Source organism: Nycticebus coucang, chromosome 9, assembly GCF_027406575.1.
Source record: "Nycticebus coucang isolate mNycCou1 chromosome 9, mNycCou1.pri, whole genome shotgun sequence".
In the NCBI taxonomy this organism is placed as follows: domain Eukaryota; kingdom Metazoa; phylum Chordata; class Mammalia; order Primates; family Lorisidae; genus Nycticebus; species Nycticebus coucang.
In genome coordinates, this window is record NC_069788.1 from 5,203,918 (window position 1) to 5,276,006 (window position 72,089).

At 42.5% G+C, this 72,089-nt stretch overlaps 1 protein-coding gene and 1 pseudogene across 2 annotated transcripts; one reads left to right on the forward strand and one right to left on the reverse strand.

Annotated features, from left to right (window-relative positions):
• The first annotated feature begins 3,523 nt into the window (after positions 1-3,523).
• Positions 3,524-44,160, forward strand: ELOVL4 (ELOVL fatty acid elongase 4). The gene is made up of 6 exons (XM_053603481.1): positions 3,524-3,810; positions 25,990-26,177; positions 27,124-27,204; positions 30,500-30,671; positions 32,371-32,498; positions 42,125-44,160. Exons 1-6 carry the CDS (start codon positions 3,711-3,713, stop codon positions 42,374-42,376), a joined length of 921 nt encoding a protein of 306 aa, XP_053459456.1. The 5' UTR covers positions 3,524-3,710; the 3' UTR covers positions 42,377-44,160.
• A 12,069-nt stretch (positions 44,161-56,229) lies between these two features.
• Positions 56,230-57,963, reverse strand: LOC128594480 (RNA-binding protein FUS-like; annotated as a pseudogene). Its single transcript, XR_008382568.1, has one exon. The product of XR_008382568.1 is annotated as an RNA-binding protein FUS-like (transcript).
• Between the last annotated feature and the right edge of the window lie 14,126 nt (positions 57,964-72,089).

Genomic DNA, 72,089 nt, shown 5'->3' on the forward strand with positions numbered 1-72,089 from the left:
TATTTTCAACATATAAGAGACAAGCCATCAACAACTTTATTACATAAAGATTGCTTATCAATAAGAAAAATAGACACAATTATTGGAAAATATGCAAAGAATGAAAATAGGCAATTCTTAAAGACAAATTCCAATAAACATTATGAAATAGCATAAAATAACCAGGTATGTGAAGAAAAAAGGCTTATATAAGCATATAAAATTGTTAAGAATGGGGGAAGAGATTATGAGGGAGTTTTCATTTTGTTTTATTATTATTATTTTATGTATTATCAGGAGAATCTGTATCCATTTAATAAAATGAAAAATTACATACAAGCTAATGAAAGAGTAAATGTCTTAAATTTACAGTAAAAGATGACTTATGGCAAAAATTGTACTTCCAAATTAGTCAAGCACCTGTATTATGGATACTGCATTTTTTTTTTTATCTTTCTTAAATGGGGGAGGAGTGGTAAACGGAATCAAACAAAAACTGGAACTAATATTAGTCAGTATTATCAGACATTTTCTCCATTTTCTGTAAATATAATAATGTTCATTTAGCAAAATTTACTTCTAGAAGATTTAATATCTTTCTACAAGCTCATCTTCAATCAGATTATTTCCTTTTTCTCCTGACTCAACAGGCTCCCGGGTTCACTCTTCTTTTAAAGCCCAAGTTGCTGACAATATGGCCAACATGGAAGGACAGAAAGACTAGGACCAAGAATAATAATAATAATCAAAATAGCTTGATTTATGTTGTTAACTCTGTGTAGGCTGTTAGACATTTAAACATACTTTGCTATTTTATTTAAATGTTCTTATGATGATAATATCCTCTCTTTTAGTTTTCATGGATAACTGTGAATATCCTATTTTTATTCAATCCACATCAAAGAACTCTCTGGTCTCAAAATTTTACAGATACTAGGGATGGTTGTATTTGCTTTTCTTTTGTTATGATGCCACCAAAATCTTAGATGGCTGCCATTCCAGGTGAGTGGACGTACAGGTAGGTCTCCCTGTAGACAACTAGACTAAGCAGACTTTAGTTCTGGGCAGTCACTGGTATTTGTAAACCACCTGAGAAGTGAGTAGCAGAATGTAGTGTTGAGGCCAGCTCATAGGGCTCCAGAGTGAGTAAGTTTTTTTTTTTTGTTTTTTTGTTTTTTATTGTTGGGGATTCATTGAAGGTACAGGAAACCAGGTTACACTGATTGCATTTGTTAGGCAAAGTCCCTCTTGCAATCATGTCTTGCCCCCAAAAGGTATGCACACACCAAGGCCCCACCCTCTCCCTCCTTCCCTCTCTCTGCTCTTCCTTTCCCCATCCCTCCCTCGTTGGAGAGTGAATAGGTTTTAAGGCTCAGGTTCTTGTGTATGTTTGGACAGTTCATAAATGCAACATACTACTCTTCCAGGTGTAACTACCATTCCTAACTTAATTATCATCTCTTGTCTCTGATTTTTTCATAGGTGATTGGCGCCCTCTGGTGAAGAGAGGCCAGGAAAATAGCTGAAGCTGTTTTTACAGCTTCACATAGTACTGCATTAGTAAAGATGCTGAGGCTTTGCATTTGTGAATGGGAATGCTTTCCCTAGAAAACAGCCAGAAGTCCACGAGGTAGAAGTAGCAATCAACTGTTTAGGTGAAATTGAACTTTGAACAAATTTGAACTTTGTCAGGTCATCGTATCCAGTCCCCAGATGGAAAGACTTGACTGGATGCTTTTTATATAGCTACTACAATCCGGCTGATGCACTAATACGCATAACTCAAGGTTGAGACTTGGGAAATTATTATTTCAATACAGGAAACTTTAGTTTGGCAAATACCTTAGATAAATTAATAGATTACTTTTTATTTGGTTAATTTCAAGAACACAGCATTTAAAGAAGCCTGTGGTTGCTTGAGTTATACAACAAATCTGTTATTTTAATTACCTTCTCTCCCTAAAGCTCCTGCTGCTTACCTTAATCCTTATTATGCCCTGAAAGAAGTATGTTATAATTTTGTCATCATAAATATTTATTAGTTACTATTGATAGCACTGGGTTAGGTCCTCATCAAGCAACCAAAAATAATTCTTATCCTCTGAGATGATTCTAATATAAAACATAGACAAAGAATATATAACTGGGTCAACTGGAAAATGAATAAATCAAATAAATATGATAAAAGATAGCATTCACATTACTTTAACAGTGCCAAGGGCAGAGGCAATTCCACACTTGACTCCGTGGCCTTTAAAATGTAGTGTCCTAAATCAACAAATGGAGAAAAGGTTAAATAAGTAGGTGGCACATTTAAATAATAAATAGATGAAAACGTTCTTGGACCATTCTCAAAGATCTTGTTTTATGTCAGAAACTATCGTATTGCGAATTTACGTAGTGCATTTCTGCTACTCTTCAGGGGTAGACTCGCCTACTTACCACCTTCTTATCTAGATAACTTTTTAAAATAAAAGAATTTCTTTGTTCTCTTTGGACCGTATCACGCTTTGTCTCCTGAGCCACTATCCTTTTAGATTCACCCCTCCTCCTTCAGATCCAAGCAGACCTCTGGACCTGTACAACCCCTCTCTCTTCTCCCTTTTCTCTGAACTACTAAGGCCTAACTTAACAGAATTGCAATGCTTTGGTCTTTCCATGTATATATAATTTTTTTTTTTTTGAGACAAGAGTCTTGCTCTGTCGCCCGGCGTAGAGTGCAGTGGCGTCATCGTACCTCGCTGCAACCTCAGATTCCTGGGCTCCAACGATCCTCCTGCCTCAGCCTCCCGAGTAGTCCAGTAATTTAACAGAGTCTACAGAACACATTCTAGCATTCACTCACTCATATGTCGAGGCGTTGATGGGTAGACCCAAAGCCTATTTTCCATCTCTGTAGCAGCTAAGACAAACATTCCTGCATTCGTTCATAGGGGTAAGTCCCTCATTTCCCTTCTCATGGTGAAAAGCATGTGCTGGTGGAGGTGGAAAAACAGAGCGCAAGTGAGATCCAGGTGAGTGACAGGTAAGGACAGAAGCACCTTGTCTACCTCATCTCTGCCCACAAAACACCCATTCTTTCCTGCCCTGTTCCCCAGGACTCTCTGGGCGGATGAGAGGTCACCGGTGGGTAGGCGGCGTGCGCACTTCTCCGCAGGGGCCCACGGCCGGCAGGGAGGCGGGGAGCGAGGCCGGGAGACTGTCGGGGAGAGGTCGCCAGGAGGGGCCCGCGCCGCAGAAGCGGGGGTGGGCGCCGCGGGTGGGGGCAGCGCGCCTGCGCAGACCGGGCCCCGAGCGCACCCCCGCCCCCCAGCATCCCTGCGCCCCGGGCTGCGGCGCGGGCGGGGGGAGGGGCGCCGCCCCCGCGCGCGGCCACGTGACGCCGGCGGAGGGGATTGGAGCGGCGGCGGCGCGCGGCGGCAGACTGGTGCAGCGCCGGGCGCTCGCGGCAGGGTCTCCTCCTCCTGCGCCGCCGCCGCCGCCTGCCGGCGCCTTGACGACACCTCTCGGCCGCGCTCGTCGACGCCGCCGCCGCCGCATCCCGCCGCATCCCCGCCGCATCCCCGCCGCTTCGGCGCTCCGCGGAGGAGGGGACGACGGAGCCCGGCCGCCGCGGTTGAGAGGGGTCGCCGGCCGCCGCCCGCCCCCTCGGCCGTCGCCTGCGAGGTCGATCCTCCCGCGGGGTCTGCGCTGTCTCCTGCCGTCGCCGCCAGCGCCTCCCAGTTGCCGCGATGGGGCTCCTGGACTCGGAGCCGGGCAGCGTCCTGAGCGCGGTGTCCACGGCGCTCAACGACACGGTGGAGTTCTACCGCTGGACCTGGTCCATCGCAGGTAGGGCGCTGCTCGCCGTCCTCGCCCGGGCCTGCGGGCCGCTGCCGCGCGGGGACACGGGGATGGCGCCGGCGCCCGGCTGTTGGGATGTGCTGCGCGGCGGCCGTGCGCGGGCGCGTCGGCCCCGAACGTTAGACCCCTGCCCCGCGCCGTTCCTCCGGGCGCCCCCGCCCCTCCGCGGCCGCCCGGGCAGGGGGCTTGCCGGGGCAGGGGAACGGCCGGGGCGGGGGGCGGCCGCCGGATCCAGGGGAGCGGCCTGGGCATGGGGGGCCGCCGAGGCCGTGAGGAGCCGCGGGGCAGGGAGGACCGCCGGGACAGCGGGCAGCTGCGGGGCAGGGGGAGCCCGGGCGGCCGAGGGCTCCGCGGAGCGGCCCCACCCCGCGCTCCCACGCCCGCTCCCCGCTCGGCCCGGCCTTGCGCGCACATCAGCTGCAGGTTCAATGTCCAGTAATGCGCGGTGGGCAGGGACGGCGGGGACAGGGCCGGGACAGAAAGCCTTCCACGCTTGCTGCCTTCTGGACCCAACCCTGCTAATATTCTGTCCTGTTCATCCATCTGTAATGTAATTTGGACTGAACACTAAGATGACATTGTCTGGCTCCTTGAACCTTCAAGGATGTTAGTTTCGGAGGCATTTTTCGTCGGCAAATATGTTTGAAGTAATTGTCTGCAAGGGCTTTGCGCACTGCAATGCGGTCGGGGGAGGAGGCTTAAGACGCGGGGAAGCAGAGACCCTTTTCTGGGAGGGGGTCTCCAGGGGTCTCCGGGGCAGCCCCCGGAGGTTGTCCCGAGTCTGCCCGCGTGCGGTTTTCTCAAATCAGCGAACTTTCCCTTTAGTTGTTGCGGCTAATTTGGCGGGGCTGTCCGTGGGCTGCGTTACGCAGCGTTCTTAGTGCCCAGTTGTGATACTAGGAAATTTTATATTTTGTCATTTATTTCATTTGCTTTGTTGCTTTTGGTTCTAAAGTATTTAGAAGTTGTGTTTTTTTTTTTTTTTTTTTGGAATACTCTTGAGATGCAGATTCTTCCCGGTCCTTTTGCAGTTTCATCCCGTCAGTGGAGGAATCAATTCCACTTTGACTCTGTCTTTTCTCCTTAGAAATGAAAATTTGTTGCCATGGTGTGTGTGTGTGTGTGTGCTGTTGTTGAGTGAACAGTGATAGCAGCGTGCCTGTAACCTGCTGTATGGAATATATGTGCGTTTGCTGGAAATATTTCTGTGTGAGACAAAATGATTCTTTGCCATGGATGCTATGTTCACTTCTTCAGAAAGGTTTTTTTTTCCCCCCATAAGATCTCAAAATTGACACTGGAAAATAAGTCATTTAATACGTCATTACAACTGAAAATGGTTAAAAGGCAATTTTTTATGGAGTTCTTGAGTTTTTCTCCAATGTGCTGTTTGCATTGATACAGGACCTCCTTTTGCAGGTGCCTAGTACCTGCAAAAACCGGGAAAGATGCGCCCTTTTCTTCATCTGTGTGATTCGAGGTCTTTAAACGTTGCATCAGGCTTCCCATTACACAACTGTGCTGAGCTGAGTATCAGACCAGCTCTCTGCAGGTAATTGCGTACTTAGAGGCTCTTCAGTCTCCTTAACAGCCAGAGCCACACCCCGCAGTTCTCATCCTGCCCGTCATTCCCTCCCTGTCCCGGAGCTTTCCCATCTCCAGAGTCTCAGAACAATTGAGAGCACAGATGAACACAAAGTGTATTCTGTATCGGTTACTTCTTTCCTGATGTTTGTGTAAAAACGCCACCAGTGAAATAGGAAACTTGGTGCTGTTGCCTAGTGTGAAAGCTTGTGAGGGGCATGAAATAATGAAATATTGCGGGCGGACCCTAAGCAGGGAGAGTAGCCACCGGATCACAAGTGACCTCCCAGGAGTGCGTCTGGGGAAAGGTATTTGCCCTTGCTCTGCCTATCCACTTATACGAAACCTGAGACTGCTTCCCCGCTCTCCGGGACAAGCTGCCTTAGTTAGTAGGCAGATGGTGTTTCTTAACCACAGAGAGGCTTAGTGGGCAGGCCTGCCCTGCCCTCCTGCAGTGTGAGGGGGAGCGTGTTTTAGGTTCAGACCTGAAGTGGTGTCCCCCGGCCATCACTCTCCACATTCCCTTCCCTGGACTCACCACTCTGCTTGGATTCTCAGCATCATTTCATGAAAATCCAAGGGGGTGGGGGTGGGGCAACGTAGAAAGTGGCTTTTTAGGTGAGGTTGAAGAAAAGTCAGTGAATCAGATGTTTGGAAAGAGGGGGAATCAACACTGGGCAGGAGAAGAAGGCGAGGACGGATGTCTCGAGCAGGGGAAGGCTGCACGCCTCTGCGGGAGCCTCAGGAGCGAGCTGGGCCCCTTCCTCAGGCTGTGGTTCTTCCTTTCTCCTTCACTAATTAGTTCATTAAATGATTCTTTCCACTGAGGTTTCTACCCGAGTGCAAGGAAACTGTATCCACTTTGCACTCTCACATGGGAATAGTTACAGATTTGTGGATAATGTTTGATGGTCCAAGAGATTTTTGCCCTAGGACAAGCAGTTTCTAGAAAAATGTTATTTTATGCTATTATATCAAATGGTACCATTTAATACAACATATCCAAAGCAATGTATTAAAACTGGGTTTTTCAAAAGCAGATATCTAGCAAATATGTAATGTATTAAGACTGAAAATATTATTTTTACTATATCGTTAATATTTTATACAATAGAATTGAAAGTTTGAAAGAGCTGTACTTTTATTTATTTATTTATTTTTGAGACAGAGCTCAAGCTGTTGCCCTGGGTAGAGTGTGTGGCATCACAGCTCACAGCAACCTCCAACTCTTGGGCTTAAGTGATTGATTCTTTTGCCTCAGCCTCCCAAGTAGCTGGTACTACAGGCACCTGCCACAACATCCAACTGTTTTTTGGTTACAGTTGTCATTGCTGTTTGGCAGGCCCAGGCTGCATTCAAACCCACTCGCTCTGGTATATGTGGTTGGCACCTTACCTGCTTGAGCTACAGGCACCAAGCCAAGAGCTATACTTTTAGAAAACAACAAAAGTAACTTTTAATTTTTAAATATTATAGATTTAGATATTTTCAATGAAGAAGTCGATGTGAGTTTATATTAGAGGAATGTACATACTGATGTGGGAGTTTATATCACTGAGGGTGTTGGAGTGGGTACTCTGATGTGCTTGTAGTTGGTGTTTTCTTTTATTCTTTGGCTTCTTGAGTGCATTAAAATTATTAGGACTGGGATCCTAGGCCCAGAGTGTATATCTAATTAAGAACAGTTGTATATCAATTTTTTTTAAACAGATGAGAGAATCTAGGTATTCTTGTCTATAAATGCCCAAAGTATCTTGTCTACTGCATTTATTGTTTTTTAAATAAATGTTTATCATATATTTTTTGTGACCCAACGTTTAGCACAGAAGCTTCCTGTTCAGTTAGTGAGGAGGTTGCACTGACAGCCAGGTGTTTCCTGAGCAGCTGGGTTTCTTCCTGACCTCATTTCTAGCCGTAGCTGTTGTTCATGGGCATGAGTGTACATGTCTCTTGGTTGAGGAGGGATTGGCATTGCCCCTCTGTTCACCAATACGGTACCTCAAATTTTGGTGAAAAAAATCACATCTACTTAGCAGTTGAGGTTGGTGCCTAAAAGACCTGCCTGGCTGGGTCCTTGGATTCTCTTTGGAAGAGAAGTGGCAGAAGGGACAAGGGATAAGTGTTCCAGGAGGAGGGAGGACTCCTGCTGGATGGCGGCAGGGTCTGGGAGGCAGGTGTGGAGCGTTCTTCACTCTTCCATGTTCACTTGCCATGGCAGGTGCAGTTCTAGGCTAAGAGGATGAACCTGGTTGCTGCCCTCCAAGGCTATAAGGTCTGCGGGTCCCTTGTCCTTCCCTTTTGTTGGTATCACGGTCTGAAAGCCGTGTGAGTGTTCAGACTCAGGTCCGCGGGTCCCTTGTCCTTCCCTTTTGTTGGTATCACGGTCTGAAAGCAGTGTGAGCGTTCAGACTCAGGTCTGCGGGTCCCTTGTCCTTCCCTTTTGTCGGTATCATAGTCCGAAGGCGGTGTGAGCGTTCAGACTCAGGTCCGTGGGTCCCTTGTCCTTCCCTTTTGTCGGTATCATAGTCTGAAGGCGGTGTGAGCGTTCAGACTCAGGTCCGCGGGTCCCTTGTCCTTCCCTTTTGTTGGTATCATAGTCTGAAGGCAGTGTGAGCGTTCAGACTCAGGTCCGTGGGTCCCTTGTCCTTCCCTTTTGTTGGTATCATAGTCTGAAGGCAGTGTGAGCGTTCAGACTCAGGTCTGCGGGTTCCTTGTCCTTCCCTTTTGTTGGTATCATAGTCTGAAGGCAGTGTGAGCGTTCAGACTCAGGTCTGCGGGTCCCTTGTCCTTCCCTTTTGTTGGTATCATAGTCTGAAGGCAGTGTGAGCGTTCAGACTCAGGTCTGCGGGTCCCTTGTCCTTCCCTTTTGTTGGTATCATAGTCTGAAGGCAGTGTGAGCGTTCAGACTCAGGTCTGCGGGTCCCTTGTCCTTCCCTTTTGTTGGTATCATAGTCTGAAGGCAGTGTGAGCGTTCAGACTCAGGCCTAGTGGGGGCCACGGAGGGTCAGAAAGTGCTCTCCTCTTCCCACATCTGCTTCTGCCACCTGCCTCTTGCTCTTGGGTTGTGAGGAGTACGCAAGCTTCGGTTCCAGAACGTTTTAGCTGTTTCACCACAGACTCCTTACCCCTGCTCTTGATTGAGGAGTTGATGGGAACTGGGACAGTATTTGGGGAAATGGACTAGGGCAGAGGGTGTCACGGCAAGGGGAGCCGCCTGGCTGCAAAACCACTGAAACCAGGAATGTGCTTAAGGGCCAGTGAGTCATCCAGGTTTGATGAAACATGGAGTTAGTGGGAGGGGATGGTTAACTCGCCTCCAGTAAGCGGGCGTGCGTGGCCCCTGAGCAGCCTGAGCTTTAAATGCTGTGTTCACATTAGCTTTCTTGTTTGTCACTGTTCCTGTGCAGTTGTTCATCTTTGTTACAGTCTAAAATAGGTTTTGTTTGTTTGGTTTAGCCTGGGAGCCCAGGCTCTTCTTGTTTTGTTTTTTTTGAGACGGAGTCTCACTCTGGCTCTGGTAGAATGCCAGGGCATCCGCCCAGCTCACTGCAACCTTAAACTCCTGGGCTCAAGTGATGCTCCTGCCTCAGCCTCCCAACATCCTACAGGGACCCGCCACAACACCCAGTTTTTCTTTTTTAGCCGAGACATGGTCTTGCTCTTGCTCGGGTTGGTCTTGAACTCCTGAGCGCAGGTGATTCACCCGCCTCAGCCTCCCAGAGTGCTAGGATTTCATGTTGTGGGCCACCCGCCGGGCCCCCAGTTACTATTTTGAATGTTTCTTCAAGAAAAGACATTGTAATTTCATGATGAGTTCTAGGCAGATAATTATCACATTTGGGAAACATAACCCGGGCTCTCCGTGGCCAGTGTTTTCAGTGAGGTCCTGCTCAGCCTTTCCTCATGAGCTTCTGGAAGGTCTTGCGGGAGGAGGCCCCTGCCATTTTAGGGTTTTTGCAGTAGGTTTATTTGGCTTTCACTTTTTTCCTTCTGATTTTTGGCAGCAGACTCCTAAGCTTCAAGGTGACGCTCTTGTCCACTCCCCAGTGACAGCAGAGATGGGATGTGCTGCTGCAGGTGGGATCTGGGGCGGCAGATGCTGCAGACCGGAAGCTCGCGTGGGGACGCAGGCTTACGCAGTTAGATCCTTTGCCTTAGGGAGACAAAGATTTAAGAATTGTGTGGAAAGTTATGTCACACAGTGGCGTTGTCATCTTAAGAGTGTTTGGTCATCCTTTTAAAATTCAATTTGTTTTCTTTCTTTTTCCCAACTCATATGACAGTGTCACTTGGGAGTGATTTAACCTGATTAATGTAAATATTATTTTTCACTTATTGAGCCACTTATTTGAAACAGAGCATGTGTTAGCGCAGAGTCATGCACGGAGTCTGTCGTCTGCGTTTTATAGCTTTTCTTTCCTCAGTATCAGGATATTTTGTGTGTTACCAAAGCAAAGGTTAGGGGTGTTTTATTTCCCTTTAGAATGAGAATGGCTTAGACTATATATACTTTTAAATCTTACAGATTTGCCCTTTTAGAACAGAGGGGGAGGAATCCGTGGCCTTTCAAACCACAGCTTTCTGACTGGTATTGGCTTTCTGACTGGTCAGTGTTCCCTGACTGTGCACCTGCAGCTCCAGCCAGCTGGACGGTTAAGTAACAGGTGCTTCTCATCACCTGTGCCCTTGCTTTCACTCACCTTTCCTCTGGTAACCTCTCCAGATAAGCTTCCGCCAGAACCCAGCAGGCACCACCTTCCAAAGCCTTTCTAGTCCCTCGTGGCCTGGAGCAGTTTGTTCCCCCACCTAAACCCACTGTCTCTCTTACCTCCGCTGTGCCCTTCTGTTTCATGACTTTACTCTTGAAGTGTTTAGAGCCTCATTATTATTTACTCTTTCAACTCCTTTTTATTTTTCTCCCCAACACTGATTTGGTGTGTATCAAGAGATGATCATTTAATCCGGCATAATTTTGAATTGTGATATATTCTGGTTGCTAAACACCAATAAAGTTTATACCACACTAAATTACAGAAAGTTATTTTTAATGATATTTATTACCAGTTGGCCATAAAGTCAATTGATGTTGACTACATTTAATGTATGAATCAAACCATTAAATCATTTAGTAACACAAAACAGAGATATAAACTCAAGATTTCAAAAGATATAAAATCACACAAAATTGTTCTTTTCTCTTCATTGTCTATGCAGAAGTGCTCCTGTGTGTACAGAAATGAGGAGGGCGGTGGTGTGGCAAATGCAGAGAATTCTGCGCTGGGATCCAGATGGCCTGGGTTTGAGGCCCCACTCATTGCTAATGAGTTGTGAGAATTTAGACAAGTTAACTGGTTCAGTTCACAGTGTTTTCCATCTGTAGATGACAAGTTAACTGGTTCAGTTCACAGTGTTTTTCATGTGTAGATGACCTAAATTAGGTCATCTCTAAGGTCCTGCCTGGTTCTATAATTTTACATTTAGGCACCACTTTATTTTTCTTTTCTTTTCTTTTTTTAAAATTTATTTATTATTAAATCATAGCTGTGTACATTAATGCAATCATGGGGCACCAAACACTGGTTTTATATACCATTTGACATTTTCATCACACTGGTTAACATAGCCTTCATGGCATTTTCTTAGTTATCGTATTAAGACATTTATATTCTGCATTTAGTAAGTTTCACATGTACCCTTGTAAGATGCACCATAGGTATGGTCCCACCAATCACCCTCCCTCCGCCCATCCTCCCCCATCCTCTCCCCTACCACTTTATTTTTCGAATAAATAAAACAATTTCAAATAAACATACATTAATCAGGAATTAAAAACCTCATTTCATACAATAATTCAGATATTTAAAAAATTATTATTAACACTGTGCAAATAGTAGAAATAACAGATTCACATTTGGTCCTTTTTCCTTTTTCTTGTGTGCCGTGTACGAGACAGGTAGAGCAGGCGTCCTCAAACTTTTTAAACAGGGGGCCAGTTCACTGTCCCTCAGACCGTGGAGGGCCAGACTATAGTTTAAAAAAAAAAAACTATGAACAAATTCCTACGCACACTGCACATATCTTATTTAGAAATAAAAAAAAAAAAACAGGAACAAATACAATATTTAAAATGAAGAACAAGTAAAGTTAAATCAACAAATTTACCAGTATTTCAATGGGAACTAGGGGCCTGCTTTTGGCTAATGAGATGGTCAATGTCTGGTTCCATATATGTCACTGCTAGTCATAACAAGTGATGCAGGTGTGCATCAGTTAGTCCTGAGACTGAGAGGAGGAGTCGAGAGACAGAGAGAAGGAGGGAGTCAGAGAGTGTGGCGCACATTCCACACATGCACTCTGCGGGCCGGGAACAGTCTGCTGCTAAGACCTTGGCAAAAACACTGTGGGCCTGATAAATGTCCTCCGTGGGCTGCATATGGCCTGTGGGCCATAGTTTGAGGACCCTTGAGGTAGAGGAACAAAGAAACCCATCTTTAAACACTGGCCTTGAAGTAGCGCCCTGTGTTTTGCTATAGAACTGTACCTATGTAATTAGTGAAATAGTTCTCAAATAGTGAAGAATTAACTATTTTGTTAGAAATAGTAGCAATAATATTGAAGAATAAAGCACACTGCATTTATTAAGTGATATACCACTTCTGAGATGGCTTATTACATGTTTGTTGGGTCTTTTGTTTCTACCTGTGCCAAGAGTGGGTTGAACTGCACCATCTCTGCCACCACTTTACGGCACCCTCACAGTATGCCCTAAAATAGTGGCTTAGATATAAGTTTAAACTTACTCTTACTTGCTTTATATTTTTCTTTGGAAAATATAAAATGTTATTGCACGTCATTTCAAAAGGTTTTCTGTTATGGGGCAGTGCCTGTGGCTCAAAGGAGTAGGGCGCCAGCCCCATATGCTGGAGGTGGCGGGTTCAAACCCGGCCCCAGCCAAAAACTGCAAAAAAAAAAAAAAAAGGTTTTCTGTTATAGGCAATATATATATTTGCATTTCTGACTTAAGTTTGGAGATAAGGTTAAGATTTTTGTAAAATGGCTAAAAATATGCAAGGTCTCAGAGAAAGGGGAAAAATAAAATAAATGGTTTTGGTCTAAATATGTTCCTTAACTAATTTTAAAAATATCTTGTCATATGTTTTTCTTCATGGAATTTTTGCACTTGTAAACAAGTACATTGGTGTGGTATTTTATTTATATTTTAATTAGAATATAAGCCTTGGGATTTGAAAGACAAATGCATTAATCCACTGAAGGAATTGGTTACTCCCTGTCAACTGTAATCGCATGAAAGCATTTGTGATTTTGAATTGCACTATTCAAAGGAGCAAGCTTCTCTGTGCTCACTTTCATTTGTCTATCAAATGAAAACCTTGGCTCCGACACACTGGTGCACTCTACGTTCCTGGCATCGTTATTCACAGTAGCCAAGGGATGGAAATAACCCGAATGTCTGTTGATGGATGAAGGGACGAGCAAAGTGGGGACACACATAAAACGGGGTTATTAGTCATCCTCAAAAAGGAAGGACATTTTGACAAATACTGTAACGTAGACGAACCTTGAGGACGTTATGCTAAGTGGAATAATCCAGTCAAAAGAAGATGATGATCCATGTGGAATTAGGATTCCATTTACATGGACTCTCTGAAGTCACGTTCACAGAGACGCAGAACGGTGGTTGTCAGAGTTGTCAATGGATGCAGCGTTTATAAGATTAAAGAAAAAGTTTTAGAGATTGGTTGGACAACCATGTACATGTACTTACTACTACTGAGTTGTAACTTAAAAATGATTAAGCTTGTTAATTTTATGTCTTTTATCATAACGAATTTCCAATATTATAAAATAATAGCACATAAAATGAAGAAATGATCTTCAGTGTTTGATGGTAAAATAGTTGATTCTTTCGGGTTTTTTAGCATAAAGTAAAATGGCTTTACAAAGAGGATACATAAAAAAATAAGTAAAGGTGATACATAGTTTTTAGCATTAAAAAGTGCCCAAGTGCCTAGACAGTGGCAACTCACAAGGGAAGCAGTTTACCTGGAACTTCTCCCCAGTCCTGGGAGCTGTGCCTCCATGGCATTATTTCTATATATTTAGAAGTCCATGAGATCTATGTAAGTTAGATAATTTACACGTTGTTTTGTCTCTGGGCCAGTGCTTTTTTCTTCCCATTGCACTAGACAAGCAGGAGAGAAATAACCCCTAACCTGTATCTCTCTCTTATTTTATTTTTTCTTATACTGCTATTTTACCTATAGAGTATCACCACTTAGAATACTAAATATGAACAGAGTCCAAAAACCACCAGAGATACTGTAAAGAAAGACATTGAAATGCTCAAAGGTACTGTGAAGACTGGTCTGTGAAATTAAACTAAAAAGTGATATTTATGTAAATTTCTGTATTCACATACTTAGACTATGTCTCTGCATACATACACAATGTGAAAAGTGATAGGCAGAGAAAGTGAAGTTGACTTTTTATGATAGAGTAGTGGGAATGTAAAGGAAAGTATATTCAAAGTGAATTATGAAAAGTGTTTGACAAAGTGCATAATGCAAGAACTAGAAACTATTGTTAATTAGTGAAAGGATAATAAATTCAGGACTAACAGTATTTTATGCAGTGGATGTTCAATTTATATAACTGTTAGAGCCAAGAGGTTTTGACTAAAGTTCCCATTAACACACACACTCACAACATCTAAAAGTATCTTCAGCCTTTTTTGCTAAAGGGAAATACCATTTCAGTCTTGGAGTTTGGAGATCATTGGCAGCACCGGGTGGACATTTGGACTTGTAACTCCCAGCTCTTTACAGGGGGGATTTTTTATGCCTACTCTTTGCTGAGGAGCCCAGAAAAATGTGGGAACAGGGAGAGAAGGAAACTGCTTGCCTGCATTCCGGTCTCAGCTCTCAAGATAGGAGCCGAGACCTATAGTCTTCACCTGTCTCTGTTGACAGAGGTTGTATTCCTTGGTGTTGTTTCTTTTTCCCCTGTGCTTTTCCCCCTAGCTTTTATGAATATCACTTTTTTAGGTCACGAATTCAGATAGCAGCTGCTCTTGATGAAACTTACTATCACTTACCGAGCTTTCAGGATAGGACCATTGTGGACTGTAAGATGCTGCAGCCGTGCATTCTATACACGATACGTTTAATCTTCATAGCATCTCTACAAGGTGGGTATTATTCAACCATCAGTAGATGAAGAAATAGACCTAAAACTACACAGCTGGAAAAGTAACAGCTGGGGTGGAATCAAGAGCTTTCTCCCTCCTCTCCAGACAAGAACCTTTTTATAACGCAGGATAGCCGACCTATTCATTTAGCAAACACTGTTTTACTGCCCAGTAGTAACAGTGAACATTTACCAGGTGCTTTCTAAGGTTGGTGTGCCCAGTGCTTTATATGCAGCATCCCGTTTAGTCCTCATCTTCCTCCGGACTAGGATCTGTTGCTACCCCATTTTACGGGCGAGCAAATGATTCTCCGTGGATCTTACTCATCTAATGCGGACCCTCCCATCTGAGATCTCAGAGTGATGCCTTCAGCTTGAATTACAGACCCATTCCCTCTCCTCATCTGAGTTGTCTGTCAGCTCTGAATCCTTCCTTACTAATCTACTTTCTATAGGAAATGTTATCGTTTCTGTCACTTCTACCATTATTGTGATCGCTGTTTGGGAAAACTTCAAGCTTTTTCCCTCTGTTTTTTAACTCCTCCCTCCATTCCTCCAGGCTCTTGGGTGAGCACCATCCAACTGAGTAAGGTAGGAAGTCTCTGGCCTCCTGCTTGGCCCTGTGCTGACCTGCTGTCAGGGGCCTGCCCCTGCACACCCGCACAACCGCTGTCTTCCCCTCCCAGGCAGGTGAAGTTCTCCGTGCTCCCGCCTGCTCATCACGCTCTCACCCTGTCTGGCCCACCTCTGTGCTGCCGCGGAAGCTGCCCTCCCTCACTTTCACCCAGGTGCTCTTCCAAACACAGACCTTCCATCTTCTTTCCTGAACACACAGAGTCAGAACAGAAACTTACCATTAATCATCCTGCCTGCCCAGAGACTGATCAGACTGTTCTTTACCCGCTACCTCCAGAGTCTGGTCCTGCATTGCCCTCCCCAGTTTGTCCTGGGTGCACCTGCAAGGCCCTTCTCCACCAGTCCTGCCCTTTCCATCTCCCAGACACACCTGGCTTGAGGAAATATAAGTGTCAGATTTTACACTCAAACCCGGGAGAGGCCTTGAGGTGTTGTTTAGTTTACTCCCCCTCGCAGAGGTTAAGATCCTTCTCAGACTCTTCTTGATAACAGTTGTCTATATTTTCATCAAAAATTTCTTTTTAACACATGTTTGAGGATTCAGAGGCTCAGTAAGGAGTAGGCTGTTCCTCCACTCATGATGTCTGCAATGCAAGAGGATGTGCCGGGCTCCTGGAGACAAAGCCCAGTGCCCTGAGTTGGTAAGGGTGCAGTGTGATGTTAAATAGCGGGTCACCTTTGTGGTGGCACAGTGAGTGAAGGCAAATGGAGTTTTAATAATGTCCCTTACTGTGTTAGTGGTGATTAATAGCCAGATATTTTTAAAAAGGAGTTAATTTGCAACTGTTGGTTTCAGCTTATTAAAGAAGGACGAATAGTAGTGATGTATGACACAGACTTTTTTTTCTTCTTTTTTCTCTTCCAACTTAGAATTATGTGTAATGCAGGCTTCTTGGTGTCTTGAGTACACTCCTGAAGCTACTCAGCAGTTAGGGTTTGTTCGACTTCTGTTCTTTAGCTCGTAGTAGGTGAGACACATGCACATTCCGTTAGAAGAAGAGGAAGTAGCTGATTTATTTAGGTAGAATCCAGGAGCAAATGAAACAAATTCTCATGTAACTTTTGATTAATGCTGCATAAAGTAGGTTCACATTTCCAAGTAGACCCAGGATTGCTCTGAGACTTTACTGTACCACGTCACTGTGGAATCTTATTAAACTCTAGATGATGGTTGGTGGTTCCGGGGGGCTTGAGACGCTGCATTTCTTGTAAGCTTCCAGCTCGTGCTGTTCAAGCTGGTGCATGGACCACACTCAGAGTAGCAAGGGACTGGAGAGTACTGATTTTTTTTACAGTCTTCTACTGTGTACTATTACGAAAAAGCATTTTATTTAAAGCACATTTTAAATGTGCTTATAGTATTAATTTAAAGACCAAATGAGGGCATAGATTTGTATAGAACATTTAATTGTTACCTAACAGAGATTTCATGTATCTTCTAGAATCATATTACATTAATTGGTAACTGTTACTCATTTTACCCCGAAAGGGCAATGATTTAGATAATCTTATTGTAACCGCTACTTTGCATATGGGGAAGTGGTGGGGAGAGTTTCGGGTTCCCATGCACAGGGCTGGAAAGTGACGGAGCTAGAACCTTGCATTTAATCCGGGCCTTATCCCTTGCCCCTGTATCAAGCTGCCTCTGCTGCACGTGACGTGGCTTGTCACCTTCTCAGACTGTATCCCACTACAATCTTGTGTTTTTTCAACTTAGTTCTTCTAGGAATTTGGATGTTCTAAAAATTAAAAAGGTTACTAATTTATCTTTTGGAAAGTGATAATACACATAAAATTTACTAGCTTAGACCACCTGGGGAAGATAGTTCATTCCAACTGGTAGAAATCAAAAAGCTTTAAAAGAAAACAGCCTTTCAAAAAAAAGGTTTTTAAGAAAGTTGCTTTAACAAACATGGTGGGAATTTGTTATATTAAATACAGTTGTTTGTATACAAGTAGAGGTTACTAGGGCTACTTGAAATCTATTGTATTATAAGCATTTTATTCTTTATTAAAAATATGGTTTATATTATTAAAAAGGTGTTTTTAAAAATAGCTTCTCTACATAATTGAAAAATTCAGATTTTGAGAGAATTTTTATGTATTTAACTCCCAAGTAAGTACAGAATTCTAAAGTATTACCTTCTCAGCATATAAATCATAAAATATTCTTAGCATCAACTCTTCTCCTAAATAAATAAAATTTAATTATTAATAGTAATTTTTCTTTAATTTGGCTCAGATCTTCTCTTGGAAGAGAGACAGGGAGAGGTTTAATCACTGATAGTGACAATGACAGAACCAACATCTGGGGGCCTCTTTCTCTGTGTCAGACTCTGCATGTTGCCCCCCATGGTGCAAGGGTCTGTGTCAGACTCTACACACGGCCCCCCTGTGGTGCAAGGGTCTGTGTCAGACTCTGCACGCGGCCCCCCATGGTGCAAGGGTCTGTGTCAGACTCTGCACGCGGCCCCCCATGGTGCAAGGGTCTGTGTCAGACTCTGCACGCGGCCCCCCATGGTGCAAGGGTCTGTGTCAGACTCTACGTGGCCTCCTGTGGTGCAAGGGTCTGTGTCAGACTCTTCACATGGCTCCCTGTGGTGCAAGGGTCTGTATCAGACTCTTCACGCGACCCTCCCCGTGGCGCAAGGGTCTGTGTCAGGCTCTGCAGGAGGGCCCCCCATGGTGCCAGGGTCTGTGTCAGGCTCTGCAGGAGGGCCCCCTCCCCACCCCTACCCCTGTGTTGCACGAGGCCTGAGACAACACGCAGCTTCTTGGGGCTTCTTCTTCTGGTCGGTGAGGGCTCTACTGGTGATTAGTCTGATGTGAGAGTCTGCAGGCAGAACACAAGGAACTCTGTAGATGGGGAATGTTCTACAAGACAGTGAAGGGCTTGGCGTTTAAGAGAAAGGCTCAGATCATTTCTGACCTAAAGTACACCTGTGTCAAGCTGCAGGGTGGGGAGTGGAGGGGCTGGTGCTGAGGGGCAGAGTGACTCTGTGGCATCCATGTGTGCCAGGAACAGTCACATCACTGCATTTGTCATCACGTGTCACATCTGTGAGGCAGCTGTGTCCTCCCTAAGCAAAAAGAAACAGAAAAGAAGGGAACAGTTGGCTCTCCAGCATAGCCGGTCGCCCTCCCCTCCTTCTGGTCTCTGTGACAGCGTCCCTTTTCCTGCTTCTCTGGCTCACTTGCTGCCCCATCCCCTGGTCTGCCCCCAGCGTCCCGGGTCCAGTCCTTCCTGTGGTGGTCTCTGCCTGTCCATGCTCTGTCCCCGTCGTCTCAGACTGGGACATGGTCTGCACTGGCCGTGTCTCCTCCGCCTGTCCACATCCCTGCAGTTCTGGAACCTCCCAGATGTTCTCCTCGGCATCCCGCAGGTGGCTCAGATGTGAGATGGTAACGCCCACCGGTCATGTTCTCCCACATCTGCTCCTCTCCCTTCATGCTCCATCCAGCCAGCCAGAAATGTGGGGCTAGTCCTGCTTCTCCTCGGCTCTGGCCTCCTGCAGGCCTGGCCCTCAGAGTGTGCAGACTTTACCCTGGAGACCTTCGCACTGGCCACCTGGCACAGACATCATGTTAATGAACATCTTCATAGTATAATATAAAATAAGACAGACAAATTGATAAATTGACAACTCAGTAGATATTTGTGCCATGTTCGAAACCCTCAATAAATGCTTTTCAAAGAGAAAATTCCCAAGAATGTTACATAAAACACATTTCAGTCTTTGTATTCTGGCATGAAATCCCATTGATAACTGTGTAAGATTAGGATATTGATAGCATACTAAAAATATATCTTCTAATTATAAGAGGGACTTTACCTAACAAACGCAATCACTGTAACCTGGGTCCTTGTACCGTCAACAGTCCCCAACAATCCCCAGAATATCTGTCCATGTAGATATATTCTGTCCCTCTAATGTGTATAATTTACATTTGGGTTCAATGTACAGTAACCCAGATGAATTAAAGGATTTAATTTAGCTTTAAAATATGTTTACCTAAACTTTTGAGTTAATGAAAATACAGAGAATTTATTATTTTAATATATTTAAAGATCACATAAACTACATGAAGCTCCGGCATTCCTGATTTTCCTTTACTATTTTAGTTTCCCAACACTTTTTTGATTCCAGACTTAGGGGTCCTGTTGGTAATGGTGAACTCATATATTGCGACACAGTCAGTCCTTTCAATGCAAAAAGAAACATAAAATAAGTGTAGAATATTTAAATCTCATCAGAAGCACTGAAGGAAACATTAATGCCGATAAACACAGGAAGGTGCATGTAATGTCAGCACGCCAAGGCCGGGAGGGATTTCAGCAGGTGTTAGGATGGCAGTCATTGTGCTACAGTCTGGGTGTTGAAAAGTACTATAATTTCTGTAATACTCATAGGAGGTGAAATTTTTGAGCACGGTCTGACTTTTGTGAACTGGAAGGGCTAATTTGAGAAGGTAGGTGTGAAATGTAGGCTTTCTCAGACTGAAAACAGGGATCTGTTAGTGGCTACTGAATGAATGCGGGACTTGCGTTGTTGGGCAGAGAAGCGAGGCATTGCTTTCCCCTGGAGTGAGCAATGAAAGAAGAGGACTCTGGGCTTCAGAGTGCACACTCACTAGATACTGGGCCAAGTGGTGTGGGCTTGAGGTTAAAACCCAGAGCTGTAGGAGAGGGTAGCTGGACGCTGCAGAAACTTAGAGTTGCAGGGAACGTACAGTTGGACTTAGCAGAAAAGAGACAGAAGAGAAGGGATAATAACACGTTATCTAATCTTTATTAATCAGATAAATTTTAGGTACCTTGATAGGCCTTGCAGTACAAGAGTGAAACCAGGAGACTCCAGTTTAAAGGAGGGTCGCTGGACAGCGTCCTGGGCGCTGTGGGAGAACGGTGCAGGCACTCTGCACCGCAGAAGATCTTCTGACCAGTTAACATTGTCTTGATCTAGTCTTCCTCATTTTTAATCCATTCTTTCTCTTCATAATTATTTTTAAAAGTATAGTTTTCAGAGGTTAAAATAAATGTAAGAGATCATCTGGGTTCTTGCTACTATTCTAGTGGCATCCTAGAAAGTGCAGTGTCCCTAGACACGGCCTGATGTCACACCTGCTGTGTCAGAACCTGCACTTGAACTGTGCCCCCAGGCGAGTCTTTTTCTCATTAAAACTGGAAGAGACTAATCTAGTTCAGCTTCTCCCCTTCAGGATTTGTGGAGAGAGCGCGTCCTGAAGTTCCCCGCACCGCAGGGGAGCCAGCATCAGAGGGCGGCAGGCTGTTCTCTGGGGTCTTCTACAGTCTGCTGTTTGCTGCCCGTACCCTCCACACTCAGACTCTTGTCATCAACTTCTTAATCGTGTCTCTTTCTCTCTTTTTGGTCGTCCTCTGTTTTTTAAATTTCATCATCATCATTATCTTGGCCAACACTACACTCAAGCCTAAAGGTAGTCCTGTCTTTTTTTTGTTTTTTTGGTAGTCCTGTCTTTAAGTTTTTCTCTTGAGAGAACAATACAGCATGCTGCACGGTATGCCGTAAAGAATGAGTGTTTTTATTTACTGTTAATTTCTGGCAATTTTTTGACCCATTTCTCTTAATTTTTTCCTACTTGCTGCTCAGAACTTTCTTTGAAATCACTCAGAATTCTGTATTGTAGTAAGGGTGAGAAATGAGGCATGATGTCAGAAATTGAAATCGTCTCAGGGATGAATTCATCTTCTGTTCCTTGTTACGTAGAGTTTTGCATTAACAGGTCACTTCTGCTCTTTGTATCGGATTCTCCTGCACAAAGCAGCATCTGCCTTACAGTGTGGGGAGAAGAACAGGGCACCATGGCAATTCCTCTGGGACCCAGGACCAGGCTTCAGAGAGTTTGTCTACATCTTTTTTCCTATAATAGAGAAAAATAAAGACCAAAGTAAATAAGCACCCCATGTTTTATGGGGGGACTTTGGCATAGAAAGATCTGGTCATAGAAGGGTAATTAACGTAGGCAGCTACAATTTCATTAAAGGAAACTGAACACTTCCTGATAAAAAGGCATGAGGCCTTTAACAGAAGAAAGCCGTGCCATTTTTTAGTTTTTTATTTTTTTAAGGGACAGGGTTTCACTCTGTTGCCCGGGCTGGAGTACACTGCAGTGATCATAGCTTGCCGTGACCTCATATCCAGGGTTCCATGCCTCCCGGGTGGCTGGGCGTCCCAGTGCACACCGCTGAGGCCGAGAACCGCGAGACACTCTGTGGGGACAGACCTTGTGCACTGCCCACCTTTGGCCTCTGAGGGTCCCCCTGTGAGGGGTCTCCTCTCCCCTGGCTTTCAAATAGTTTACTTTAACTCTGGAATGCGTTTGATGACCACAATCTCCATGAATAGTAGGACTCCTTTGTAAACTATGAAATAAAATCATTTTTTCTGTTCTCCTCATTCCTGAATGTGTTTTTCTTCATGTCACCCTTTTAACAATTCCGATTTCGTTGTGAACAGAGTTTTGATGTCCTTCTTTTATTATTCTGATTGTTTTATTTCAGGATGTTAATGGTACAAATGTTGAGGTTACATACATTGCTTTTGTACCATTTGAGTGAGAGTTGTAAGTGTGCCTTTCACCCAGTGAGCACTGTGCCCACTGGGTGTGAATAACCCTCCTCTCCCCCCACTTCCCACCTGCGTGATTTTTGTTGAGTGTTATTTCTATACGTGCACATAAGTGTTGATTGGTTATTTTTTTTTTTTTTTGTAGAGACAGAGTCTCACTGTACCACCCTCGGTAGAGTGCCGTGGCATCACACAGCCCACAGCAACCTCCAACTCCTGGGCTTAAGCGATTCTCTTGCCTCAGCCTCCCGAGTAGCTGGGACTACAGGCGCCCGCCACCACACCCGGCTATTTCTTTGTTGCAGTTTGGCCGGGGCTGGGTCCGAACCCGCCACCCTCAGCATATGGGGCCGGCGCCCCACTCACAGTTCTAATGTAATAGTAGGTACATGTGGTACTTCCTGTATGGTGCTTGTTTTATCTTTCTTGTGATACTTATCTCAGAAGAGATACCTCCAGTTACATCCAGGTTTAGACAGGAGGTTTTAGTTCACCATTTTTGTAATGACTGAGTAGTTCTCCGTGGTATACATACCACATTTTATTAATCCATTCATTTATTAATGGGCACTGAGGTTATTTCCGCATGTTTGCAATTTTTTGTGCTGTTATAAACATTAGAGTGTAGGTGTCTGCTTTATAAAATGTCTTTTTTCCTTTGGGTAAATACCCAGGGGTGGGATTCCTGCATCGAATGATGGGCCTACTTTTAGTTTTTCAAAGTATCACTGTAGGTTGTACTAGTTTGCAGTCCCACCAACAGTGTGTAAGTGTTCCTGTCTGTCCACATTTACACCAGTGTTTGTCATTTTGGGACTTGTTGATAAAAGCCATTCTTGCTGGAGTTAGGTGATGTTTCATTGTGGGTTTGATCTGCGTTTCCCTGATGGAGATGTTGATATTCTTTCATGCGCTACATGGCCGTTAGACTGTCTTCTTTTGAAAAGTCACATCTTTTACTCACTTTTTAGTGGGGTTGTTTGTTTTTTTCTTGTTGATTTGCTTGAGTTCTTCACAGATTCTGGTTATAGCTCTTTATCACATGTACAGCCTGCAGATATTTCCTCCCATTTTGTAGGTTATCTGTTCACTCTAATGTCTATTCCTTAGCTGTGAAGAAGCCTTTCAATTTGATCAAGTCCCATTGATTTTTGTGCTGTTGCTATGATTGCTTTTGGGAGTTTTCATAAATTCTTTGCCTAGGCTGATGTCTATAACAGTTTTTCAACTTTTTCTTCTAGAATTCTTATAGTTTCAGGCCTTAGGTTTGGGTCTGTTATTTATCAAGAATTAGTTTTTGTGAGTGGCGGGAAGTGTGGCTCCTATTTCAGTCATCTACATGTGGTTATCCAGTTTTTCCAGCACTATTTATTTGATAGGGCTTCTTTTTCCCAGCGTGTTTTTTGGTCTGCTTTGTCAAATATCAGATGACAGGCAGTATAAGGAGGGCTTTATAACTGGGTTCTCTGTTCTTGTGACAGGGCCATCCTGGTTAGGTTATCACAGCCTCGTAGAACATATATTCTTCTCATCAGCTCACAAACATTCTCTAAGATTGATCACATCCTAGGCTACTAAACATGTCTCAACAAATTAAAAAAAATAGAAATTATGCCATGCGTTTTCTCTGACCATCATGGAATAAAATTAAAGTCAACTCCAACAGAAACCCTCATCTCTGTACAAGGTCATGGAGACTAAACCTCCTGCTGAATGACAGTTGAGTCAAGGAGGAAATTATGATGGAAATCAAATGATTTACAAGTTATCAAGATCTGTGGGACACAGCTAATATCGTCCTGAGAGGAACATAGCTATCAATGCCCACATCCAAAAGACAGACAGATCACGAATCAGCAATCTAATGAATCGTCTCACGTAACCTGTCCCTCATCCCACAGCAGACCTGTCCCACACCCCACAGAAGAAAAGAAATAACCAAGACAGTGGATATGGAGAAAAGGGAACACTTCTACACTGCTGGTGGGAATGCAAACTAATACATTCCTTTTGGAAAGATATTTGGAGAACACTTAGGGATCTAAAAATAGACCTGCCATTTGATCCTACAGTTCTTCTACTAGGTATATATCCAGAAGGCAAAAAATCACATTATAGCAAACATATTTGTACCAGAATATTTATTGCAGCCCAATTCATAATTGCTAAATCATGGAAGAAGCCCAAGTGCCCATCGACCCACGAATGGATTAATAAATTGTGGTATATGTACACCGTGGAATATTATGCAGCTTTAAAGAAAGATGGAGACTTTATCTCTTACATGTTTACATGGATGGAGCTGGAACATATTCTTCTTATCAGGGTATCTCAAGAATGGAAGAAAAAATATTCAATTTACTCAACCCTACTATGAAACCAATTTGAAAGCTATAACCCAATTATAACCCAAGAAGAAGGGGAAAAGGGAGAAGGAGGGGAGGGGAGGGGACAGGATGGGCAGAGGGAGGGAGATTGGTGGGACCACAGCTTCGGTGCATCTTACAAGGGCACAAGTGAAACTTACTAAATGTAGAATATAAATGTCTTAATACAATAATGAAGAAAATGCTGTGAAGGCTATGTTAACCAGTGGGATGAAAATATGTCAAATGGTCTATAAAACCAGCACCTTGTACCCCATGGCTGCATTAATGTACACAGCTATGATTTAATAATAATAAAAAAGAACCAAGACGGAACAGAACTAAAGGAAATTAATAACAAAAGAATTATATAGAAGATTTATGAAGTGAAAAGTTGGTTGAAAGATAAACAAGATTGACAGGCCATTGGCTAGATTAATCAGAAGCAGAAGAGAAAGGACTTGAATAAGCTCAATCAGGACCAGAAGGAGAAAACCCACTTGATGCCACCAAAATACAAAATATTGATGTTGCTTTTTGAGATATTTGATTAAATGTTGTATTTTATGTCTTGCATTTTTTTTATTTTTATTTATTTTTTTTTATGTCTTGCATTTTATTTTCTATTGAAAGTGTATAGAAACAGCTTAATTTGTTTTTAAGTAATGCATTTTAATGCCTACTTATCTAATCTGGAATCATTTTGTATCTATAACTTTAGTAAAAATGACAGTTTAAATGTGCTGTTATAGTCAGCAATTAAGTTACAGTCATTTAATCTGGGTTCTAGGAATTTGTGTTTCTTTTTACATTTTAATACATTATTTTTCTCAAAAAAGACATAAAAATGTTTTGTCAAGAATAAGCTAGACATTAGATTTGTAACTTTTAAATGTTTAACTTTTAGAAATATAAAATTGAGATTAATATATTTATAATTTATTAAGAGATGAATTTTTGTTAATCTCATTTGTATTTCATGATTGTGCTTCTCTTAGAAATGTTTTACTTGTAGCATCCTAGTATAAGATTGATTCATGGTTGCATATTTTAATGTTATGGACAATCAATTCATCTTAAATGAAATAATATGTCTCATTGTGTATATATACACATATGTAAGTTGAGTGATTTATAGCTTTAGAGAAAAGCACACAGATTTGTTATATATGGGGAATAAAATAAATGCATGTTCTTAATGAGAAAGTTAGAAAAATGTCCTGCATATGACTACCATTTAAATAAGCAGTGGAGTTGTAATGAGTACTAACATAATGTCCACGCTGCCCATCCGCTGCCTGAGGTGTCTGCAGACGCCTGCGTGTGGCATCCGGACCTTCCACCTCCCGAGTCCCACTCTCACCTGCCTCAGGATGGGCAGACAGAGCGTTTCCAAGCTGCCCTGATAAATCTCACGGGCCTAAAATGGAACACAAGTGTTTCCTTAAAGTATTTATTTTCTATGAAGTCTTCCCTTAACTTTTATCCTCAGTTTATCTTCTCTATTTTCAGTGAGCTTTATTTCTTACCTTTTTTTCCTCTATAAAACAGAAGGTGTTACATAAGGAATAAACTTAATGTTCAAAAGCCACTTGGAGGAGTCAGTATTGTCTTTTGCTTTTTATCCGTATGTTTTTGTTGACTCGAGATGGTGATCTGCATTTGATCAGATAGGGAAGTCTGCTGGAAGCATTCTAATTCCTAACAGTGTATTTTATAAAACACGGCTGTTTAATTAATCTTATGTCATTTTGTTCTTTCTTTAGATAAACGAGTAGAGAACTGGCCTTTGATGCAGTCTCCGTGGCCGACACTGAGCATCAGCACCCTCTATCTGCTGTTCGTGTGGCTGGGCCCAAGGTGGATGAAGGACCGGGAGCCTTTTCAGATGCGTTTACTGCTTATCGTCTATAATTTCGGGATGGTTTTGCTAAATTTTTTTATCTTCAGAGAGGTAGGTTAATTAAAATCGCTGTATAATATATTCCTCAGGGTTATTGGAAATTTTTGAAATAAGAATGTACAAGACCATCACTGTATTTATTGTCTCCCCAGATAACTGTTAGTTCCTCTAAAAGTAAGTTTTTGACATTTTTCAAAAATTTGTTTTAGGTAATAAAAAAATATTGGACAATTGCTTACCCCTTTCCAATCCTATGTCAGACAAAAACGCTTTTAATTATTTTATATAAACTAAAATAGATAATACAGTCATCAGGTGAGTTCATCTTTATTTTTTCTCTTTTAAAACTGTAGGATTAAAAAAACTGTAGGACAATTACAAATATCCACCAACCTCTTTCCCACCCAAAATAAATAAGAGCTGGGGAGTCAGAGGGTGGCAGAAAACTTGGGTTGGATGTGATTTTGAATCAGACAGACTGGATTTTAAAATAACCTTTATTAGCTGTTCTGACATTGAAAGTTACTTACCTTTTCTCAGCCTCATTTTATGGGGACGATATAAATTTCAATATTCATCAAGACCCATTTTATAAATGGGGAAAATGCTCCTTTTAGGACTATTGTCAGAGTTATGTGAGATAATTTTTGCAGAGCGTTTAAATACCTTTACTAACCTGTTAGTAACTGTGGATCAAGAATGGAACCTAGCGAAGGCAGAACAACTCTGAGATCTGAGTCATGGCAATAACAGTTTCTCTTACTACGGTAGAAAGAGTCGATACGTTACATGTGATTTTAAATTTAGATTTAAATTATAGAACAAAATGGGACACAACAACTTTAAGAAATTCCAAGACATTAAATATTTAATACATTTGAAATTTTTAAAGAAAATATTGCTTTTTTAGAAACTTGAAAGTTACATATTATATTTAGTATTTGTAATATTGTGTCTACTAAAACTTTGCTCTAAATGTTATTACTTCTTTTTCTAGTTATTCATGGGGTCCTATAATGCAGGATATAGCTACATTTGCCAGAGTGTGGATTATTCTAATGATGTTAACGAAGTCAGGGTAAGTACATTAAAAATACTGTTTAATTTTATAGGTTCTTGTCTGTGGAAAACATACTTTAATATAGTAGTGAAATTATTATATAGGGTTGTTTTGAGTCAATATAGCTGTGTGTTTCTTTTTAGTAATAATCGAAAATATAGCTGTGTGTTTCTTTTTAGTAATAATCGAAAATCTGTTTTATATTTCCAGTATCTTCTTTTATTTGGTAGTGTGAAAGTGATTATGTATTGGATTATAGAATACAGTACTTTAGAAAACAGAGTTCTTTGTTTCTTGTAAAGGTATTTTAGATTTTTGTTTTTCGGGGTCAAAAACAGAAACTCAAAAAGTCATTTGTTAAGCTAGTCTGAGGAAAGCAGTGTTTGTACAAACTATGTAATATTTAGGAAATTAAGCATAGCACAATTTGTATAGATGTGAATTTAGTTTTGATTATATTTGCAGAAAAATAACCAGTAATGTTATCAAATTTTATTTTTCAGTTACCTACATTAATAAGGTTAACGTTTAGTTGGAGTGAAAGAAAGAAATCATCTTACTCTATTAAGTATTGAACGCTTCTTGTACACTGTGGTTCTTATTAAAATTACTTGTCACATAGAACGTAGGACATGTGTTTTGTGTTATGTGTATGTGTGGAGTGGAGAAGGTTCCCTTGAGAAAACAGCTTCCTGGCTTGTGAGTTGGACGATATAAATTTCAGTATTCATCAAGACCCGAGGCCAGATTGCTTTATGGCACTTACTATTTTAAGTTCATATCTTCATTTTCCTATTAGAAGACTTACCAGCTGATGCAAAACAACCCCTCTGGTGGTCATTGCTGGTTTCATCCATTTGATACACATGTAGCGAGCATCTACTGGGAGGGCCTCTGGGGACCCTGGATGGAAGACAGGAGAAGTCCCAGCCTTGTGGAGCTGATGTTCTAGTGGAGCTGATGTTCTAGTGGGGAGGCAGGCCGTAATCGTGTTAGCAAATGGTTAAGAAGAAAAGAAACTGTGAGAATACCCCCAGAGAAGCAGGTGGGGCGGTTTAGATTTGTGTACTAGGAAATAAGAAAAAATTCTCTCTGGGGCGGCGCCTGTGGCTCAGTGGGTAGGGCGCGGGCCCCATATACCTCAGGGGATGGGTTCGAACCTGGCCCCAGCCAGATAAAACAGCAGTGGCAACTGCAACAAAAATAGCCGGGTGTTGTGGTGGGCACCTGTAGTGCCAGGTACTCGGGAGGCTGAGGCAAGAGAATCGCCCTAGCCCAAGAGCCGGAGGTCGCTGTGAGTTCTGATGCCACGGCACTCTACCGAGGGTGACAAAGTGAGGCTCTGTCTCAATTTAAAACAAAAAGAAAAGAAAGAAAAAATTCTCTCTGACAACACACTGCCAGAGAATCTCCTAGTTGGGAGCTGAGGACTGGCACATTTGGGGAGGAGGGAGGAGAGGTGTTTGTTTTGATTTGCCTGCTTCTGGGAGAACAGTGAGTAAAACCCCTTGCATGAGGCAACCTATTACTATATTTAGGATCAAATTCAAAACTACCACTCTGGTCACTGTGAACCTGTCCTCCTGACGCGTGTAGACGTTCTCATCTATACAAGATGAGCTGTTGTGAGCCCTGGAATCTAGGAGGAGGAAGAACCTCAATTTGCAGATCTGACCTGCAATCTTCCTCCTGCTGCCTTGGCTCTGATCCCTGATGCATGAGAGTGGATGTTTGAGCAGAGGCTCATTTTTGTGTTCATTGTTATATAGCCGAGAAGTATCACTTTTCACTTTGGTGTAGCCTGTTAAAGGTATCTAATGATTTTGCAAACTAAGAAGAATTAATATTTATTGTTATATGTGAACTGTGGCAAATTTAGAAGCTTGGGGAGAAAAAAATAAGACACTGTTTTTTTCCTTCTAGATGAAGGTAATGGTACCAAAATGGTGAGGTTAGTTTGTTTTAAATATAATTACCATAGTGAACACTAACTATAAATACAGTGTTGCTGTGAATAGTTAACTTTCAAGCCTATTTTCAACCTTTTATTTTATTTTTTTCTTTTTGAAATAGTCTCACTCTGTTGCCCAGGCTAGGGTGTTGGGGTGACATCGCAGCTCACAGCAACCTCAAACTCCTGGGTTCAAGGGATCCTCCTACTTTAGCCTCCTGAGTAGCTGGGACACAAGAGCCTGCAGCAACGTCCAGCAAGTTTTTCTATTTTTAAGTACAGACAGGTCTTGCTCTTGCTCAGGCAGGTCTTGAGCTCCTGAATTCAAAGGATCCTCCTACCCAGAGTACTAGGATTACAGGCGTGAGCCGCTGCACTGCCCTATTTTCAACCAGTTTTTATCATTTTCAACAATAATATTTATTGCTCAAGCAAATTCAATGAACAATTCTCAACCTATAAATATGACTTCATTTTTATATGCCTATTTTCTTCCCTCTTTCCTCGAACTTTAAAATTATGCCTTTAACAAGCAAAAAACAAAAAGAAAACAAGCAAAAGCCCATGACATCCACCAGCTTCAGGTACAGAATGAGTAAGGGGTTCTAAAGTTCCGACAAGCCTCAGCCTTTCTGTGAATGGATGCACCAAGCCCCTAACACACACATGTTTATAAACAGATTTCACTGTGTACTACCTTACTTGCTTTGTGCATAGAATGCATCTTCTAGAAAATAATTTACATCAGAAAGTTAAATTTTAGTTATTGTCATGGTATGATTCTTATAAAAAATGTTAGTGCATCAGTACAGAGGTCACCTCTCACTGGATCCTTAATCTCAGAGGCAACGTAATCTTTCTGCACCATCTGGTGTCTTAATTAGAGCCCAGGAAAAGAAAAGCCTTATTCATGTAAGCAGGATTATATTTATGACCTAGGAAATATTTGTGGTTCTTTTCATTCCAATTTATCATTTAAAAGATATTACTACCTGATAGAAACCACTGTGATTGGGTATTCACTTTGGTGCATAGTGATAAAGTGAGAGAGCGGCGGACTCTGATGGACCGTGGGAAGCCGGGCAGCCTGGATGCGTTCACAGCTGCTGGACACGGAGTGACATCCGCCCGTGTAAGAGGCTGGAGCCGTGTCTGAGTCGTTGGCACCATGTAGACATGGCTGTGGACTCTTCTCTGTTTTCTCCTGGGATAGATGCTTAGGCCTTAAACCTATTTAGCCATAAAATGCTTTCATGCCTTGGACGTTTTGTGCCATGAAGATTATTCTGGACTTAGTTACAGTGAGCAGAAGCCCGTAGGAAGTGTCATTGTGGTGTTACAATGCGCTTTTCCTCCCTGTAGATAGCTGCTGCTCTGTGGTGGTATTTTGTATCTAAAGGAGTGGAATATTTGGACACAGTGTTTTTTATCCTGAGGAAGAAAAACAACCAAGTCTCTTTCCTGCACGTGTACCATCACTGCACCATGTTCACCTTGTGGTGGATCGGAATCAAGTGGGTTGCAGGGGGACAAGGTGAGCATGTTCAGATTTTTAAAAATCTGAAGCAAGTAAAGCTTTAAGTCTGTGACTACTTTAATACCTAAAGATTTCTCTCAGAGGTGAGCATAAACGGAGCCTAAATGTAAGCAATGGCATTGTTACAGGGAGCAGTTCTAGTGCTTCTGATCCACAGGGACGACGGCACAGCAGTCTAAACAGAGGTTCCATCTTCAGTCCGGGCCCAGAGCTCGCCTCTGCTCTGGCGCAGGCTGGGCATTCTGGATCCGAAACCTGACAGCTGAAAGGCTGCAAAACAGGAAACTTCTTGGCACTGACATGACACTGCAAGTGGGAAATTGCACACCTGACCCCTTGTGATGGGCACATACCACCGGGAAAGGTGGGAAAGGCCCTCCCAGCCCCTCAGCTGCAGCCTGTCTTCCCTGCACACAGCAGGTGCTGATGCTGAAAAGTGTAGGTGGCGCATGTGGGCTGCTGAGAGCATGACACCTTGGTTTTCTGGCGGTTCAATGTACATAAAGTTTTGTTCATGCACAAAATTATTTGAAAATTGTATGAAATTATCTTTAGGCTAGTGTGAAAGGTGCTGATGAACATAAATGAATTTGGGATTTAGATTTGAATCCTGTCTACCTCATGTGTATGTACATACTCCAAAATCTGAAAAAAATCCAAAATCTGAAATACTTCCAGTCCCGGAGATATCAGAAAAGGGATACTCAACTTGTGCGGATCTGACCTGACCTCGCTGGTTCCTACTCAGAGGGAGGGCCGTGTACCCTGGTTCCTACTCAGAGGGAGGGCCGTGTACCCTGGTTAACATCGTAGAGACTTGAGTCACAGTCTGGTGAGGACCTGCCTCTGGCCTTGCAGGTCCTGCAGATTGAGGTTGATGGTGTCACTGAGCCAGAACAGACCACTTCTCTGCTGAGGACCTAGGGTGCAGGTCATGATAGCATAGTTCATCCTGCTGCTTCCCATTATCATATTATGGTAATTAGCAACTCAGGAATTCACATTTATAAAAAATACGATTGGGGGGCCAGTTTAAAGCAATACAGTTAAAGTGGATGTCTAATTTTAAAAGAAAATTAGTAAATCTGAACTGACCTCTTCAGTCATTTTATGGCAAAACTCATGATTATTACACTTCTACTTTGATTTAATTGATATTTTAAAGAGAAAGAGTGCCATTGATTTAGACTGACTGGAATATCTCTGTAGATCTTTATATACCAAATGGATCATTCAGTGTGTTTAGTGCTATCATATTTAAAACTATTTAGAAACCTAAGAAATAAGTGTTAGTTTGTTGTAGATATGTGTACTGGCACATCTGAAAGCAATAATGAAACATTTACAAAGCTAAAACAATTGTACACATTATAACCTTTGCCCCTCCCCACCCCAAGACATAGTAGAATTAAAAGTAATATAGGCAACAGTTGTAAATCAGAGCCTGTGCAAGCTCCCTGGACTACCACTTGGAAATCCTTTGCATTTAAACAGCACACGTTTTTATTTATATGGTAAAAACTCAAATCTAACCTTAATATCTACTTAATCTAAAGGGAAGGCTTTCATTAGTACCACTTTATATTTTTTATTCCTAATCTGTATTGAAGAGTAAACATTAGAAAGCGGTGTGGATGCATTTACTTTCTGACTCCGTGGCTACCCACGTCTAAGCTCTGCCTCTGCTTCCTGGCAGCGTTCTTCGGCGCCCAGATGAATTCCTTCATCCATGTGATCATGTACTCCTATTACGGGCTGACGGCTTTTGGCCCATGGATCCAGAAGTATCTCTGGTGGAAACGGTACCTGACCATGCTGCAGCTGGTGAGTTAAATGCTTCTTGTTTCTGCTGGTGAAATGCTGAAAATGTTTGAATTTTATTTATTTGAAGTGCAAAGTGGTTTTAGAGAATTTCCGATTACAAAGTTAACCTTATCACCTAGTTACAGCCATTGAAGCTGCTTAACTCTAACCTGCCTGCTCAGAGCCTTGCTCTTCTAACACCCTTAACAGGCTGGACCCACCGTGCACCCTCGTGTGGGACACTCGTGGGGAGGGCAGCTGAAGGTCTCAGAACACCACACCAAATACACAAAGTTATGGACAACTGGAAAAATACTTTTTCCCCTTGGATGATTTTCTTCACTTAAAATTTTATTCCCTCTCTCATTCTGTCCTTGTTCAAATGTTCTGTTTTTTTTTATTCCATTTTCAGCCTTTGTTGGCATACCCCATCTATTTAGAATATAAAGTTGAAGAGCAGGCATGGAACCAAGGGAGGGGTGTGGTAAAGGAAAGGAATAAGCCTCAGAGAATGCCTCAGAATTTTCTGAAACACTGTCCTTAGAAAGCTGAGCCGGGTATTTTCAAATGCTAGGCGTATATAGAAAGTCTTGAATATACACCCCTAATCAGGACTTCTTGTAGCATCTCTACGTGTGAGTGCAAATTCAGAGCCAGGCACCAGCCTGTAATCAAAGTAAAAATCTCAAACCAACCTGCTAGCTCTTCATGCTTTAGAATTTGCTTATAATTTGCATTAATCATAGTGTGTGCATGGTTTTATCAGTATAATCACGATTGGAAATATTATCCCTCTCTGCTTTACGTTGCCAAACAGCTGGCTAACCAAACAGGAAACACAACTTTGGGGGGAGGCTGGGTGTGAAGGATTCATTTGTAACCAAAATTCTGGAAGCTTCCTCCAGCCTGTGTGTAAAAGCTGTTTGTGCAGTTTTGTGTAATTCGTTTCCCTCAGTAAGTAGTAAGTGGGCCCAAGAAAATGGACAGGGGTTCAGAGTCGTGTGAATTAATTATATGCATCCTGTGGGCACTCACAGCCAGCCCTCTGTGCCCGTCACACCTGTACACACCCTTCTTTGGTGATGCAGAGGTTCAGAATCATGTAAATTAGTTATATACATCCTGTGGGGTTCACAGTCGGCCCTCCGTGAGCAAAGCTCACACCTGCACACACCCTTCTTTAGTGATGCAGGTTTTATTTATTTATTTATTTTATAGTTGGGGATTCATTGAGGGTACAATAAGCCAGGTTATACTGACTGCATTTGTTAGGTAAAGTCCCTCTTGCAGTCATGTCTTGCCCCCATAAAGTGTGACCCACACCAAGGCCCCACCCCCCTCCCTCCATCCCTCTTTCTGCTTCCCCCCCCATAACCTTAATTGTCATTAATTGTCCTCATATCAAAATTGAGTACATAGGATTCATGCTTCTCCATTCTTGTGATGCTTTACTAAGAATTATGTCTTCCACTTCCATCCAGGTTAATACGAAGGATGTAAAGTCTCCATTTTTTTAATGGCTGAATAGTATTCCATGGTGTACATATACCACAGCTTGTTAATCCATTCCTGGGTTGGTGGGCATTTAGGCTGTTTCCACATTTTGGTGATTGTAAATTAAGCTACAATAAACAGTCTAGTACAAGTGTCCTTATGGTAAAAGGATTTTGTTCCTTCTGGGTAGATGCCCAGTAATGGGATTGCAGGATCAAATGGGAGGTCTAGCTTGAGTGCTTTGAGGTTTCTCCATACTTCCTTCCAGAAAGGTTGTACTAGTTTGCAGTCCCACCAGCAGTGTAAAAGTGTTCCCTTCTCTCCACATCCACGCCAGCATCTGCAGTTTTGAGATTTTGTGATGTGGGCCATTCTCACTGGGGTTAGATGATATCTCAGGGTTGTTTTGATTTGCATTTCTCTAATATATAGAGATGATGAACATTTTTTCATGTGTTTGTTAGCCATTCGTCTGTCACCTTTAGAGAAAGTTCTATTCATGTCTCTTGCCCATTGATATATGGGATTGTTGACTTTTTTCATGTCGATTAATTTAAGTTCTCTATAGATCCTAGTTATCAAGCTTTTGTCTGATTGAAAATATGCAAATATCCTTTCCCATTGTGTAGGTTGTCTCTTTGCTTTGGTTATTGTCTCCTTAGCTGTACAGAAGCTTTTCAGTTTAATGAAGTCCCATTTGTTTATTTTTGTTGTTGTTGCAATTGCCATGGCAGTCTTCTTCATGAAGTCTTTCCCCAGGCCAATATCTTCCAGTGTTTTTTCTATGCTTCCTTTGAGGATTTTTATTGTTTCATGCCTTAAATTTAAGTCCTTTATCCATCTTGAATCAATTTTTGTGAGTGGGGAAAGGTGTGGGTCCAGTTTAAGTCTTTTACATGTAGACATCCAGTTCTCCCAACACCATTTATTGAATAGGGAGTCTTTCCCCCAAGGTATGTTCTTGTTTGGTTTATCAAAGATTAGGTGGTTGTACGATGTTAGTTTCATTTCTTGGTTTTCAATTCGATTCCAAGTGTCTATGTCTCTGTTTTTGTGCCAGTACCATGCTGTCTTGAGCACTATGGCTTTGTAGTACAGACTAAAATCTGGTATGCTGATGCCCCCAGCTTTATTTTTATTACTAAGAACTGCCTTAGCAGAACGGGGTTTTTTCTGGTTCCATACAAAATGCAGAATCATTTTCTCCAAATCTTGAAAGTATGATGTTGGTATTTTGATAGGAATGGCATTGAATAGGTAGATTGCTTTGGGAAGTATAGACATTTTAACAATGTTGATTCTTCCCATCCATGAGCATGGTATGTTCTTCCATTTGTTAATGTCCTCTGCTATTTCCTTTCTGAGGAGTTCATAGTTTTCTTTATAGAGGTCCTTCACCTCCTTCGTTAGGTATATTCCTAGGTATTTCTTTTTCTTTGAAACTATGGTGAAGGGAGTTGTGTCTTTAATTAGCTTCTGATCTTGACTGTTATTGGTGTATACAAAGGCTACTGACTTGTGGACATTGATTTTATATCCTGAAACATTACTGTATTTTTTGATGACTTCCAGGAGTCTTGTGGTTGAGTCTTTGGGGTTCTCTAAGTATAAGATCATGTCGTCAGCAAAGAGGGAGAGTTTGACCTCCTCTGCTCCCATTTGGATTTCCTTTATGTCCTTGTCTTGCCTAATTGTATTGGCTAGAACTTCCAGCACTATATTGAATAGTAAAGGTGACAGAGGACAACCTTGTCTGGTTCCAGTTCTAAAAGGAGAAGCTTTCAGTTTTACTCCATTCAGTAAAATATTAGCTGTGGGTTTGTCATAGATAGCTTCAATCAGTTTTAGAAATGTGCCACCTATGCCTATACTCTTCAGTGTTCTAATTAGAAAAGGATGCTGGATTTTATCAAATGCTTTTTCTGCATCTATAGAGAGGATCATGTGATCTTTATTTTTGCCTCTGTTAATATGGTGGATAACGTTTATGGACTTGCGTATGTTAAACCAGGCTTTCATCCCTGGGATGAAGCCTACTTGATCATGATGAATGACTTTTTTCATGATAAGCTGTAATCTATTGGCTAGGATTTTGTTGAGAATTTTTGCATCTATATTTATGAGTGAGATTGGTCTGAAATTCTCCTTTTTGTTTGGGTCTTTTCCTGGTTTTGGTATCAGGGTGATGTTTGCTTCATAGAATGTGTTGGGGAAGATTCCTTCTTCCTCAATTTTTTGGAATAATTTCTGCAGTACAGGAATAAGCTCTTCCTTGAAGGTTTGATAGAATTCTGGTGTGAAGCCATCTGGACCAGGGCATTTTTTGGTTGGAAGATTTTTTATTGTTTCTTTGATCTCAGTGCTTGAAATTGGTCTGTTTAGAGCTCTATTTCTTCCTGGCTGAGTCTAGGGAGAGGGTGTGATTCCAAATATTTATCCATTTCCTTCACATTGTCAAATTTCTGGGCATACAGTTTCTGGTAGTATTCAGAGATGATCTCTTGTATCTCTGTGGGATCAGTTGTTATTTCCCCTTTATCATTTCTGATTGAGGTTACTAGAGATTTTACTTTTCTATTCCTCGTTAGTCTGGCCAATGGTTTATCTATTTTATTTATTTTTTCAAAAAACCAACTCCTTGTTTCATTAATTTTCTGAATGATTCTTTTGTTTTCAATTTCATTGATCTCTGATTTGATTTTGGATATTTCTTTTCTTCTACTGAGTTTAGGCTTAGATTGTTCTTCTTTTTCCAATTCCATAAGATGGCTTGTGAGATTGTTGATGCGCTCTCTTTCTGTTTTTCGAATGTAGGCATCTAAAGCAATGAATTTTCCTCTCAAAACTGCTTTTGCAGTATCCCACAGGTTTTGGTAGCTTGTGTCTTCATTGTTGTTATGCTCAGGGAAGTTAATGATTTCCTGTTTTATTTCTTCCTGCACCCATCTGTTATTCAACAGAAGATTGTTTAATTTCCATGCCTTTGTGTGGCGTCGGGCATTTTTGTTAGAGTTGAGTTCCACCTTTAGTGCCTTATGGTCTGAGAAGATACAAGGTAAAATTTCAATTCTTTTGATTCTGTTGATATTTGTTTTGTGTCCCAGGATATGATCAATTTTGGAGAATGTTCCATGGGGTGATGAGAAGAATGTATATTCTTTATCTTTGGGGTGGAGTGTTCTATATGCGTCTATCAAGCACAGTTGTTCTAGGGTCTCATTTAAATCTCTTATATCTTTGTTTAATTTCTGTTTAGAGGATCTGTCCAGCTCTGTAAGAGGAGTATTAAAGTCCCCTGTTATGATGGTATTATCAGATATCATATTGCTCAGACTAAGGTCTATTTCAAGAATCTTGGAGCATTTAAATTGGGTTCATAAATATTTAGAATTGAAACATCTTCTTGTTGTATTTTTCCCTTGACCAATATAAAGTGACCATCTTTGTCTTTTATGACTTTAGTTGCTTTAAATCCACATGTATCTGAAAATAAGATTGCAACTCCTCTTTTCTTCTGAATTCCATTTGCCTGAAAAATTGTCTTCCAACCCTTGACTCGGAGCTTTAATTTGTCTTTTGAAGCCAGGTGTGTTTCTTGCAGACAGCAAATGGATGGCTTGTGTTTTTTAATCCAGTCAGCCAATCTATGTCTCTTCAGTGGGGAATTCAAGCCATTAACATTTATTGAGATAATTGATAAGTGTGGTAGTATTCTATTCGTCTTATTTTGTGAGAGTCCATTGCTTAGTTTTATCTTTTGCATCAGTGTGGAGGTTAGGTTCTGTCCTTTAATTTCTGAGTTCTTACTTTGCTGCTGATCCATTGTGGTGGTCAGTGTGCAGAACAAGTTGAAGTATTTCCTGTAGAGCTGGTCTTGTTGTGGCAAATTTCCTCAATGTTTGAATATCCGTAAGTGATTTGATTTCTCCGTCAATTTTGAAGCTTAGCTTAGCAGGGTACAGAATTCTGGGCTGGAAATTGTTCTGTTTAAGTAGATTAAAGGTAGATGACCATTTTCTTCTTGCTTGGAAAGTTTCATTAGAGAAGTCTGCGGTCACTCTGATGGATTTGCCCCTGTAGGTCAACTGGCGCTTACTCCTGGCAGCTTGCGGAATCTTTTCTTTTGTCTTGACTTTGGACAGGTTCATCATAATGTGTCTTGGAGAAGCTCGGTTAGAGTTGAGGCGACCTGGGGTCCGATATCCCTCTGAAAGCAGTGTGTCAGAATCTTTGGTGATATTTAGGAAATTTTCTTTTATAATATTCTCTAGTATGGCTTCCATTCCTCTGGGGCATTCTTCTTCCCCTTCTGGAATTCCTATAACTTGTATGTTGGAACGCTTCATAAAGTCCCATAATTCTGACAGTGAAAGTTCTGCTTTCTCTCTCTTCTTTTCTGCCTCTTTTACTATCTGAGTTATCTCAAGAACTTTGTCTTCTACCTCTGAAATTCTTTCTTCTGCATGGTCTAACCTGTTGCTGATACTTTCCATTGCATCTTTAAGTTCCCTAATTGACTGTTTCAGTTCCTTCAGCTCTGCTATATCCTTTTTATATTCTTCGTATCGTTCATCTCTTATTTGATTCTGTTTTTGGATTTCCTTTTGTTTATTTTCCACTTTATTAGCAGTTTCCTTCATTGTTTCCAACATGTGTATTCTAAATTCCCTTTCTGTCATTCCTAACATTTCTGTATAGGTGGAATCCTCTGCAGTAGCTACCTCATGGTCCCTTGGCGGGGTTGTTCTGGACTGGTTCTTCATGTTGCCTGGAGTTTTCTGCTGATTCTTCCTCATGAGTGATTTCTTTTATCTGTTTCCTTGCCCTAATTTTCCTTTCACTTCCTCTTGCTCTTTATGTTCTCGTGCCTGTGTACTAAGGGTTACAGGACCAGAAGGGTGAGAAGGTTGAAGAGCAAAAAAGGGATGAAAGAAAGGAGGACCGAGTGATAAGAAAAAAAAAGAAAAATAGAGAAAGGAGAGGGGGTGGATAAAAGGAATATTGACAGAAAGAAGAGAGGCACAGAAAGAGGGAGACAGCAATATAGGTGTACGGTAGGGTACTTTGATACAACCTTAAAAAAACCCCACCTTCTGGAGGTGCCCAGTTGGGTGGTTCCCTTGAGGTCAGCAGCTCTTTGCTAACCTGATCAGACACAGTACCCCACCTCCACCAAGTAGAGAGGAAAGACAAAAATGCTATAAATCAAACCAAAACAAGCAAACAGAAAACTTTCCGGGATAAAATTGGGTGAAGAACCAAATAGCAGTAGAAACACTAGCAAAAATGAAGTTCTAGTTATTGAAAAAGGCAGCAATGGGAAATTATATTTAAAGTAGAAAAATTGAGAATGAAAAAGGATCTGTATGGAAAAGGTTGAAATTAAAAAACAAAACAACATCAAAATAAAAAAAACAACCAAACCCCCCAAAAAACAAAAAAAACACAACCAGAAACAAAGCAGTATGTATATGTTATTAAATATTGTCTGGGCAACACGTGGTCTTCTGGGGTATGAGATGTTAATCACAGTTCTGATACGACTGGAGGCTGCTGATTTCTCAAACCCCAGCAGGTAGACACCCTAAAATTTCTCTTCAGCCCACTTAAAAGGCACTTTGGACTTGTAAACTTGCTGAGCAGAAGCTTTCCCAGGAAAGTGCTTGTCGCTGGAATCACTGCTGAAGTGGCTATCCACTTACCCAGTGTGCCAAAACCAGTCTCACTCTGCCCCTGAGGGTTAGAGCTGCAAGGCGGCTCAGACCCCACCCTTAGGCTACTTGGTCACTGGGCTACCAGCTCCCATCCGATTCTAGCTCTGCGACCCTGAGGGTGGAGCTTGCCAGGGCAGATCGCTCACAATGGCTCCCTGTGACCCGCAGCCAAACACTATTAGCTCCGTCTGGCTCAGCAGCTCAGACTGGGGCCCTAGACAACAGCCAAAGTTCTCCGCACTCCCGCTCAGGCTCTCCCCAAGGCAGTTCAACTGAGTGCCAAGTCCAAAGACACCAAAACAGTTCACAGGTAAGGCCTTTCTGGTTTGCAGTCTTGCTGCTACTGAACTTACAGTTGCGGGCGAGTTTAGACGGATTGAACACACGTGACCACTTGCCGTTTTTCCACTGTTTTAGTCCTCCTCTTGGGGTCCAGAAGTCTCTCGCTGACTCCCTGTATCCTCACAGGGGTGATGATAGGCAGATCCCACCAGCCAGAGATGCCTGGAGTCCTATCTCCCCAGATTCACGGTGCCCAGATGCAAGGAAGCTGTTACTCGGCTGCCATCTTGCCAACACACTCAGTGATGCAGGTTTTAAAAACCTTTGTGAAACCAAAAGTTCTTAAAATTTGGATCTTTGCCATGGAAAATTATAAAAGTTGCCCTATCATGGTATAAATTTCTGGCTTATATGGAGTAAATTATTTTAATAATATTTGAAATAGTTATCAATTATCTTAATTAATAATTATGTTAAGGATATGCTATCCTGTTTGTGTGTGTGTGTGTGTTTTGGCTGGGGCTGGATTTGAACCCACCACCTCCGGCATATGGGAATGGTGCCCTACCCCTTTGACTCACAGGTGCTGCCCAAGGATATGCTATCCTTAAAAGAGAAACCATATTTCATATAGGATGTTGAGTTTGTGTTTTTAAGCCAGAAGTTCTCACAACAGTTAGTCATGTGAGTTAACTGTATTAAAAACTAACCTTGTTAATACCATAGAATTCAGGCTGGATGTGGTGGCTCATGCCTGTAACCCTAGCACTCTGGGAGGCTGAGGCAGGTAGACTGCTTGAGCTCATTAGTTTGAAACCAGCCTGAGCAAATTCAGCCTCCCCCCACCCCCCAATGGATGCACTGGGCTCTCATTGCCTATGCAATCAGCTTCATATTCCTCTTCCTTAACTCCTACATTCAGACTTCAAAGAGCCAAAGAAATCCAAAACTGGAAAAACAGCTGTGAAAATAGGAAAAAACTAAAAATAGCAAAACTGAGGCAAGAGGATCACTTGAGCCCGAGAGTTGGAGGTTGCTGTGAGCTATGATGCCACAGCATTCTACCCAGGGCAACAGCTTGAGACTCTGTCTCAAAAAAAACCCATAGAATTCATAATTATGTCTTTAACCATTCATATTGATGCATCAGAATTTAAGATTCTTCATTTTAAGTTTTTGTCTTTTCTCTTCATAAAAACCTAAGTTGAAAGTGATTTTTTTGTTACTTATTCTCAAATATTTACTGAATTTTATCAAAATACTAGTTTTTAAAGGATTGTGTTCATTCAAGTGCACACTTACTATCTACTATCTGTAAGAAACAAAGAGCCATTCTCATAGCTTTGTTTGTTTATTTCGAGGCAGGGTCTCACTGTGCTGCCCCAGTCAAAGTGAAGCAGCATCACCATAGCTCCCTGCAGCCTGAGCTCAGGTGATCCTTCTGCTGGGGTCGCTGAAGTGCAAGCATGCACCGCCACACCTGACTGAGTGTTCTGTTTTCTGTAGAGCTGGAGTATTGCTCTTGCTCAGGCTGGTCTTGAACTCTTTGACCTCAAGCGATCTTCCCACCCCAGCCTTCCCAAATGTTAGGGTTATGCTCATGAGCCACCACGCCTGGCCCATAAGTTCATTTTTAAAAGTATATGTAGCTGCTTACTTACGCTTTAGTAGAAAGAAATCAGTGTGAAGTATGAAAGGAGCAGAACCACAGAGCTGACAGTGCTGCTGCTTTACTCTCCCGGGCTGTGGGCTCCCTCTCATCACATGACTGTAGTCAGCAAATATTCATGAAGTCCTGACGCTGTGCCAGGGACGCAGGGGTCACCCAGGAGCAGGACAGCATCCTCCCTTCTAGAGTTACGTGTGGTGGAAAGATAGGCAATAAAGAAATCAACTAATACAGCAGACAATTCCAAATAGTTATGATTCTTCTTAAAAAACAGACATTAACCAGAAAGTCTTTGGTTAATGGGATGCAGAGGGTCAGGTGAGTCACTAGGAAGCCTGAGCTGCAGCCTGAATAGAAGGAACCTGCTGCGGGAGCCAGAACTTTGACAGGTGCACCGCAGTGGCCTGACGGCGTGTGCACGGTTCTGCTGCTGCTGAGAGTTTCACTGTCGGGTGAAGTGCATCTCACACTGTTGTTCTCTTCTCCAGGTCCAGTTCCACGTCACCATTGGGCACACAGCACTGTCTCTTTACACCGACTGCCCGTTCCCCAAATGGATGCACTGGGCTCTCATTGCCTATGCAATCAGCTTCATCTTCCTCTTCCTCAACTTCTATGTTCGGACATACAAAGAGCCAAAGAAATCCAAAACTGGAAAAACAGCTGTGAATGGTTTTTCTGCAAATGGTGTGAACAAATCAGAAAAACTGCAGAAAAATGGAAAAGCAAAAGGAGAGTAAATTGAACTGGGCATTAAACTGTTGTTGATGGTGAGGAAACTCCCATGTCACATAAAATTTCAGGGAAAACAGAAGCAAAGGAGGGCTTGAGGGTGGGGAGAAAAGGCAAATGTGCTCCAGGCACTGGTACCCTTTAGACTGAGCAAAGTGTTACACACGATACCCAGAGGTTTTATTTATGAAGTTTTTATTTTAAGCATTTTTTAAATTAGCCTTGATGTTGTTCAGACCAAAGCAATCATTATGTGACTTTGGAGACTTTCCCCGTTCACATCCACTTGTCTAAAGGACGAGATTTTTTTATGCATCTTTTATTCACCCATTTTTCAGTCTGAATTTTAGATGATCACAGAAACATAGTCTTTATGGATTTTTTGATGAATTACTAATTACTACTGATGGAAATCAGTTACCTTCTGTTCTCTTGTCCCAACCTGGAAATGTGGATACATTTAAATTTGTGCATTCGAATTCATTTGCTGACCAGAATGGTCAAATCTCTCCACCGCTAGTCAAAATATACCATTTTGGTTCCAATTACATTTTTAAAATCTGCTGATCTCTGTAGAATCGTAGAGGCTTGATGATGATGGTGTTGGTGAAAATAAGAAAGAATTACAGTAAAATCCTGGATGGTAACTCAAAGGTCACCATGACTTGAGGCACAAATCACTGTGGGGAAACAATTTTTGTGATGAAAAGGCAGCCTTTGAATACTCCTATTGCTAGCAGAAATGTATTATGAAAATTAAGATTATTGTCTGATTGAAACATGAAACAACTCATGTGTTAGTAACATCATAAGAGTTACATTTATGTGCTGTTAGAAGAGAGTATGTTGATTTTTATCAGGCTTTCCTTGTTTCGATTTGTGGCTGTTGCTGATTTTTCATATGTGGAAAAATACCTACCTCTTCTGTTGGAAAGAACAATTAAAATTAAATAAATTTTAATGAAAAAAATCAAGGAGTCCTCTAATGTAAATTTTAATATTAGCTTCCAAATCCACTAGTTTTTTTGTTTTTTTTTTTTAAACAAATGGCATACACCAAACATTTCTGTGAAACTATCCTCTTTCAATGTGTTTAATTTTGGAGTGACATTTTCCTTGTGACAAAGTTGCAAGACCTTTTTATTTATTAACTAGATACAAAGTGTGAACCCGCTTTGGTGCAGTATTTCTGACTCCTTGGTGCTAAAGGTTGTTAAATTCAGTTCTTGATGTTACAAGGTGTTAATTGTTAAAACACAAAATGAGTAAGAGGGACAATAGAACTATAAAATTTAATTTGCTATTTACAAATCAAGTATTTCATGTAACAAATGAACATCTGGAAATAAGGAAGGAGAACTTGTACCACGTTTTATTACATAGGTTACTTTGTTAGGGGATGTGGCACGGATCATTATAGAAAGAGAAAATGTGACAGATAAAAGCGTGAATATTACTAAGTATCTCAACAACATGTCAAAACTGCATGTGTAGGATGTATGCTGTTTGTGCAGGAAAACTATTTCAGAATATTTTGTAAACTATAAAATATTTATTGTGCACTCAAATGATATACTTTTTCCCCAAAGGCATGCAGTCATGAGAATTACAGAAAATTTGCAACACATAACAGTAGTTCGGTCTGAGAGGATTCAGCACCTTCGTTTCTGCTGCTCAGTGTGTAATGACTAGAGATTTGTAAATCTTTGTGAACTTTCTGAACTGGTTCCCAAGAGATACTCATTCCCTGCTACCCGATTTCAGCATAATAAATATACAGCTGTGGGAAAAATGATTTTTTTTTGTTAATCATTTTATTATAATGTAAAATTCTAGATCTTTATTTGATTCAGTTGTTAATATCCTAACTTCTTTTCTGCTGCCAGTTTCTTACCTAGAAAAGAAATTAGAACTTGGTTTATAATTTCTGGCAGAGAGCTTTTTTTTTTTCTATAGTAGCATATTTTTACTTTAAAAATCAGTTGGCCTTAGAAGAGCTTTACATGCAGACATAAAATATGCCATGTTCTTCTGAATTATTTTTGCATAAATGTGGACGCTCTTGTATTTTTATATTAAATCTGTCTTTACTGTAAGTTTACTAAAGATGACTTTAAGATGCGATACATAGAGCTTTCTCTATTAGTTTCCATAATTTCTTTACCATTGCAGATAAGTGGCATACTTTGTATCTAAAACTTGGTAAATAAGGGTTGTGTCTCCTTTTTGCTGAAACTTTGTTACTAAATAAAGTAACATTTTACATAAAAATGGAATATATTAAATATTTGCAAAAACTCGAAAGACCTAAGAGAAAAGAGGCCTTCAATATAATCAATAACGGCAGCTCTTCTTGTCGCAGTCACTTGCCTCTGTCGTGTGACTCTGTTTTGCTGACAGACCTGACAGATGGCTCATTTCGGTTTTAACTATTAATTCAGTCTCTTTTTCTCTCTTTCATTCCAAAAATATTATAATGCAGATTATTATGTTTGTATCTTAGAACATGGAATCTAGCAGTGTTTCTAGCTTATTAGGACTATTTCAATTCACAAGTTTGTTTCATATATGCAGCTCAGTTACGCTACAAACGAGAAAGAAAACCCGATGTCGACGTGATTTTTTTTTTATTTTTTTATTTTTTGCTGTATTTATTTGATAAGACAACTGAGACACTAGATATATTGTCTCCTGGGACATAGCTTTTGAATCTCACCCGCATTAAAATACCCCCGTGCTGCTCACACCGTCCGCTTCCTTGTTACGTCCTTAACCTCCCCTGGCTGTGGGGCTTGGCGCTGCCCTACTGGGGAAAGGGCAGCTGCGGTTGGCGGGACAGGCATCCTGCTGGATGGTAGACAGGGCGGCAGAGCCGAGCTGTGTGCGCAGTGACACAGTTTTGAGTGGGAGCAGCATCTGAGTAGTAGCCGTCAAACCTGCTGAAGGGAGCCAGCCCCCTGCTCCTCAGCACAGGAGCAGCTGACCCCTGCCAGTGACCTTCAGAAGCAAGTCCTTAGGAGGGGCGCATTTTAGAACGCATGCTTGGTATTCTAGACTGCTAACTTCTGAATGACAAGACTAGTTGTGAAAAGGATGCAAAGTAGAAACATTCCTTCAAAACACTGAAAACCATGTAAGTTTTAGAAGTTAGTTTTCCTAATAAAGTATAGAGGAAAATCATAACTTTTTTTTTTTTTTTGAGACAGAGTCTCACTTTGTTGCCCTCGGTAGAGTGCCGTGGTGTCACAGCTCACAGCACCCTCCAACTGTTTTAGACTTAAGTGATTCTCTTGCCTCAGCCTCCTGAGTAGCTGGGACCACAGGTGCCCACCACAACACCTGGCTATTTTTTGTTGCAGTTGCCACTGCTGCTTTAGCTGGCCGGGGCCGGGTTCGAACCCACCAGCCTTGGTGTATGGGGCCAGCGCCCTACCCACTGAGCCACAGGCTCTGCCCGGAAAGTCACAACTTAAAAAAAAAAAAAAATGTGTTTTGAATAGGAAGCCTTGAATCCTGAAGGAGATTCAAAGACAAAAATTAAAAATAATTGATGTATACACATAGAACCATTACCCTACGAGGATTGTGAGATTTTAGAATGTATCACTGAACGAGCCTCGTGACTCATCAAGAAGGTGGTCTGCAGCTGTCACTGGATGATTAAGGAATAGGATTTGGGGGTAGGCAAGGGATGATGTGAGTCACCCCTGGGCGTTTGTTCTGTGCGTGCAGGTTTTCTATCTCCCTTGAGAAATTACACATTCTCTACCTATTTATAATTTAGGTTTTCTTCCTTTCTCTTTTTCATCTTACGACATAAACATGTGTTTACACACACTCATTATCACTTTCTCTTCATACTTTCTTCCCTGGAGACCCATCTGGTGTTAAATAGAAACTCAGATGTATTGGGGGTTTTTCCTTTTTTTTTTTTTTTTTGACACAGTCTCACTCTGTTGCCCAGGCCAGAGTGCCATGGCATCAGAATTGATCCTCCTGCCTCAGCCTCCCAAGCAGCTCGGACTACAGGGGCCCATCACAACAACAAGCTACTTTTTCTATTTTTTTTTCAGTTTTTTGTTTTTTTTTAATTGTTGGGGATTCATTGAGGGTACAATAAGCCAGGTTACACTGATTGCATTTGTTAGGTAAAGTCCCTCTTGCAATCATGTCTTGCCCCCATAAAGTGTGACACACACCAAGGCCCCACCCCCCTCCTTCCCTCTCTTCTGCTTTTCCTCCCCCCCATAACCTTAATTGTCATTAATTGTCCTCATATCAAAATTGAGTTCATAGGATTCATGCTTCTCCATTCTTGGGATGCTTTAGTTAATACGAAGGATGTAAAGTCTCCATTTTTTTTAATGGCTGAATAGTATTCCATGGTATACATATACCACAGCTTGTTAATCCATTCCTGGGTTGGTGGGCATTTAGGCTGTTTCCACATTTTGGCGATTGTAAATTGAGCTGCAGTAAACAGTCTAGTACAAGTGTCCTTATGATAAAGGGATTTTTTTCCTTCTGGGTAGATGCCCAGTAATGGGATTGCAGGATCAAATAGGAGGTCTAGCGTGAGTGTAATTTTTCTATTTTTAATAGAAACAGGGGTCTTGCTCTCACTCCAGCTGGTCTTGAACTGAGCTCAAGTGACCCTCCAGCCTCTGCCTCCCAGAGTGCTAGAACTACAGGTGTGAGCCACCACACTCAGTCTTTCCCCGCATTCTTACACATGAAGTTTTCCCAGAGAATATGTTCGTATTCTCTCCTTTGAGAATAAGTGCACGCTGAAACACATCACTTCCTATCTCTCCATCTAATTATAATAATCCAGCTTTCGGGAGGTCATTTGTATGTGAATATCTACATAGAAAATGATGTTAAACTTTTTTAAAAGCTGAAAAAAATCATGACAGATTTAAATAATACAGCCATTTCTAAAAGCATGAAGTCTTGGAATTATTATTTATTTCCCAATTTAAATACATGACTGTGAATTATACAGAATGAGTATGTCCTCGATCCATATACAAATTCCATGGACTCTGTCAGTCTCTACATCTCCCTGATTCCCTTTTGTGCAATTTTAGAGAAGCCAGTTAGATTGATTCTTTTCTCAGTTAAATTTTTTTCTTTGAATTTGAAATGTAGGAAAAGGAAAGCATCAGTTGTAAAATCTTCTTTGTCATCCATGATGCATTGTATTTAAACTTAGTTTCTCCTCCCTGTGAGGAAACTATCCCAAGAACCAGTCTTTCCAGAACAGTGACTACCTGGTGATTTGGCAATGAGAGGGTGGGTAGGTTATGAATTCTGCATGACAGGTACCGTATTATGTTAGCAACAGACTTATCTCACCTGAGTGTCGCTTGAGTTCTAATTAATAAATCTGGGGATTAATGACATATACATTTTTATAAACGGTTTTAGATCGTTAGACTTTATCAGCTGTACTTAAAACACTTGGATTTCAAATATATTCTGATTTCAGATCTCAGTGAACATTTAATAAACGTTATATGATCACAAAAGAAAAATAACTTGCTCTTGAAAGCTGTATTCAATAATATTGTTTTTATTATGCTTGAATTATTATTGCCAGCCCTTGTGAAAGTGGATCTAATCTTTGCTTCAGAAATAAAAGCGTGGAGGATCTTGTGAGGCAGAGAAGCAGCCAGATGAATTTGGGGACAAATTCCTGATTTACTATTATTATTATTATTTATGTATTTATTTATTATTGAGACTTGGAGTTTACAACCTGGAGTCTGCCCTCAATATTCACTACTAAGAAACCCGGCACATCGTGAAAAGTCAGTGCGCTGGACGCTGACAGCACAATGAGTCTCTTCCCGTCTCTTTGAAATGGTCTGTCTTTCCCTCCCCCCTCTTTAGTATTAAAGAGTCTGTAGAACTAAAAATTACATTTCTCAGATTCCTGTGTGACCTGCTGATTCCTTTACAAACTTAGCTTTTGTGGATGTGAGCCACTCAGCACATGAAGTTGGGGAAGGTAGAGGAGGCGGGTGCCAGCTTTCTGTAGCAGGGCCATGACAGGACACGGATGGGCCCCTGCAGGCAGGAGCATTGGCAACAGCTGGACTGCACGTCCCGCCGTCTTGGCACCAGTGCTGTAGTGTGTGCAGTGTAACGGGGAGAACAGTTACGCCAGATGCAGCTATATGAATTTGAAGTCAAAGACTAAGAGTACATCTGGGTGCGGTGGCTCACACCTGTGATTCCAGCACTCTGGGAGGCCAACACGGGAGAATCCCTTGAGCTCAGAGTTTGAGACCAGCCTGAGCAGGAGGGATACCCAGCCTCTACTAAAAATAGAAAAGTCAGCGGGGTGTTGTGGCAGGTGCCTGTAGTCCCAGCTACTCAGGAGTCTGAGGCACGAGGATCACTTGAGCCCAACAGTCTGAGGTTGCTGTGAGCTAGGCTGAGGCCACGGCACTCTAGCCTGGGGCAACAGAGTGAGACTCTGTCTCAAAAAAAAAAAAAAAAGACTTATGGGTACCCTCTTTTAATTCCTCTAAGGTACCAATAATTTTATAAGTGTCTAATCCTTTGAATTAAAGATTTCACTATTTGGGGCGGCACCTATGGCTCAAAGGAGTAGGGCGCTGGCCATATGCCGGAGGTAGGTGGTGGGTTCAAACCCAGCCCCAGCCAAAAACTGCCAAAAAAAAAATAAATAAGATTTCACTGTTTGAAATACTTGGAGTAGTATCTATTTCATGCAGTGAACCTTACCTTTCTCAGCATTCGGCACCAACATTTGACAAACCAACTTTAAAAAATAATACAGGATTAGTTATCTGACTTAGTTAAGTTCACGGGCAGTGATAACTTCATGACCAGTCAGAAATGGGATACTTTCCCTGCAGCATGCGGCTAAGTGCGCCTACGGCCACCTGGGTGGAGCGGCTGTGGAAGCCAAGGCTTCAGTGGGCCAGTGGCTGCCGCACCACACTGCTGGGGTGAGGATGGGGCTCTACGACCTGGACTGGAGAGCTGCTGCTGACCACACTGCAGACGTGGTGGAGAGAAAATGAGCTCATGGTTTAAACTCTTGGCTCAGGGTAAAGATACAGTTACAGGGAGCTCCTAGGACCACCCTAAGACTCTTAAAGTCTCATAGCTGCAGACAGGAAATGCATTGAAACGAGACCCGAAGCTCGCTCCTGTGGGCTACGCCACTACAATTTACATTCACAGCTTCAGTTTATGGTGTGACAGTTGCAGCATTGACTATGAAACGATGAGACCTAAAGAAGCGGAATGGGGACATCTGGGTAGGTTTGGATGAATCCAACAGCCTGAATCTCTAAAGTACGTTGACTATCTGTCTGTGAAAGCAGCCCTCCCTCGTCAGAAGGCATTAGTCCTTTGCTGCTTGAGATCCTTGAAAGCCCTCAACCAAGGCAGTTACCTTCCCGGGGATGCTGACCCTCCTCAAGGCTGCCTTCTCCCTTTCACTGCCCTCAGATCTGGAAAGAGAAGTGAATCACAGCATGACCCGGGGGGCAGCTATAAACTATTCTGGGAGGAGCAGTTTAGAATGATGTGATTGGGCTAATTTTCATCTGCAGCAAGGTGGAGGAATAGACTCTCAGGACGCTAAACAAAGCAGGAAGAAACACATCTGTAGAATGGACCGAAATGGTTGGTACAGACACCCTTGCCAAAAATCCTTATTTGGGGGCCATAGCTGAACCACAAGGAACAGATTTCATGGATTGTACATTTAACTGAAACAGGGACTTGGTTGTAGCCTACATTAAAATGAGATATATGTTAGACATTCTTTGGGGAAATGTAGGGGAAGGAATCCAAAGGCTTACAGAGTTAGGGATGGCAGAAAAGATGTATCATGTGAGTCCCCCCCACCTGAGTCCCCCTCACTGTGTTTGAGAAATACCCAGAAAAATTCCGTAGTGGCTACTTAACTATAGGCTGAGAATGACGGGGGTGGAGGGAGGACGCTGTCTCCAAAATAGGCCCCCTAACCTCTATGTGAATGATAGTTTCACAGATGGGGGGAGGCTAAATGGCAGTACTTAAACTCCAGAAACCAGGGGGACACAAAGTCCTGAGCAGCCACAGCCAGAGTGGTCATTGGAATGGCGCAGCCTGTGGTTATCACAGTGGTGGGTGATTTGTTACAATGTCCCTAGGACTGAGGGAGACAGCCGCCTTCTAAGGTCCTCCTTGGTTAGTATCACTGAATCTACGTTTGGTGAGCACAGGCCTGACTTGAGTCCCACCTTGGACAGACACAGCCCTCACAAATTCCACACCTGACCCAGTACACAGGCCCAGAGCATCTTAAATGAGGGAGAATTGGGTTCCCTGGAGGAAATTCCCTATGACAATGTCCCAGGATAGTCTACAATTTTCAACTAAACGGAGGAGAAATAAGCAGACTTTGGGGGGATTACTGGGACTCTGAGCTGATACTGACCACTAAACACCCAGAATGCTGCTCTGCTCCCCAGTCAGAATGGGACTTACGGAGCTGGATGATAAACAGTGTTTTGACCTAGTCCATCTCACAGGGGCCCAGTGTTCCTCAGACACATCACAGTTCCAGCATGTGTAGCTTGGGATCAGACACTCTCATGCCCTGACTGAACCCTACAGGGCTCCCTGTGTCATGATAAAGGCCATTATGGTATAAGGATCAACTCAGAGTTCCTAAAATGTCCCCTCCCTATTGAAGCAAGAGAACAGAAGTAATGCCATTTTTCTGGGTGAAATGCCACCATCTTGTCACATCCCCATTTAACTTTCCAGTTTGACCAGAGCAGAAATTGGAGAGTTTTGGAGAATGAAGTGTATTATAATTAACTTAATCATGTAACTCCAAGTACAATGGCTATCCCAAAGGTAGTCAATTAACTGAAGCAAGTCCACAAAATTTTGACACTTGATATTCAGCTATCAATCAGTGAAATGTTTTGTTTTTTTTTCTCTTTTCCAATAATGAGATTATAAACAGAAGTCTTTTTCTTAAGACGGAGTCTTACTATGTCACCCTTGGTAGAGTGCCGTGATGTCGCAGCTCACAGCAACCTCAAACTCTTGGGCTTCAGTGATTCTCTTGCCTCAGCCTCCCAAGTAGCTGGGACTATAGGCGCCCACCACAACACCTGGTTATTTTTGTGTTGCAGTTGTCATTGTTGTTTAGCTGGCTCAGGCCAGGTTTGAACCCACCAGCCTGGGTGTATGTGGCTGGTGCCGTAACCACTGTGTTACGGGTGCTAAGCCCAGAGGTCATTTATTTCACCTTGTAGGGTGAAGTGACCATTTGAACCAGTCAGCTTTCTGGGATCATCTAGTTCACAGAAGGCATGAATAGGGCACCCTCTGGGCCTCTACGCAGAGAGCACTGTGCTCACTGGCTGAGGCGAGAGGGAGCCAGTAAGCACCTGGGTAAGGAACATGAGTGCCAGAGAGTGGGAGGACAAAATAAACAATATAAATTCATGACCATGACATCACCAAAGCTTAGGGCAATCCCGTAGTCTGCAGCAGATTGAAATATCCCTTCTCACCTTGTCCCCACTATTACAGAGACTCTGTGACTATTACCATCTCACTGGTCTTAGTTATTTTTTGTTTTCTTGCCAGAGATCCCTGAAGATTTCTGGACTTTTGAAATAACCAAAACACATTTGAGGGTATTGCTTTGACCCATTTATGAAGGAACCTATAATAACATTGCCAGTTTTGAATGGGGTCCAGAGTAAAGGAAGGACTGTGAGCTGCAGTGCAAGCTATTCTGGGATTTGAAACTTGAAATCCAACAGCTTAAATGGTGCTTGGAGTGTTTGGCAGAAAGCAATTCTGTAGGGAGCCTCTGGCAAGCGTTGGTTTAGAATCACAGTGCAATACTTTCAGGTGTTAGAGTGAAATCATGACCTAGTCTCCAAATAACTACCAAGAAACACATCCTAGATTGCTTCTGGACCATGGCACAGAGTCATGTATGTGACCACAGAATATAAACTGGTCATGCAAACAGCCACCATCATGGACTGGAAGTTATGCTGTAAACGCAGATGTGCCTAGGAGCCCACCAAGTGGGAAGTCAGGAGGGTACAGGGGACACACCACCACCAATTAGGAAGTCAGGAGGGCACAGGGGACACGCCACCACCAAGTGGGAAGTCAAGAGGGCACAGGGGACACGCCACCCCCACGTGGAAGTCAGGAGGGCACAGGGGACACGCCACCACCAAGTGGGAAGTCAGGAGAGCACAGGGGACACGCCACCACCAAGTGGGAAGTCAGGAGGGCACAGGGGACACGCCACCACCAAGTGGGAAGTCAGGAGGGCACAGGGGACACGCCACCACCAAGTGGGAAGTCAGAAGGGCACAGGGGACATGCCACCACCAAGTGGGAAGTCAAGAGGGCACAGGGGACACGCCACCCCCACGTGGAAGTCAGGAGGGCACAGGGGACACGCCACCACCAAGTGGGAAGTCAGGAGGGCCCAGGGGACACGCCACCACCAAGTGGGAAGTCAGGAGGGCACAGGGGACATGCCACCACCAAGTGGGAAGTCAGGAGGGCACAGGGGACACGCCACCCCCACGTGGAAGTCAGGAGGGCACAGGGGACACGCCACCCCCACGTGGAAGTCAGGAGGGCACAGGGGACACGCCACCACCAAGTGGGAAGTCAGGAGGGCACAGGGGACACGCCACCACCAAGTGGGAAGTCAGGAGGGCCCAGGGGACACGCCACCACCAAGTGGGAAGTCAGGAGGGCCCAGGGGACACGCCACCACCAAGTGGGAAGTCAGGAGGGCCCAGGGGACACGCCACCACCAAGTGGGAAGTCAGGAGGGCACAGGGGACACGCCACCACCAAGTGGGAAGTCAGGAGGGCCCAGGGGACACGCCACCACCAAGTGGGAAGTCAGGAGGGCCCAGGGGACACGCCACCACCAAGTGGGAAGTCAGGAGGGCACAGGGGACACGCCACCACCAAGTGGGAAGTCAGGAGGGCCCAGGGGACACGCCACCACCAAGTGGGAAGTCAGGAGGGCCCAGGGGACACGCCACCACCAAGTGGGAAGTCAGGAGGGCACAGGGGACACGCCACCACCAAGTGGGAAGTCAGGAGGGCCCAGGGGACACGCCACCACCAAGTGGGAAGTCAGGAGGGCCCAGGGGACACGCCACCACCAAGTGGGAAGTCAGGAGGGCCCAGGGGACACGCCACCACCAAGTGGGAAGTCAGGAGGGCCCAGGGGACACGCCACCACCAAGTGGGAAGTCAGGAGGGCACAGGGGACACGCCACCACCAAGTGGGAAGTCAGGAGGGCCCAGGGGACACGCCACCACCAAGTGGGAAGTCAGGAGGGCACAGGGGAAACGCCACCACCAAGTGGGAAGTCAGGAGGGCACAGGGGACACGCCACCACCAAGTGGGAAGTCAGGAGGGCCCAGGGGACACGCCACCACCAAGTGGGAAGTCAGGAGGGCCCAGGGGACACGCCACCACCAAGTGGGAAGTCAGGAGGGCACAGGGGACACGCCACCACCAAGTGGGAAGTCAGGAGGGCCCAGGGGACACGCCACCACCAAGTGGGAAGTCAGGAGGGCCCAGGGGACACGCCACCACCAAGTGGGAAGTCAGGAGGGCACAGGGGACACGCCACCACCAAGTGGGAAGTCAGGAGGGCACAGGGGACACGCCACCACCAAGTGGGAAGTCAGGAGGGCCCAGGGGACACGCCACCACCAAGTGGGAAGTCAGGAGGGCCCAGGGGACACGCCACCACCAAGTGGGAAGTCAGGAGGGCCCAGGGGACACGCCACCACCAAGTGGGAAGTCAGGAGGGCACAGGGAGCGACGCGGGCTGCGCAGACGACTACTGCACCTGCCCTGGCTGCGTTGCTGCTTCTCCCTCAGCCCACATCTTTGACCTCACGAAAGCGTCTGTGGCAGCGAGCTGCCCATGTCTGCACACCTCTCGTCCCTCTGCTCGATTTTGTGCCTGAAATACCAAAGCAGGCGGACTCTGTCATCCGGCCCCCCTTGCCAGCTGGCTGCCAATTGGGTCAGTCAATAGGAGGGACGGTGGGAGGTCACATGGCTCCTGGGAGGGCCGGACATTCCCGAGCCCTGTCCCTCTATGGCGTTGCATGGTGGCCCCAGCCTCTCTCCTGGGGCAGGCAGGGCGCGGCTGGGAGCACCCTTCTCCCCAGAGCTAATTCCCCGGCCTCCAGGCACACTTTCTGCCCCTGTCCCTACGCTCCTTGGGAAGACGGCAGACCCTCGCTCTCCCTCTGCCGAGCCTTCATCCCTGCCTACATCTCTACGTGCAATCTTTTTTTTTTAAAGGCTCTTCATTCAAACTATTTGGGACAAACTCTAATTTATGATGGGACCCTTACTGAGAAACTGAAAAGAAAAATAATTGAGCCTGGTTCACAGATGATTCCACATGATATCAAAACACCCACCGAGGATGGACCGCGGCAGTGTTAGGGCTTCACGGGGAGCCGCCCTGGAAGGCCAGTGGGAGGACTGGGGGCTGCACGTCCGACTGCTCACTTATCCTAGGAGGAAAAATGACCAGAGTTATGAATTCACATTGGTTTTTAGGTAATTGATAATGGTTTGGCCAGATGTTTAAGGATTTGGAAGAAATAAAACAGGACTGGTGACAAGGAGTTCTGAGTGACAGTTTCTGTGTTCTGTGGGGATGCTCACAAAAGCCACCCGCCGAGGAAGAGGCTCTGAACAGATGGACAGGACAACTTGTTCTGTGGTGTCGGCCAGCCCATTCCCTCGCTGCCCTACATTTGCTCAATAGGTTGAGAAACAAAACAGGTGAGGTGCAGTGTGGTGGGCTGATTGGTGACCCCCCAAATATCGGGCCTACTCCCTGGAAACTGTAAATACTTGAAAGGGGGATCTTGATAGATGTGACTAAGGACCTTGAGATGAGGAGATGGTTTGTGGAATACCTGGGTGGACCCTAAATGCCATTATGGGTGTTGTTCAGGGACAGAGTGGCATCACTCAGGAACGCAGCAGCCCTGGCAGCTGGAAGAGGCAGGGGTGCCCCCCAGAGTCCTGGAAAGTGCCATGTGCTGCCCCGCCAACACCTTTGTTTTGGACTTCTGCCCCCCAGAGAATAAATTTCCATTGTTTTAATTTTGTGGCAATTTATCACAGCAGCCACAGAAAAAGGCAACCTCAATGGCTCACACAGTACGGCCCCCTCAGCACGGTGGACGCAGCTGGCATCACTGCTGAGTGCCCAGCCTGCCCCCAGCAGAGTCCTGCACAGACCTGTGAGGTGGGGCCAGACTCGGAATAGCCAGTGACCTGGTGGCTTCCAGCATGGAGAGGACATCAGTCTGTCCTGGTTAGAACAGCACTTATCCCACAATGGATCTGCCAGCAGCCTGACCCACTTGGCAAGCTTACTGAGTGTGTCACTCGGCATCATGGTATACCCTGGAACATTGCTTCATATCCCAAAACTCATTCTACAATGAAAAAAATTAGGCAGTGGTCTCACACCCAGGGGATCTGGTCATCTTTCCATGTGTCGCTCAAGACAGAATAAACACTGCATCAAATAAACCCGAACGAAAGAGTTTAATATAAATATAACATAATTGATAGATAAATTTTAAAATTCTATTTCCATTTTATTTTATTTATTTTTTTATTAAATCATAGCTGTGTACATTAATGTGATCATGGGGCACCATACACTGGTTTTATAGACCGTTTGGACACATTTTCATCACACTGGTTAACATAGCCTTCCTGGCATTTTCTTAGTTATTTTTTTTTTTTTTTTGAGGGGGAAGGAACAAAATATAACTAAAACCATGGTTTTTAATGGGAACCAGAGGTAGGGTTACAATCACATAGTCGGACACAAAAACCCATAGGTGATCAGGAATTGAAGGTTACAAAATAACAAGGGTAACACTGGGTACAGAAAGAAAAGCTGTTCCAGAATCTCAGGAGCCAGCTAATATGGCCTCTCTCTACGATCCTGTCTGTGCTCGTCCCTGGAGTCCATCTTGCCAGGGCCAAAGCCGCCTCTGTCCCCACCACCCCGGCCCCCTCGGAAGCCCCCACGGTCCCCACCACGGCCCCGGTAGCCGCCTCGATCATAGCCTTCTCTGCCACCACGACGATCATCTCCATAGTTACCCCCCATATGAGAGCCTCCTGGTCCACCTCCTGGGCCATCTGGTTTAGGAGCCTTACACTGGTTGCATTCATTCCTCCAAGAGAAGTTCATGTTCTCACATGTAGGATTAGGACACTTCCAGTCCCCAGCTCGCTGCTGTCCTCCACCACCACCACCTCCACTGGGAAATCCTCCTCGGCCACCGCCACCACTGCCACCACCTCCATACCCTCCACGGCCCATGGGTCCTCCTCGCCCTCGGCCTCCCCGACCATTGCCACCACCCGGATTGAAGTCAGCTCGGCAAGTTGCAAACGAGACCTTGATAGGATTCCCGGAGAATTCTTTACCATCAAACCAGTCTATAGCTGCCTTACCAGAAGGTGGGTCATCAAAAGAAACCGTTGCCTCTCCTTTCAGCTTGCCAGTTTCCCTGTCTTTGTACAAATTAATCATGGGCTGTCCTGTTTTCTTGTTTGTCTTAATAATACCGATCTGTTTGAAGTAATCAGCCACAGACTCAATTGTAACATTCTCACCCAGGCCTTGCACAAAGATGGTGGTGTTGTCTGAATTATCTTGTTCGGAGTCATGACGTGATCCTTGGTCCCGAGGGCCACCAAATTTATTGAAGCCACCACAGTCACTTCCGCCCATGCCGCCTCTGCCTCCACGGCCACCTCCACGACCTCTGGGTTCATAGCCACCACTGCTGCGGTTGTAACCACCGCCACCACCCCTGCCGCGCCCCCACGGTCCTGTTGGCCTCCCCCGTAGCCGCCGCCACCACCACTCTGGTCCTGACTGCCATGGAGGACTGATCTTGGCCATAGTTACCTCCACCACCCCCTCCACCACCTCCACTGCTACTGTTGTACTGGTTCTGTTGTCCATAGCCCTGAGGGATTATAGCTTTGCTGTTGCCCGTAGCTCTGCTGCTGTCCGCCATAGCCAGACTGTTGGCCACAGCCCCCACTTGGGGGTTGTCCATAGCTGCTGCTCTGAGAACTGCCACCATAACTTCCCGAGGTGCTGCTAGGAGCCGGTTGCTGGCCATAGCCAGGATAGGAGGACTGCTGCCCATAAGATGACTGGGAACTCTGGCTACTGCCATAGCCACCAGTTGAGCCATATCCCTGGGGAGTTGACTGAGTACTATAGCCTGTGTTCTGGGTCTGTCCATAAGAAGAACCATAGCTGCTCTGGCCATAGCCTGAAGCATCTGACTGGCCATAACCACTGTAACTCTGCTGTCCATAGGGCTGATTGCTCTGTTGGGAGTAGCCCTGCCCAGGCTGGGTGGGGTAGGCCCCATAGCTTTGGGTTGCTTGTTGGGTATAGTGGTTTGAGGCCATGTCCGCGCACGCGCGCACCGGCCGACGAGCAACAAAATTCCAACACCGCGGAGTACCGACGCCTCGAGGACTGAACCTTCTTAGTTATTGTGTTAAGACATTTACATTCTACATTTACTAAGTTTCACATATACCCTTGTAAGATGCACTATAGGTGTAATCCCACCAATCCCCTCCCTCTCCTCCCTTTCCCCCTTCCCCCTATTCTTGGGTTATAACTGGGTTATAGCTTTCATGTGAAAGCCATAAATTAGTTTCATAGCAGGGCTGAGTACTTTGGATACTTTTTCTTCCATTCTTGAGATACTTTACTAAGAAGAATATGTTCCAGCTCCATCCATGTAAACATGAAAGAGGTAAAGTCTCCATCTTTCTTTAAGGCTGCATAATATTCCATGGTGTACATATACCACAATTTATTAATCCATTTGTAGATCGATGGGCACTCGGGCTTTTTCCATGACTTAGCAATTATGAATTGGGCTGCAATAAACATTCTGGTACAAATATCTTTGTTATGATGTGATTTTCGGTCTTCTGGGTATATGCCTAGTAGAGGAATTATAGGATTGAATGGCAGATCTATTTTTAGATCTCTAAGTGTTCTCCAAACATCTCTTCAAAAGGAATGTATTTCCATTTTCACAGCACAGAAGTCAGTAGGGCAGGGTGGAACACTGTGTTCAGCTCAGGGTTCCTTCCCTCAGCTCAGGGTTCCTTCCCTCAGGTTCCCTTCCCTCAGTCTTCGTGTGCAGCTGCAGACACAAGGTCACAGAAAGATTTCTCAGAGGGTTTCACGGAGGGAGGGGGCTGCTAAGAACCCAAGCCTGGAGGCAATGGCCATCCAGGTTAGCCCACACTCTACTGATGGGCACTCATTTAAATTGTCTCACTTAAGAGCAAGGGATTCTGAGAAACTTAATCTAAGTCTGTTTTCAGGAAGATAAGAAATGTGTCTTTGAGCTTCTAACCATTATCTGCAACACGCCATGTAGTCTGTCTCCCTGAAATGTGTGGCCTTTGCTGTCAGTGAAATGTCTTAGGGAAGGTTGTGATGACCCCAGCTTAGAGAAAACAGTTTGAGAGGCCGTGACAACCTTCCCTAAGACATTAGGGAAGATTGGAAAATTGATTCTTATGATGTTACACAAATGTACATTTTGTTTTGTTTTGTTTTCATATTTGCAATTTTGTGCTTTGCTTGTTTAGAGATCTTACTACCCAAAGAAGGAAAGTTTCCCCTGGGGGATACAAGAGGGTTTCACTGCTCTTGAAGTAAAAATGGCCACCTAGGATTTAGGGATTCATTTGCCATTCAGCAAATAAGCAAAGAAGGGAATAATTGCATCAGCTGGGTGTTTCCCAGGGTAAGGAAGCAAGGTCTACATCTAGAATTCAGATCCTCTTTGGTGCTTCCAAGTAGCCAGTGATAAAATTTTATGAAACTAATTTATAGCTTTCATATGAAAGCTATAACCAAATTATAGCCTAAGAATATGGGGAAAGGGAGGGCAGGGGAGGGGGGAGGCTGGATGGAGGGAGGGTAATTGGTGGGACCACACCTATGGTGCATCTTACAAGGGTACATGTGAAACTTACTACATGTAGAATATAAATGTCTTAACACAATAACTAAGAAAATGCCGCGAAGGCTATGTTAATCAGTGTGATGAAAATATTTCAAATTGTATATAAAACCGGCGCATGGTACCCCATGATTGCATTAATGTACACAGCTATGATTTAATAAAAAAAAAATTGTGGATGACTTTAGCAATCCCAAAGAGACTACACTACCAAGGGTTCAAATCTTTCAGGAATAAAGGTTTGGGTTTCTCCACCATGTGACAAATTCTCTCCAGTTTAAGTAATGACTGAGGCAAAGTACAATTAGAATAAACAGTGGCAAAATTAAGTTTTGTGATCAGTTGTAGGAACAAGATCTGAGATGGTTTTGCATATTTCCCCTGCCTTATGTTTGTATGTGTATTAAGCAAAAAGTTTTCCCTCTCTTTTTCCTTTCCTATTTGATAAAAAGAATATTAATGATTATAAAATTTGTAATTTATTCCAAAATGTAAAAGATATCAAGGTGGGATTATAACTGCAGTAGAAAAGAAATGAACAGGATCACTGGATGGATACAATGAATACATTTTGGATCTTCTCCTCTAGGAGAGGCAGCATGTTTTTATCTATATGAGGGTGAGCTGTATTGGACAGGTTGGTGTATGTTGTTTTACTCTGGTTTTTGTTTTGGGAGTGAAACACACAGAAGATTGTGGGTGCTGGGTGCCTGCACCGCTGATGGTGCTGATACTGTTCATCGTGCTTTGCACGCATCCCTGCCCCATTTTGTCCCCGCTCCCATAACACCTATCACAAGGCTAGTGCTAAAAAACACATTTACAAACTTCCTGAAGGATGGAGTCCTGGGTCTGGTTTATATTCTACCAATGACATGCATGTGAGTGAGTGGGGTTTTTGGAGGAGAGGGAACTCAAAACAGCTGAAATGGACTTAGTGACCTCTAGATTCAGCCAAAATAGCAGCACATGGATTACAGAATACAGTGGTGGTCCCTGACTTCTGTTTCTCCAGCATAACCCCATTAGACTAGCACATAATTTCCTCTATTAAAACGTGTTCTGCTTGAAAACACTAGTTTCTGTTTTCTTCACAAAACACTGAATATGAAGTCAGACAATTGGGTTCACAAACTCATCCTAGAAAAAGTGCTATACATCTCATTGCTGATTATCACAGTCACCTTTGAAGTACCACCTTGGGAAGCTATGCCCTGATGCCAGCACCTAGTCCACCCTTCAAAGCAATTTTTCTAGGATGAGTTCATGAACTTAAATGTCAGACCTGGTATGACAGATCAATATAAAGAAATTTCACAGACATGTAAATGAAGTACAATGTAATGTGAAATGCTCTAAGAATCCATAGCACCACAGTCTCATACAGCTCCTGTACTGTGAACATGGTCATTCTTTGCTATACTTTTTCCCCTTGCTGTGCCTGGCACTCTTTAAAAATATTAAAAGAAATGTTTCTCAGTATTTGAAGGGTTGTCAGATAATCAGTGTAATTTGGGTGTCCACATGCCTTAGCATCACCTCAATTCCTACACCTCTAATGTCTTACTTCTCATTTTTCTTAAGAGCTGAAGACAAGTCTGGAATGCGGATAGTTTGAGAGTTGATTCTAGAATTTGGAGTGGGTGTGTGAAGAGGGTAAGAAAGGGAAAGATGGGAAGCAAATGAAGGCATATTTAGGCTGGTGACCACTGTGAACCACTGAAACACAATTCTTCTAGGAATCCTCTGAGGCACCATAAAGAAATTCCCCTAGAATCTTATACTTCTGGGATGAGAAAGACTGGCATTTGTGTACAGTTTTCTGTCCCTTGTTGGTTATCTGGGAGTATTACCTGCACCCTCCCTCTGACCCTGGGATATGCCTATTTTCAGGATGAGAAGCCCCATGGCAGTAAATAGAGAGAACTACCAAAAATGAGCTTGAGCTGAGACTTTGCTGTTGGTCATGGAAATGAGAGGTAGGCTCTCAATGAGGGAGTGTGATTCTGGGCACCAGATACTTGTACAGCTGATTTTACTCTTAAGAACCTTTTTTTCTTTTTTCTTTTCTTTCTTTTCTTTTTCTTTTTTTTTTTAAGATTACTCTTACTCTGGTTTGTAGTGTAAGCTCTAGTATGTATAGTTGTTTATGATATTCTCTAGGCACAAAATTCATTGTGTAGTCCAAAGTGTTTTTCATCCAAGTAGTGTTATTATTAGCTGAATACTTTTTTTTTTTCTTTTTTTTTTTTAGAGACAGAGTCTCACTTTATGGCCTTCGGTAGAGTGCCGTGGCATCACACAGCTCACAGCAACCTCCAACTCCTGGGCTTAAGCGATTCTCTTGTCTCAGCCTGCCGAGTAGCTGGGACTACAGGCGCCCGCCACAACACCCGGCTATTTTTTAGTTGCAGTTCAGCTGGGGCTGGGTTTGAACCCGCCACCCTCGGTATGTGGGGCCGGCGCCTTACCGATTGAGCCACAGGTGCCACCCAGCTGAATACTTAAAGAATTTTATGAGACACCACTTTATCATAAGTAATCACAAAATACAGTGGATTTAATACTTAAAAATTGCCAAGATATAGATGTACACATAAAAAATCTTGTAACAACAGTGCCTCACTTCATTTCTATCCATCCTCAGTTCAGAAGCAATCATTTTTAACTATTTCCAGATTGACTTTTTGGGGGTGCTTTTCTTTTATTTCTATTTCTAAATGATAAATATGTTTTCCTAAATTTGCCAACTTGAGACATTACACTGTGGAATGTTCCTACCATCACAGATGAAGATTCAGCCCAGTTATACCCCACCTACCTTTTAAAGTCTAAATTATATATTTATACCTCTACTTATTTTCCTATGGGCTAAAGGAAGTATCTTTTGATTTCACACTTTGCAAGATGTGAAGAATATAAATGCCCCAATTTTCCTTTTTTTCATTCCTTTGTCCAATTTCTATTTTGTGTTTTTATTTTCAATTTTACACTGTCAATAGCAACATTTACATTCTATTTTGCTATCATAATTATCCTCCATGTTTTGTTTTCAAGTTTATTCTAAAAGTTGAAAAATTTTAAAAAGCCCTTTTTCTTAGACCATGTGAATTCTGTCATGTTCAGAGCCAAGCCCTGTTTTGTGATCACATTTCCTTTTTTATTCAGCTTTTGTTTTTCTGATACTTTTGGGTTGCCTTTTTTTTTCTTGAATTTTCCCTCAAATTTTTGTATGCCTCAAGTACACTATAAAATCTACAAAATCTCCTTTGTTTCGGGATATCCCAGTGCAAGGTATGCAGACAGACTTGCTCCCAGGTTTTCTGGTACCACTGTCATTCTAAAATTTGCATTCATTGTTCACAGGGGTTGAAACTTCCACTTCTTGGACCAATCAATGTCTCCTTCCTTGTTTTATTCTGTCACTTTTCTAGATTATATCCTTTCATAAGATAAGTTACATAGGTGGTATATTTTGTGAGTACTTACTTCACTCAGATTGTCTTTACTCTACCTTCACATGTGCTTAATAATATGGCTAGGTGCAGAATTCTAGGATGTACACCGACACTTTTTCCTTAGAAATTTTTGGGAAAAATTCCATTATCTTTTTGTAACTACTGTGGTTTAGAAAACAATCAAATATCAGTCTGGATTTCATTCCTTGGCTAATGGCCTGTTCTCCCCTGTATGACAGCTTTCATCATCCTCAGGTTTCTGAAATTTCAGAATGACTCATTTAGGGATGGTTATTTTTTCATACCTTTTTCTGTATATATGGAAGTGTCTTTTAATTTGGATAATAAGTTCCTTTTCAATTAAAGACAACTTTATTCTATTTCTCCTAAAATTCTTTCCTCTTTCAAATTTTCTTTTTCTAAAAATACTATAATTTGGATGTTATAGTATAGTATCTAAATTGATCCTTTATGTCACTTATATTAATATGTCGCTAATGTTTTTGTCATTTTTTTCTCCATATCCTAGGAGATTTCCTTAACTCTGTATTTAAATCCTCTTGAATTTTTGTTTTATCAATCACATTTTGAATTTCTAAGAATAGTCATATTCTCTGATTATTTATTTTTTCCATCATATCATCCTATTGTTTTATGGAGGGAGCAAATTTTCAAATATTTCTAACATTCTTAATTAGAGAATTTTTCCAAATTAGTTTTGAGCCCTGAATTCTCTCTTTTTCCTCTAGGGTCAAATTTCCAGCCTACCTACCTCAGACTTTTATTTCTAAACTGTGTATTCTACAGGTACCATTCATATTGAACATGACACCAGACAAAGGTTGATTCAGAGCTGTGTGTTTACTGCAGAGTGTGCTGGCTGTGAACTTCATGTGACAGGCAAGGAACCGGCTCTTCCACTGGGGGACCTGCTGATGCCAGAATGTGGGGTTCGTAATTTGAGGCACCAGTGCCTATACTAGTTGCCCTAGTTCAAGCCATAATTATTTTTAAAGACAAAAATCCATTTTTTTCTTCAATGAGAATGTAAGAAGTGAAGCTTAAGTGTTATAATACTATGCATTTTGTGGATAAATGTGACAGAGGGGAATTGGGGTTTAACTGTCCTTATAGGCTTTTCAAACCCCCTTTTCTGAACATAACTTCTCACCCCAACAATCTACTAGTCTGTCATTTTCTGGGGCTGTAGTGGGAAGGCTGGCTCCCTCCTTCACTATAGCTATCCCTACATGTGGTTCAGTGGCAGTTTTCTTTACTCTGCCTCATGATTCAATAATTAACCACCTGCTTTCCATCTTCCAGAAAAGTACTGAAATCTCTTATCTCCTGTGGCCTCTAGCATCCTTCCTATTGTTGTGGATTTAGGCAATTTACTAATCTTTCACTGTCTTTTCAATAGAGCCTGAAGAAGGATAAAAATAAATAGGTGAGCTCATCCTACTGTCTTGAGTCAGAAGACTCTTCAATGCCCCTTAAAAAAAGAAAACATTCTTGGCTAGATGCAGTGGCTCACACCTATAATCCCAGTGCTGGGGTGGGGGAATTTCTTGAGGTCAAGAGTTCAAGACCAGCCTGGGCAACATAGCAAGATAACCTTCTACAAAAACCAAGAAAATGGAAAGAAAATGTTCCTGAACCAATGGGGATTAAAATCTGACCACTGATACAATCTTGAAAAAGTTACTTAATGTTTCTGGGTCAGTTTCTTTATATGTAAAAGGGGATAATAATATCTAAGTCAAATAGCTAGTGTATGAGAATTAAATGAGAAAAATGCACACAAAGTATTTAGTAGAGTGTCTTCATGGTATTGCTTAATAAAGTAAATTCCTTGAATTTTTCTTGGTATTGCCTTAGAAGTCATCCTCAGATTTAGTAAAATTGTTTTGTTTTTATTTTTTTAATTTATTTTGTGGCAGTAATGGAGAAGATTGAGAAGTTGGCAGGATTATTATTCTTTCCACAGTCAAGAATTCCCACAGAATTCTTGTATTTCAAAAAGAAATTGAATTACAGTTTTATTCCATGAGTGATCCATAATCTGCTTTTATGATCATCTTCAAAAGGGTTATGATTCCCCCCACCAAGAAACAAAACATTCATTATTTATGTCAATATCATGATGTTCTTGTTTTCTAGTCACAGCTTAAATCTTACTTCTGAAATGTTTCTGCTATAGTTAGAAAATTGCAGAACTTTTCTTGAAAGTCTACTGTATTAAGCGTTTCAAGGTAACATCATATACTGTGTATATTAGTGACTTAGAAAGGATTCAGCGCATCTTTACTTACGCAGCATGTCTGGCTTATTATGACTCATCACAAACTAACTACAGTGACCCTCTGAATTTGTGGCCCCTTTACAAAATATTTATAATGAAATACAAATAATAAAATCTCCTTTGCAGAAGGAAACCCTTCAATTAAAGAGTTATTGGGACATTAATTGTACCTCTGCTGTCCTGACATTATTGATTGTGAATTACTATGCTATAATTTGAATTCAGGCAAAAGAAAGCAATGTAGGAAACAGTCTGCTTTCTTAATCGATTCCTGAGGCACTGCAAAGTTTATTTAATTGTAAAACAAATTTAAAGAACTTTTTATATTAGCTCTTATTACTTTATGTTAGGAATTAATTTGGACTTGTTATAAAACAGTGGTGGAATAGCTCTGGCTAGAATAGCAAGAGCGATAATGAGATTACGGGCTTACGGTCAGGCACTGCGACAATAATAGAAATTAATGACTTTAAATCCAGAGGGGCCTGCCATGGATCCCTGGATTAAAGAACATCACTAATACTGTGCCCATTCCTGTACACATATGTAACTCCCTTACGTTTGAATGTGAGTGCTTCAGAAAATTTACTGATCGTCTCAGAGATGTTAAACTAAAAGAAAGGCTATCGCCTTATGGATGCTGCTGCCTATACACGACTTTTTTGTCACATTTTAAAATTTCATTATAAATCATAATTATTAAAAAATAGAGTTTCTTTCTTTAGAGCAGTTTTAGGTTCACAGCAAAACTGAGCAGAAAATACTGGGTCCTAAGCAAGTCAATGAAATTTTTGTCATTGCTTAGTTATGTACCCAAATGATAATAAATCCATAGATGTAAAAAAGTCCATTTTTACAAATTAAAAAAAAAAAGAAAATACAAGGTCCAGCCCTTTCCCACCAGACACCTCGTCTTCCCCACCACCCACATCCTGCACCAGAATCGTACAGGTAGGTACAGTGAGCCTACATGGATTTTAACAAACCAATCATCACCCTAAGTTTGTAGTTGCATTAGAATTAAGTGTTGGGGTTGCACATCCCTATGGGTCTTGACAACTGTATGGCAGGAGCTACCACTTTAGCACCATGTGGAATAGCTCAACTGCCTTAAACCCCCTGCGCTCTGCCTATCCTGGCTCCCCATCCGCAGCCTTTTGCTGTCTTCATAGTCATACCTTTTCCAGAATGTCAAGCAGGTGGAATTATACAGTACGTGATCTTTTCACACTGGCTTTTATTTCACTTAGTAATAGGTACTGAAGGTTTCTCCATGTCTTTTCACATCTCAATGGCTCACTCCTTGTCACCACTGAATAATGTTCTATCATCTGAATGTCCTACAGATTACTTATCCATTCACAGACTGAGAGACATCTTGGTTGCTTTCAAGTTTTGGTAATTATGAATAAAGCTGTTATAACCATTTGTGGGCTGGCATTTGTGTTAACTTTTCAACCACTTTGGGTAAATATCAAGGACTGTAATTTGATGTAAGAATATTGCTTAGTTTTCTAAGACACTTCCAAACTGTCACCCATCGTGGCTGTGTCATTCTGCATTCCCACCAGTGATGAATTAGACTTCCTTTTGCTCTCTGTTCTGGTCAGCACTTGGCACCATCAGTGGTGCTCCAGATTTTGGCCATTCTAATGGGTTTATAGCAGAATTTCATTGTTGTTTCAATTGCATTTTCTCATGACTTATGATGTGGCGCACCCACTCATCTTTCTGTTTGCCATCTTTCTCTCTCTTCTTTGGTGAGGTGCCTATTAAGTCTCTTGCATATTTTGCAGCTGGCTTCTTCATTTACTCATTGTTGAGTTTTAAGACTTCTTTGTGTGTTTTAGGTAACAGTTCTTTATCAGACATGTCTTTTGCAAATACTTTCTCCTAGCCTGTGGCTTATCCTCTCATCCTCCTGAGAAATTATAGTTTTGAATTAAGTAATTTATTTATTTATTTATTTTGAGACAGAGTCTCACTCTGTTGTGCAGGCTAGAGTGCCCTGGCATCATAGCTCCCAGCAACCTCAGTCTCCTGACTCAAGTGATCTTCTTGCTTCAGCCTCCCAAGTAGCTGGTACTACAGGCACTTCTACAATGCCCAACTAGTTTTTCTATTTTTTAGTAGAGATGGGGTCTCACTCTTGCTCAGGCTGGTCTTGACCTCCTCTGAGTTTAAGCATTCCACCTGCCTCAGCCTCCCCAAGTGCTAGGATTACAGCTGTAAGCCACCATGCTCAGCTAATTTATCATCTCTGGAGCAAGGGTGTCTAACCTGTGGTCCGTGTGTTGCATGCTGATTTTGTAAGGACTTTTTTGCTTATCTGTCGTGCCTGATATCACAAAAAGTATGCAAAGGCCCTTTTTTGTTGTTAATCAGCTTTTGTGAATACAATTCTTATTCTTCCAATGTATGGAAAAGGAAAAAGAAAAAAGATTGAACACCCTTACTACAGCATACAAAATGGACAGAAAATATTCTAAAATTTTGCATGAAGGCAATATCACCTGCTTCTTGGAATAGTCGATCACAAACATTACTTATTCTTCTTATCTTTTTCATTTAGACAATTAGTTTCATTTTGACATTGTTGGATGAATCATCATTTTTGTCCCATCAGTGTGTTGTAGACAGGCCAAGGGAAAGGGAAGGAGGAATAATTTTTTTTCTAGTGAGAAACTGAGATGGCTTAGCTCATCTCATATTTCATTTTTGTACATAAAATTCATGTCAGTTTTCCCACTTCTCTATTATAATTGAGTGGTCAGGGGCCAAGGTTATTGTTACTTTTTTTACAGGTATCCAGCCAAGTAGTTTTCACTAAAGCCCATGAAAGAGTACATTATAGATGGCAAAATATTTTAAGCAGCAACTTTGTAATTATTTTCATTAAATTATTTAATTATAAAATAGCAGGTCCCTAAGCCAAGAAAATTCTCATTTAGTCCACTTATGTATAACAAAGACTGTTAATGTTCATTAATACCCACTTTCTCCTCCTCTTTCCGGACACACATTTCCTGCATTCCTCACAATGACTGAGGCTGGTCAGGACCGTACATGTGGAAGTAACAGGCTCTAGTCCCAGCTTGATTCATGAAGCCCCCTCCAGGTGAACCCCCACTCTCTTTCCCCCTCTGGATGTTCATGGCTAAAAACGTTGGCATGTATATGAGGATGGATTCTGGTTCCCCGACTCATCCTTGGGAAGAAAGCTGCCTGCTTTCTGAACTGAACTGTGATTAGAGCAAGAAAGAAACTTTCATTGTGATAACTGCTGAGGTTTGGGGTTCACTGTTACAATAGTCATCTTACCCCAATAAAGTAAAAAGTCAAGTTATCTTGGAGAGAACAGAGAAGAAGACATAAGAGGTAAAAAGAAAAGACAATCACTGGCTGAAGTCCAGTTACAGTGTTGATCCAGGCCATGCTGAGTACGGGAGATGAAGACATTTTCAATTATTTAGGCAGAAATTTAGGTTCCACCATGAGGATTCACATCGGACAGAAAGCAAGCAAGGGGTCTGAAAGTGCCAGAGTGTCCTTTCTGGCAAATGTTGAGAATTTTCCTTGTATGAAGATATAGATCCAACTGACGTGATTAAAATGTACAAAACAATCACATCCAAACTTATAAAATGTATTCAATGTTAAATCCGAGGCTGATTTCCACGATATTGATGAGACTGCATGGCTGTGTGTGGATGCTGTATGCCCATGGTACCACTGACCGCCACCCTCCCAGCCGCTACTTAGATTTGCTCTTACAGAGGTGAGGTTTGTGCTTTGATTTTCTCAGCTGCAGACTAGGACCTGGAGAGGACTGATAATGTGTGGCCATTTGGCCTGAAGAGAGAAACAGGGACCCAATAGGGAGCATTTGCTGGCCGAGGAGGTCATGCTGAATTACGTCATACCTCCTGCCTCGCAGTTCACCGACCCCACCCCGTTCTCTAAGATGGGGCATTTCTTTAGTGGATGGGGCATGGTTTTGAAGATTGGCAGCTCGCTTATGAATAGTGAGATCTCAGGATCCTCAAAAACATGTGTCAATATTTAATTATCATTTCCCTGTTGTCGTTAGTAAGTGATTATAGAACATGGGTTGGGGGGTCAGCTATTTGAAGCAGAAGTCCTGGCTGTGACATCGGTGGGTGATATAAACGGGCCACATCACTCAACCACGCCTTAGTTCTGCAGGTTAAGATGAGGATTCAGTGAGATTTTGCTTCAAAAAAATACAGCCAAGGGCCTGGCATATATTAGATGTTCAATAAATAGTATTATTTATCATAGTTTCCATAATATTATTGCCACAATACTAATTCTTATTATTACTGTCATAGAATAACATTGCGTAATATTTTGACTTTCAACTTGTCTCAATCTAATTTATATTTACCAATAATTCTGGGAAGCAGAGTTCAAAGGGATCACCTTTGTTATCCATTGGACTAGGAGAGTATTTGGGGCAGTAGCCTCAGAGATGATTGATGAGTATATCATATGCAACTAGAAGAAAGGTCTTCTTAATCTTTCTAAGGAAATATAGAGAGCAGGTCACCCTGATCTAATGGGACTCCTTACCATTGTGGGGGTGGGAAAGCAACTGTTTTCTAGTAAAAGGAAAGAGCCAAGGGCAGCATGAGAAGGAATAAAAAAAAATGCAGATGTGTAGGTCATTTAATACTTTTCCCATAGATCTACTAAATATCCAGTATACCTTAATCCATTGCTCTAACCTTGGTCTATAAATTTTTCTTATATACATAATTATTGTCTGCTTTTTTTTTTTGTAGAGACAGAGTCTCACTTTTAGAATGCCATGGCGTCACACAGCTCACAGCAACCTCTAACTCCTGGGCTTAGGCGATTCTCCTGCCTCAGCCTCCTGTGTAGCTGGGATTACAGGCACCCACCACAACGCCCGGCTATTTTTTGTTGCAATTTGCCTGGGGCCAGGTTTGAACCCGCCACACTCAGTATATGGGGCTGGCACCCTACCCAGTGAGCCATAGGCACCACCCTATTGTCTGCTTCTTAAGATCTCTAGACGTGGCTAGGGAACTGTACTACCACCTGAAATTAATCTCTCAAAGGATTATTTTTGAACAGAGTAACTGTGACCCAAGAATTTTGTATCCTGCAAAACTAAGCTTCATAAATAAAGGATAAATAAAGTCTTTCCCAGATAAGCAAATACTAAAAGAACTTTTCACCACTTAACTTAAGAAATCCTTAAAAATGCTTTATATATTGAACAGAACAATTGATGCCCACCAGTGTTAGAAAACAGCAAGTTAAAACTCACAGCTCTTATAAAATAGTAACACAAGGGAAAAAATCCAAAGCAACTAGATAGGAATGAACATGATGACTTTACAATACCTCCCAGATCAATATTGCCATCGAATGCAAATGGTCTAAACTCCCCACTTGAAAGATATAGGATGGTAGAATGGATTAAAAAACATAACCTAAATATATTCTATCTTTGAGTAACCATTTAACTTGCAAAACCTTATAGACTCAAGGTAAAGGGATGGAAAAAATAACACCATGCAAATGGAAAACAAAAGTGAGCAGGACTAGCTATTCTTTTATCAGAAAAAAATAGATTTTAAAACAAAAACATTAAGAAAGACAAAAATGGGGTGGCACCTGTGGCTCAGTGAGTAAGGCGCTGGCCCCATATACCGAGGGTGGCGGGTTCAAACCCAGCCCCAGCCAAACTGCAACAAAAAAATAGCCAGGCGTTGTGGCAGGCGCCTGTAGTCCCAGCTGCTCGAGAGGCTGAGGCCGAAGAATCGTGGAAGCCTAGGAGCTGGAGGTTGCTGTGAGTCCTGTGATGTTACGGCACTCTACCGAGGGCAGTAAAGTGAATCTCTGTCTCTACAAAAAAAAAAAAAGAAAGACAAAAATGGTCATTATATGGTGATAAACAGATAGACGCAACAAGAAGACATAACAATCCTAAATAGACATGCAACCAAAACAGGAGCCCTGAAAGTTTATAAAGCAAATACTCCTAGACTTAAGGAAAGAAATAAATAGCAACATCATAATCCTGGGGACTTCAACACTGCCCTGACAGGTGGTCATCAAGGCAAGATCCTGAGAAATCAACAAAGCAACGCTGGACGTACAGAGTCCAGAGCACATGGACCTAACAGACATTTTCAGAACAGGCTACAAAAAGAACACAGAATGTACATTTTTCTCATGGAACTCTGTCCAAGATGGATCATATATTAAGCTACTAAATAAGTCTCAGCAAATTTTAAAAATTGAAATCATACCGTGTATCACCTCAGACCATAGGAGAATAAAAGTAGCAATTAATTTCCACAGGAACTCTCAAAACTATACAAACACATGGAAACTAAACAAGCTGCTGCTGAACAATCATTGGATCAATGACAAAAATCAAAAGATTTTTCAAATTGAACTACAAAAGTGACCCTTGTTACCAAAGCTCTGAGACCCGGAGACCAGTACTAAGAAGACGTTTCATAGCCCTATGGGCCTACATCAAAGAGACAGAAAGGTCACAAATTAACAACCCAAGGTCACACTTCAAGGAAACAGAAAAAAGAAAAAGCCAAACCCAAAGCCAAAAAAAGGGAAGAAATAACAGAGATTACAGCAGAAGTAAATGAAATTGAAATAAAAAAATACGAACGATCAATAAAATTAAAAGTTGGTTCTTTGGAAAGGTAAGCAAAGTTAATAGAATATTAGATACATTAACCAGGAATAGAGGAGAAAGGATTCAAATAAGCTCGGTCAGAGGTGAGAAGGGGCAATTACAGCTAATACCAAAAATTACAA

Excerpts from the sequence above, each read along its gene's own strand:
- ELOVL4 (XM_053603481.1), top strand. The coding sequence starts at position 3,711 with ATGGGGCTCCTGGACTCGGAGCCGGGCAGCGTCCTGAGCGCGGTGTCC. Across the intron at positions 27,205-30,499 it reads ATGATGTTAACGAAGTCAGG|ATAGCTGCTGCTCTGTGGTG; the intron begins GTAAGTACATTA and ends TCCTCCCTGTAG. Across the intron at positions 30,672-32,370 it reads GTGGGTTGCAGGGGGACAAG|CGTTCTTCGGCGCCCAGATG; the intron begins GTGAGCATGTTC and ends GCTTCCTGGCAG.